The following is a 69064-nucleotide window of genomic DNA, read 5'->3' on the forward strand; positions in this document are numbered from 1 at the left end:
AAGGGGCAGCAAGTGGGATTGGGAACCGGGGTCTGGACTGTCCCCATGGAGGACACATGCCACTCCCAGCCCTGGCAGAGAACAGGCATCTCCTCCCATCCCCGCTCCAGGGCAGCCACGTTCTGGGGAATGACCCAGGGCAACAATTTCCCACCTAAACAAGGGCAAATCGCTGCCGATAAAATGGGTGGGAAAATGCCCCACATCGGAGAGATTTTAAATTGATATTTGAGACTCATGGAGAAAACGGGGGAAATCGGGGGAGCCGAGAGAGCTGATCACTGGAGGGGAAAGAGGGGAATCTCCCCGGATTTTATAGCCCCGTGTGAGACACTGAGCGAGAAAAGGGGCAGAACTAGAGAGAATTTGTATCAGGGCGAGAGGCAAGTGGCACAAACAGGGACAGGATCCAATTAACTCCCCTCCCCGCCACTCCTCCCTCCCCCCGGGAATTTCCTGTCTGCAGAGACAGTTCAACCACCCCCCCCCGCGTCCTACTGACCTTCCCCCCCCCAACTCCGGCTTCTCCCCCCACCCGCCTGACACCCCACATGGACCCCCCCCCCCGCCAGGACCCAGGCTCTGCCCCCCCCATCCCAGCGGGGCCGGGACAGCTCCTGCTGCAGCAGCTCCCAGGCTTCTCCCAGGTTCCCCGGGGCAGAGTCACTTTCCCGGCCGCCCCCAGCGCCCCCCCCCCCCGGGTCTCTCACTCACTGGTTCACACGGAGGCAGCAGCAGAAACATCAGCTTTGTCCTCCCGCCCCCACCGTGGATGGCATGGAGCATGCGCACCTCCAGCAGCTGAACCCCTCCTATACCTGGGACGGAGAGGACGGAAGCGCCCTGGGGCAGGCTGGGAGATGTAGTTCCTGCTTCTCCCTGGACAGGAAGTGATGTCAGTCGGAGCCGGGGGAGGGTTTGTGCCGGTAGAGCTCTGGGCATGCGCAGATCGCGGCGGACGAGATTTTTGTTTAGCTGCAGCCTCCAGGTACCGGAGCGAGCCCCGGGGCCGGGCGGTGACTCTGCCCCAGTGTCCGTGGGGGGGACCCGGCATCTCACAGCGCTGGGATCTGCTCCCTGGGGGCAGCGCCCGCTGGGGGGCTCGGAGCTGCTGTCCCCGCAGGAGCCCAGCGCCCCCCGGGCCCGGCCAGGCTCTGTCCTGGGGCCCCGCGGCGGGTCCCGGCCCCACTGGGGTCCCTGCGGGGGGCCGGGCGGGGGCTGCCAGGGGGTGAGACCGGGCTAGGGGGAGACCTGGGGAAGGGGCGGGTGGAAAATGTCTGTGCAGCCCGGACATGGCCGAGGGGGGTGGAGTAGAGCAGGTGACCCCCCGAGAAGCGGGGAGAGAAAGGTGGGGGCTGAGATCTCCACGGATTTGCCGCTGACCCCTCCCGTGGGGACCCCCCATCCTCTCCCATCCTGCCCCCTTTCTCGCTAGAGAGCAACGAGCAACATCCAGGGTGACCCTCCCTTCCCTCAAATCCCTGAGAAGTTCCCTGTTCCCTTCCCCCGATTGTGCCCCATTTTCTTTCCTCTTCGCCAATGGCCAATTCAAATCTCAGGTTTGAGGTGTTTCCCTCTATTTTTACCTGCAGTGATTTGTCCTTGTTTAGGTGGGAAATGGTTCCCCTGAGTGATTTCTGAATTGGGCAGAGGCTGGGGGAGCCCTGAGACAGGGACACCTCTGGGCTGGGGGGGCCACTCTCTGCTGGCAACAGGTCGTGGGAAGGCCCAGGAAGGGGAGGGAGGAGGAAGTGTCCCCCATGGAGTTGGCCCAGCCCCAAGTTTCTCAGTCCAGCTATTTCACCTCCTCCACCCTGCTCAACCCAGCAGCCCCCCCCACTGCTTCCTAGTCACATTCCCAGACCCCACTGTCAGCCCCTCCCCACAACCAGTGACCTTCTGGCTCCGGCCTCACTCCTTTCCTCTGTAAAAAGACATCACCCAGGGCTCCCTCCTGCCCCTGTGAATGTGAGGCAAGAAGAATCCATCTCATTCTGTTGTTGATTGAATATCTCTGTATAATCCCCTCAAATTCTCCTCCTTTCTCTTGAACTGTTGAATGGTGACACAAAATCTCCCCATATGTTGGTGCTTCTTTCTTACATTGGCAAGTATTTAGTTTGTGCCCCATTTTCTCCTCAGTTCTGAAATACTGATATCAAATTCTTGAAAATCTTCCCACTTTTCTCCCCAGGTGTCTGACTGAGATCAGGGCTCATATCATACAGAGTATGGCTCAGGCCTTGCCTGAGATCAGGTCCCCCAGTGTGCCGGGCACTGCACAAACCCTGACCAAGTGTGGGGCACTGGTTGTGCCAGGAATTGCACAGACCCCTACAGAGAGCAGGGACCTTGTTGTTCCTGGAACTGCAGAGACCTCAAGTGAGATTTGGGCCCTGTTCTGCCAGGTGCTGCAGAGACCCCAACAGAGGTCGGACCCCACTGTTGTGACAGGTGCCGTGGAGACCCCAAGTGAGATGTATGCCCGTGTTGTGCTGGGCACTGCAGAGACCCCATCTGTCATCAGGCCCCCCATTGTGCCAGGTAAAACACAGACCTGGTCCGAGATGAGGGCAGGGGACTGGACTCGATGACCTCGAGGTCCCTTCCAGTCCTAGAGTCTATGGGTCTAGAGTCTATGAGTCCACAGCCCCCCTTTTGCCAGGCAACTCCCAACGGTGGTACAGATTTGTGCCTCCATTGTGCTGGGCACTGCAGAGACCCTGACAGAGATCCTGCCCCCACATTTTGCCAGATGCTGCAGGGGCCCTAAACAAAATCGGGGATCCTGTAATGACAGGAGTTGCAGAGACCCCGACTGAGGTCAGGCCCCCTGTTGTGCAGGGTTCCTGCACAGACACTGACCAAGTTAAATGGTGCTGAACGGACAGCAAGGGTATCTCTACCCTGCCATTAAAAACCCCCAGCAGGCCCATGCCAGCTGACTCAAGCTCACGGGGCTCAGGTGAAGGGGATGTTTAATGCAGTGTAGATGTCTGGGCTCCTTTCCAGTATCAGAAAATATTGTATTAATATTTGCGATGAGAGCATGACTGTTTCTAGTTGACTCATAGATTTGTTTAGCATCTTAAAGCTGAGCTGTGTGCGCAGATAATATGCATGGAAGAGGGATAGTTTTGTAAGTAGAGTGGGTCTCTTCTGTTAACTCCTGCTCCAGTCCTGGTATGATTTGCAGGTGTGGAGGGGCTGGGCCAGTCCAGACTAAAACAGCAGGGATAGCTCAGTGGTTTGAGTATTAGCCTGCTAAACCCAGGGTCATGAGTTCAATGCTTGAGGGGGCCCCTTAGGGATTTGGGGCACAATCAGTACTTGGTCCTGCTAGTGAAGGCAGGGGGCAGGACTTGATGACCTTTCGAGGTCCCTTCCAGCTCTTTGAGATGGGTATATCTCAAATTATTATTATTATAACCCCTTCTGTGCCAGCGTGGGGTTTATATTGCCGTTCACAGGCACCTGGGACATACCCCCTGTCAGTGTTGTACAGACAAAACTACACAGGATCTTTTCAGGGGGCAAGACAAAGATGCCACATTTATTATGATAATAATCTGATTTATGACCAATAACTAATATCTTAATCCTTATACACAAACATTATACCTAATACCTATACACATACACACATCCATCAGGGTGCAAGGGACTGGACTACAGTTCTGCAGTTTCTGCATAGTTACCAGTCCTGAAGATAGCTTAAGTTGATGGCTTAATTTTGCAGCTTGGGTTCGTAGCTTGTGACGGCTAACTGGGGTTTGAATTACAATATGGCAAACAGTGAACAAAAGTTACAGTATAGACCAGTTAGTGAATGGTGAACAGAAGTTACATTAATAAAGTGAACAATTAAAAACAGTTTCATTTATCAGCTCTACATCAGCCCCATACCTGATGTGATGGGGTGACCCAGTGGCAGCATTGCCTTTGAGGGTGCTGCTCCCACTCCCTCCCCTCCCCTTTTACTGCCACCACAATGCCTGTCACCTTCACTTCCTGAGGAGTGACCCCAGAAGGTGTGTTTTGTTATCCCTCTCCCTACCCCCCCAGGAGCCATTGTGCACCCTCTGTCACTCACCTCTGTCTCAGGAGACAAGGCAGGTCATGGAGTGGAGGTGATGCTATGCTGGAGATCCATCATCACTGAAGGAGTGGCAGCCTTGACCCTCCTTGAAGGTTGCCAGGATGCGGATGTGCACTGGAGGAGAACTGGGGCTTGACTGAGTCCACAGACCATTTGGCCCACGCTGTGTTCCTGTAAAGCCTGCTCTGCAGTGCTGCAAATTGCTGCTGGTGACATTGTGCCCGTAAGTCTTTGTAACGCTGTCTCCAGTGACCTGAGAGCATGAACACCAGCCTCAGGCAGACTGGTAAGAAGCAGGGCACAAACCCCAAATTGGTTGTGAGATCTGTATGGAGATTTCACCACCCAAGAATCCAGTGTAAACGCTTCAGGCACTGTAACAGCATTAACATGGAAACACAGACAGTTCCGTTGGTTCCTCCCATGTATCTCACCACACAGGAGAGCCAACCTTTGTGACAGATGGTCCCCTACACCCCCAACGTGCTATAAAAACTCCATGGCCCACATAGATCACAACTGGTATTCTGCATACAAAAGCCAGGGCTGGTGTTAGGGGGTTGCAACCAGGGCAGTTGCCTGGAGCCCCATTCCACAGGGGCCCATACAAAGCTACATTCCTTAGACTTTGGCTTCAGCCTCTGGTGGTGGGGCTCAGAGCCCAGGAGTTCAGCACCACGTGCTGGGACTTCAGCTTTCTGGCCTGGGCCTCAGTGAGTCTAATGCTGGCCTTGTTTGGCGGCCCTCCTGAAAGCTGCTAGTGGCCCCAAGCGGGCCCCCGACTCCTGGTTGAGAGCCACGGCCACGAATCACAGCAATGTTCAGGTTACTGCCAGTCCCAAAGGACCAGTCACTTCCTTAGGTCAATTGAATCTTACAAAGATAAAACTTGTAGCCAGTCCTGTAATAACCTGTATTAAGATTTATTTAAAAGGAAATGAGGGTTGTTTACAAAGCTAAAGCAGATGCAGACAAGTTAAAGTCTTAAATTTCAAAAGGTAATGGAAGCTTCTATAATAAGCAAGCTCTACATATTCTTTAGGACTAACCCAGACTAATCAGCTCGGGATCTCTTGATTATGCCTAGAAGCTTTGCCCCCCAGAGTCCAAGCAGCATACAGATAATCAGTTCCTTCTGCATGGGGTTTTTCATCCCCTTCCTACCATGTGCTCTGAGCTGGAAACTCAGCTAATGGGAGGTCAAGAGCACAGCAACAGTCTTGTGTCTTCTTTAACATCCCATAATAGTTCATCTGGTGTTGATGTACCTTTCCTGCCAGGCAGGGTGTAATGCATTCTGTTGCCAATCAGCACTTCGCATAGGTAATGTCTCTCTCCTATCTAGTGATTTACAGAGCCACAGAGGCTCACAATGCAACTAGTCAGATGCTAACCCAGGCAGCAACTCATAAGCATTCAATAAAGTCCAAGCACTAAACACATCCTTATATTCACAGTCTGTATGAGGAGTATCTACTCATTTGGACTCACTGGGGAACCACAGAAAGAAACAAGATGTGCTGAGGCAAGAAGGCCCAGTCTCAGAGCCCCTGGGGTTACTCTTCCCAAAAGCTAAAACTAGGCCCAGCTGATGACAGGGACACTCCAGGAGAGACTGTATAAAGGCTGGAGCATCAAATAACTTAGTTAATCTGAGAGAGCTGCCTTGGGGACAGTGACAGAGAGAATCACCAGAGTGACTCCTTTGATTCTGCTCTTCTCTGGCCTTTGGTTCATAGAATCACAGAAGTGGAAGGGACCCCGAGAGGGAGCTAGTCCAGTCCCTTGCACTCAAGGCAGGACGAAGTATTATCTAGACCAACAGTGACCAACCTGAGCCTGAGAAGGAGTCAGGATTTACCAATGTACATTGCCAAAGAATCACAGTAATACGTCAGCAGCCCCCCATCAGCTCCCACCCATGGGAAGCCACAGTAATCAGCACCTCTGCCTCCCTCCTCACACCTCCCGATCAGCTGTTCATGCTATGCAAGACACTCGTGGGGGGGCGGGGAAATGGAGCAAGGGCACTGCTGGCTCAGAGAAGGGAGTAGGAAGGGGTGGAGTAGGGGCAGGGCCTGTAGCTGAGTAGTGAGCACACCCAGCACATTGGAAAGTTGGTGCCTGTAGCTCCAACCCCGGAGTTGGTACCTATACAAGGAGCTGCATATTAAATTCTAAAGAGCCACACGTTGACGACCCCTTATCTAGACCATCCCTGAGAGCGGTTTGTCCAGCCTGGTCTTAAAAATCCCCAAAGATGGAGATTCCACAACCTCCCTAGGCAATTTATTCCAGTGCTTAACCACCCTGACAGTTGGGAGCTTTTCCTAATGTCCAACCTAAACCTTCCTTGCTTCAATTTAAGCCCATTGCTTCTTGTCCTGTCCTCAGAGATTAAGAAGAACAATGTTTCTCCTTCCTTCTTGAAATAAACTTTTATGTACTTGAAAGCTGATCATATCTTCTCCAGACTAAACAAACACAGTTTTTTCAGTCTTCCCTCATAGGTCATGTTCTCTAGACCTTTAATCATTTTTGTTGCTCTTCTCTGGACTTTCTCCAGTTTTTCCACATCTTTCCTGAAATGTGGGGCCCAGAACTGGACACACTACTCCAGTTGAGACCTAATCAGTGTGGAGTAGAGCGGAAGAATTACTTCTCGTGTCTTGCTTACAATACTCCTGCTAATACATCTCGGAATTATACTTGCTTTTTTTGCAACAGTGTAACACTGTTGACTCATATTTAGCTTGTGATCTGCTGTGACTCCCAGATTTGTTTCCGCAATACTGCTTCCTAAGGCAGTCATTTCCTGTCTTGTATGTGTGCAACTGATTGTTCCTTCCTAAGTGCAGTACTTTGGATTTCTCCTTAGTGAATTTCATCCTATATACTTCAGACCATTTCTCCAGTTTGTCCAGATGATTTTGACTTTTTAATTCTATTCTCCAAAGCACTTGCAACTCCGTCCAGCTTGGTATCGTCCACAAACTTTGTAAGTGTACAGAGAGACTCTGCTACTGAGAGGGTTTCACTATGTCTCAGAGGGTTACACCCTGATGACAGGGGGCTACGCCTGTACTGGAATAAGGTCACTCTGTGCTTCACAGTGTGGCAGAATCTAGAATGTCCACTACCAGGGAAAATTGCTGGGGGGATTCGACATGTGGAAAGGACAGAAACCCTGTCTGAATTCTCTCACATTGTCCTTCTCGCCCTGGCAGGCTACAGATTGTCCACATTTTGCCTCAAATCATCCCATCCTCCCAGGGGGAAGGAAATGGCTGCAATGGAGCTGGCTCAGGTAAGAGATTCTCAGGGAGCTGGTGATGGGTTCTGTCTGCTTGGAGGGAGAGGAGAAGTAAATGTATAGGAGGGTGGGTTCTGCTAGAGATAGTGAGAGGCAGGAACTATCTAGGGTGTGGAATGGGAGGGGAGAGGATGTGACAAACCTGCTGAGACTTGTGTACTCTAGGGTGTGATGGGTTGTCACCCCAGGGTGCAGTCTGGGGGGCTTGTGGGAACCGCTGTGCCCTCTAACCCTCAAGCTGGGCTGGCCCTTCTCACACTGCTTTGCTGGAGATTCAGCCAGCCTCTCCAGGCCCTGTTATCACCCAACACGACAGTAGGTGGTGCCATGCATCCAACTAAGCTACCTGAGTGCTTTACCTAAGCCACAGATAGACGACGACAGCTAATTTCCCAGCGATAAGTGATAGCAAACCTATCAAAACAGATTACTTAGCAAATAACCAAAACCTCAGACTAAGCCTAACATACTATCTGGATAGAATTTGAATTAGCACTTTCTCACCCTGACTGATGGTACAAGCAGTCCACCAAGTTTCCATACGCAGGCTAGAAATCCCTTTAGCCTGGGACCTACACTTTCCCCTAGTTCAGTCTTTGTTCCTGAGGTGTTTCCAGGAGTTTTCTTGTGTGCGGAATGAGGCCAAGAGATGATGTAACACCCCACCTTATGTAGCTTTTCCATATGGCAGGACCCCTTTGTTCCAAACTCAGTTCCCAGTCCAGTTTGTGGAAAAATACAAAGATACCAAAATGGAGTTTAGTGTCATGTGCTATGGTCACATGTTCTAGAATGGCCTACTGAGTCATAGTAGCCATGACTCCTAGGCTGGCTGAAACATTCACAGGAAGGCTAAACTCTTCCACGGTCCATTGTCTTTCTTGATGAGCCATTAACAGTGTCTGGCTTCTTTGCTGTACCTGAAAGGCTCGTTGTGGGGGTTACCCAGAGTAAGCACATTTGAAAGACCGATACATATTCAATATCCATAACTTCAAATATGAACATGATACATGCACATAAATAGGACAATCATATTCAGCAACTCATAACTTTTCACATGACACTGAACTTGATGTGTCTTGCACTAAATCCATCATAATTATGTCCTAATCATTTTTTAATCATACCACTATGCTGAATGTGGGGTGTAGTGTCAGGGCCTAATTTCAAGGCGCAGGAATTGGGAATGGAACTTCCTCTCTTTGTGGAACAGGAAATAACCCTCCAACCAGGGCTGGGTCAATTTCCCAGACTCCCAATGCTGGAGCCTGAATCTACTGACACTTCATTAGTTAACACCACCCCCAATCTTTGTGGCAACTGCAAACTTTATCAGTGACGATTTTATATTCTCTTCCAGGTCATTGATAAGAATGTTAAATAGCACAGAGTCAAGAACCAATCCTTGTGGGAACCCGCTAGAAAGAAATCTGCTCAACCATGGTTCCCCATTTACAATGACAGTTTTTAATCTATGTAATGTATGCTGTGTTTATTTTGTATCTTTCTAGTTTTCTAGTCAAAATGTTGTGCCAATCTAAGTCATATGCCTTACAGAAGTCTTGGTATATTACATCAATACTATTAGCTGCAACCCAACTTTTGATCTCATCCAATAAGGATATCCAGTTAGTTTGATTGGATCTGTTGTCTCTGAACCTTTGTTAATTGGTACTAATTACATTACCCTCCTTTAATTCTTTATTAATTAAATCCATATTTGCTGCTCCATTATCTTGGCCAGTACTGATGTCAGACTCTCATTCTTGTAATTAGCTGGGTCATCTCTTTTACACTTTTTAAGTATTGGCACAGCATTAGCTTTATTCCAGTCTTTTGAAATTTCCCCAGTGTTCCAAGTCCTAATTAAAATGAATATTAACAGTCCTCCACACTCCTCCACCAGGTCTTTCAAAACTCTTGGATACAAATTATCTGGACCTGCTTATTTAAACCTGTCTATCTGTAATACCTGCTGTTTAACATCCTTGTGAGTTATTATTGGGATGGAAAGACTTAATCTTATATCTTATATCTTATATGACTTAGGATATCTGCATTAATTTAATTTATCTCCTAGAACTGGAAGGGACTGTGAAAGGTCATGGAGTCCAGTCCCCTGCCTTCACTAGCAGGACCAAGTACTGATTTTGCCCCAGATCCCTAAGTGGCCTCCTCACGGACTGAACTAAACCCTGGGTTTAGCAGGCCAATGCTCAAACCACTGAGCTATCCTTCCCCCCTGTACATCATCTGTTTTTCTCCAAATCCAGGAGTGAAATATTTATTGAACACTTTTACCTCTTCTGCATTATTTTTGATAATTCTACCATTTCCATCTAGTAATTTACCACTACCATTGTTAGGGATTAATTTTGTACTTAATATATTTTTTAAAAACTTCCTTCTTATTTTCATTGGTTGATCGTTGATTTCTGATAGATTCTCTTACCAACTTTCCACAGTTCTAAATTTCTAACTTCTATTCTTTGCTATTGACTTCCCCTTTCTTTCATATATTTAATTTGGAGAGTGTTGGGATTCCTACATCAGGGTCCAGAGACAGCCCCATCTCCTAGATCTAGCCTGGGCTAGTAGGTATGTGATAAATGTGATGACCCTGCCTCCGTCTTTCAGCTGGGAGACGCAAAGGTTCTCTCTTTCTACCCTCTGATGCCTCCTGGCTGCTCTAAGCAAGGTGGGGTGGATCTCTGTTAACATGTGCCTCCCAGAACTTCCATTTACCCGTGCTGCTGTTCTATGAATAGTGGGACTGTGAGTGTGGCAGCAGGTCCTGAGTGTTGGACTCTTTCTCTTTCAGGGGCCGGTGATCTTCGAGGAGGTGGCTGTGTATTTCACCAGGGGAGAGGGGGCTCTGCTAGACCCCACTCAGAGAGCCCTCTACAGGGACGTCATGCAGGAGAACTATGAGATGGTGGTCTTGCTGGGTAAGGAGTCCTGTCCCCTGTGGTATTAGAAGCTGTGTGATCTCTTAAGAACCTGAGTAGTAATAACTTTATTCCTTTATTTGTCATAGAAGTTTCACAGGTTTCCTTGTCCCCCTTTTTTTGCCTAGTGTCATTTTTGGATATGTGCCTTTTTGGTACCATCAGTCATTTTAAAATTGCATTTAATGTATCCTTATTGGCTATATTAGTAACTATATTAATAACTGTAGCTTTCATGCCTTTTCCTCATTTTAAGAGGAAAATAGGCTGCCTGTAGAATTCTAAATTGAGTAATTAGGTGTATGACTCATGCATGGTTTGTGTGACAGTCAGATGAGCTCTTTTAGGAGACCGTGTAATGTTGCCATTCAGGACCCCACGAGTGAAGGGATAAGAGAGCCATGGGAGGGGTGGAGAAGAGGGAGGAGTAGATAATTCTGGGGTGCCAGGACATGGGCAGGGTGTGTACAGGGTTAGAGCTAAGAAGCAGCAGGGAGGTAGGAGGTAATGAGAGATGAGGAGAAAATACAAGAAGTTTCCAAGGTGCCGGGAGGTTGTGATGGCTGAGAGTAATGGGAAGAAGGGGACGGGAGTGTGGAGGAAGGCACCCAGGAAGTTGTCTGCATGGGTCACTGGGGAGAGGAGAGGTTTGGGGATCTAGAGCTGTGGAGGATCCCAGACCCTGGCTACCGATGCTGAGTCCTTGCTGTATCCTCTCTCCCATAGCAGGGCCACTACTCAGGCACAAATGGGCGCTTTGTTGATGATGTCACAGGGTGGTAATGTAGCCTGTACAATTTTTACACCTATAAGATTACATATTCCAAAGGCCTTCACACCAGTTGGGTTTATCTCTATACGCCGATACAGTCTGTTCCCCAGTGTTCCATTTCCAGCTCTGATGCCGCAGAGCCTTGCCTGTATCCTTGTTCTCATTCCCCCCCAACAAAGATTCGACATTCGTGGGGCCTCATCTGGACTTCTGTGTCCAGTTTTGGGCCCACACTATAAGAAGTATGTGGAAAAAATGGAAAGCATCCAGCGGAGGGCAACAAAAATGACTAGGAGACTGGAACTAGGTGACTTTTGAGGAGAGGCTGAGGGAACTGGGATTATTTAGTCTGCAGAAGAGAAGAATTAAGGGGGATTTGATAGCTGCTTTCAAGTACCTGAAGGGGGGTTCCAAAGAGGATGGATCTAGACTTTTCTCAGTGGTAGCAAATGACAGACAAAGAGTAATGGTTTCAAGTTGCTGTGAGGAAGGTTTAGGTTTATGTTGGATATTAGGAAACACTATTTCACTAGGAGAGTGGTGAAGCACTGGAATGAGTTCCCTCGGGAGGTAGTGGACTGTCCTTAGAGGTTTTTAAGGTCAGGCTTGACAACGCCCTGGCTGGGATGGTACAGGGTATGGCTACACTTGCAGCTGAACAGCGCTGTCACGGGAGCGCTCCCACGGCAGCGCCTTGAAATGCGAGTGTAGTCGCGGCGCCAGCAGGTACTCCATGTAGCCCTGAGGATTAATCTGTTGGTCTGTATAAATATCTTTCTTATGAATTTAAGTATTTGATGTAATAGGCTTATAGTTTTATATTAAGAATAAGTTTGGCTGAAATGCAAAGAAACCTACAGGTCAAACATCCTGTATGACGCTAAGGCAACTTCAGCACATTTTGGGACCCTTACTCAGAAATAATAGACAAAATACCTACGCAGATGTCTGGAGACCTTTAACTGAACCAAGAACAGTAAAGGGTGGGAAAAGGGGATTTTTGCCCACAAATCTAACAAGTACACCACAAACATGTACATACCTGTCATTCATATGCACATAAATGTTAGCCTATGAGGCAGGTGTACCCTAACTTTTCCGTGGGGGAAGATGAAATTTGGGCATAGGAGGAAGAATTTCCGACTAATGCTCTAAAAGGTGAGACAGTTTACCATTAATCAGGCAATCCTGCACATCTATCTGCTCCTGTCTACACCTTCATTGCCTCCATCTTCCACGATCCCTCATCTACGTATCGATGTCATCCATTTACGATGGCTATTAATTATTAATAGTCCGTAGTTGTCCTGGTATAATTCCCCACTCTGAACTTCAGCGTCCAAAAGATGTGGTACCAGCATGAATTCCTCTAAGCTCAATTACCAGCTTAGAACCTGTAGCGCTGCCACCAACCAGGAATTCCAGTGCCTGGTACACTCCGGTCCTCCCAAAACCTTGCCCGAGGACCCCCAAGACCCAGTCCCTCTGGATCTTAACACAAGGAAAGTAAACCCTTTCCCTCACTGTTGCCTCTCCCAGGTTTCCCCTCCCTGGGTTACCCTGGAAGATCACTGTGATTCAAACTCCTTGAATCTTAAAACAGAGAGGAAAATTCACCTTCCCCCCTCCTTCTCTCTCCCCCTCCCAGGCTCTCCTTGAGAGAGAAAGTAATCCTAACACAGAGAGAAATTAACCTTTCTCTCTCCCTTCCCTCCTTTCTCCCCACCAATTCCCTGGTGAATCCAGATCCCGTCCCCTGGGGTCTCACACCAGAAAAAAAAAAAAACAATCAGATTCTTAAACAAGAAAAGCTTTTAATTAAAGAGGGAAAAACAGTAAAAATTATCTTTTAAATTTAAAATGGAATAGGTACAACGTCTTTTAGCTATAGACACTGGGAATACCCTCCCAGCCTAAGTATACAAGTGCAAATTAAAATCCTTTTAGCAAAATACAAATTTGAACTCCTTCTAGCCAAATACACATTTGAACTCCTCCCAGCCAAATACACATTTGCAAATAAAGAAAACAAACATAAGCCTAACTCGCCTTATCTACCTAATACTTACAGGCTCTTATAAGTTCAGAATAGTATCAGAGAGATTGGAGAGGAACCTGGTTGCACGTCTGGTCCCTCTGAACCCCCACACAAAAACTTCCCTCCCTCAAGATTTGAAAGTGTTCTGTCCCCTGATTTGTCTTCTGGTCAGGTGACAGCTAGGTTCACTGATCTTGTTAACCCTTTACAGGCAAAAGAGATATGAAGTACTTCTCTTCTATTAACCCCTACTATCTGTTTATGACAGTAGTAGTATTTCTTTTCAAAACTGTAAGTGAAAAGAGATTCAATCTCCCTTATATTTCATTTTAGTTAAAGCATTTAGCATATATAGAGTTAAATCAGAACACAGACAATTTTGAAGTAACTTCCGCTGCCAGAGGTGTGAAAAATGCCCAAGGTGCCACTGCACCACAGCGAGTAAGTGTATTATCATAAATCTCTCTCTTATAGAACTGTGATATTTTGTAACTTTGTAATCTTGAACTGTTTTAACATTTGCTTATTATTTCATTGATTTTAATAAAAAGATCTTTATGAGTATATCTGTCTCAGTGTAAGCTCCTGTCATATACCCCGAAGTTCCTTTTATAAACTCTGTAAAGCCTGATTCAGGATGAACTTTATCTTCTGATCAAACATATTGGTGAGCCAAACTCATACTAATTAATGTCCAGTAATTATTATTAATATTATTAATCCATTAAAACTAATTAATCAAATAAAAGTAAATTAAGTGGATAAATTGCATCCACACTACTAACATACCCCAAATCAGGCTACATCCACCTCCCCGTGGGGATTAGCTTACAGTGCTGGAAGCCACGCTCCCAGCACTGGAAGCCGCGCTCCCAGCGCTGGGGCACTGTTTACACTGGCACTTTAAAGCACTGTAACTTGCTGCGCTCAGGGGGGTGTTTTTTCACACCCATGAGCGAGAAAGTTGCAGCGCTGTAAAGCACCAGTATAGCCAAGCCCTTCGTTGGGGACTGGTCCTGCTTTAAGCAGGTGGGACTAGATGGCCTCCCGAGATCCCTTCCAACCCTGATATTCTATGATTCCAATTTCCTTTCCCCCTCCTGTTTGACCCCATTTATAGAGTAATATTCTCAGCTGTACTTTAACCAATCATTGTGCTGAAGTTTAACTAACCCATTTTAACATATTCTGACATAATTCTCTAACCCAGGTATTGGCCTCCTTTCAGAAGTGGTATGCCGAGTCTTCATTTATTCACTCTAATTTAAGGTTTCACGTGCATGTAATACATTTTAACATTTTTAGAAGGTCTCTTTCTATAAGTCTATAATACCTAATTAAACTATTGCATGTAAAGTCAATAAGGTTTTTAAAATGTTTAAGAAGCTTCATTTAAAATTAAATTAAAATGCAGAGCCCCCCTGACCGGTGGCCAAGACCTGGGCAGTGTGAGTGCCACTGAAAATCAGCTCGTGTACCGCCATAGGTCGCCTACTCCTGCTCTAACCAGTTATAAATCACTACTCTAATTAACTTACACCTAGCAATATTAATTATACAGGAGAGAGAAACGATTAGAGAACCAGTCTGAATAACAAAGTAAAAGTGGGACCATAAAGATAAAGCAGTACAGAAATGAGGATTTCACAACCTCAACCATTGATAAGTGATTTCTTGCCAGACAGGGTGCTATCAAATTAAGGTTTCTTTAACCGTCTTAAGATCCGGACAGGATCGTCCTCCTAACAGCCCAATAGGACCTTATTTCAGTGTGACTGGTTTGGGATGTGAGGATATGACCCTTCACGTCCCAGCTTATGGCTGTCTCTGCTGCTTAGCCAAAGGCCTTAGCCTAAGAACAAGGCCTCAGGCTATCCTAGTGAGAGAAGGCCCATACACAGGCAGACTGTGATTTTGATTCTTTGTTTTTATACCCCTGGAACTAGCTATGTGATAGAAATACACCTAAGTTCTTAAAGTATAGGCTTTACAGGCAGGCCTGAATATCTCTACTCTAACAGTGGGTTCTACCCCTTCCCCCATTCTGTGTCTGTCTCGTCTATTCAGATTGTAAATTCTTCAGGGTGTGGGCCATTTACTGGTCTTTGTTTGCACTTTGCCTAGCACAATGGTGGCCCACTTTTAGTTGGCCCTTAGGCACTAAGGTAATGAATATGATTTATAATAATGACAACTCTCCTGGCACTTTGAGCCAAGGAAGCTGGCTTTGGGATGTTATTGCTTAAAAATGAGCTGGGGTTAAAACCATGGAATATTCTTTGTGACAAGTATCCCACAAATTCCACTGACAAATGAAAAAATGGTAACTAGGAGAGGTATTTTATCCGCTTCCTTATGGTAATGGGAAGAGTGTATACCACATCTGCTCCTTTGCTCTGATTGCAATAATGTCAATAGCTGCCCCAACCCATGTGTGCCCTTTGGGAAGTCCATAATTAAACATCAAGCATTAATACTCATGATTTACATCATTTCTTTATTAATAATTCCAATATATGAATGCATGCAACTGCTGAGATACTGCATAGCACCTGATTGCTAAAGCCTGCCCCAAACTTCCTTCTTTCAGAATCCTGTGGCGTATTGCACCTGTTTGTGGGTCCTTGTTAGTCTCTCAAAATTGGGGTGTAAAAATCTGACCTGGGATTGTCTCCTTAGGCCTGTTCAGATAAATCCCAGACTCAGCATAACGTCTCCCACAAAGCCTCCACCTAATAAAATGCCCTTAACTGTAGCAAGCTTTGACTATTGTGATACAGCAAGGCCAGAAGGCAGCAAGAGAGGGTTAGAAGGGAGCCTTATTCCCTATAAGGGGAATAAAGTTTGCTATAGATTAATTAGAGCACCTGACGCCAATTAGAGCACCTGCAGTAGTCACATGATATAAGCCCATGCTTCAATCAGACAGTATGGGAGTTGAAGCAGAGGACAGTTTGGAGAAGTGCTGCTGTGGGCTGAGAAGTCCTAGACCCTACGTAAGGGGCTCCTGGCTTGTGCAGAGGGAGGGCAGGAAGCCCCCCATGAGCTGAAGGGAAGGATAGGAGAAAGTAGCCCAGGGGAAGGAACCGTCAGTTGAAGTGGATCACCACTATCCTCAGGGCTCCTGGTCTGGGATCTGGAGTAGAGGGCAGGCCCAGATCCCTCCCTTTCCACTCTCCTCCTTTAGGACACTAGTGGGGCAATTAATATTCCACTTTAGGAGCAAGAAATTTCACCTTGAAACCCCCCCCCAAAGAAGAGAAAAGCGTGAGACCCGTCATAATTGTGCCGGCAATTTGCCACACGTGGTGTCAGGAGTGGGATGTGAGCGCTGGGAACTTAGCCAAAACCCTCCCGTCCTTAAGATGGATGATGTAGTCAAAGCCCTAATACAAGCCACCGTGGCCCAGCAGGAGGCTATCTGGGTCCAAGCAACCGCCCAACAGGAGGCAACTCGGATGCAGCAGGAGACTAATCATCTGTTGATGAGTCAGGCTGCCCAGGACCGGGCCCTGCTGAAAGACCTGGTGAACCAGATGAAGGTCTTTATGGAACTAAACCGCAACTGTGAAGGGACCCGGACCATACGGGTCAGCCATTGCCTACAGATAATGACACGGGAGGATGATGTGGAGGCATACCTCCTGGCTTTTGAAAGAGCAGCCCTGCGGGAGGCCTGGCCCTGAGATCAGTGGTCTGGTATCCTCGCCCCATTCCTATGTGGGGAGGCCCAGAAGATCTAATATGATATGGCCACAGAGACTGCAGCAAATTATCCCCAGCTGAAGGCAGAGATCCTGGCCAGATCCGGAGTAACGACGGCATTGCAAGCCCAGAGATTCCATGAGTGGCAGTATACAGAGGACAAGACACTCCGATCACAATTGTTTGACCTAATCCACCTGACCCGGAAATGGCTGTGCCCTCAGGCCCTCAGCTCTGAAAAAGATGATGGAGGTCCTGGTACTGGACCGGTATATGAGAGGGCTACCACCAGGCCTCTGGGCTTGAGTTGGCCAGAATGACCCCTCCACCTATGTCAAGTTGGTCTCCCTCATGGAAAGACAGCTGGCAGCTAGTGAACTGGTCCAGACCCCAGGCGGAGAGACACGGCAATCCAGGAAGCCAACCCCAAACCCAAGGCCCCGGACTGTCGAGAACTACAGAAGAACTGTAACAGGGAGGAAAGACACTGAGGAATGGCCCGAGGCCAAGAAGGGACCTGGGAGGTTGGGAAAAGAACAGCCCAATGCCCCAACAGGGAAGAACCTGTGCAGTGTAATCTGGGGAATTACTGGGAGCAATGTGGCCTAATCGGCTTGGTAGGGGTCACAATGACCTCACATGGGTATACAAGATCAGTAAAAATGAATGGTATTAAGACCATAGCATTAATAGATTCTGGGAGTGCTATCACGCTGGTCTTGGGGAAGTTGGTGGGGCGAGACCAACTAACCCAGGCCAAAAACACAGGGGTAATGTGCGTTCATGTCACTGTGAATTTCTACCCTACAATCCCGGTACAGATAGAGATCCAGGGGAATACTACCAGGGTGACTGCAGCAATGGTCCCCAAGCTCCCCTACCGTGTCTTAATCGGAGGGATTTCCCTGGGTTTGAGAGCTTACCCCAATAGAGCTAGGGGAGGATAGCAACCCCCAGGCTGAGGCGGAGGCACCTACAGATAGCCTCACTGCAATGTTTGCTGAATTTGCTCCAGAGTTATTCTCATCCCCTGGGAAACCCCAAAAGTCTGTGCGGGAAAGGAGGTCAGATGAAAGATTAGGGACTAGGATTCTAGCGGTGAATCAAAAAACTTCCCTTGTGGGTAGGTGAACCTGTTCAGGAGGCCAGGAGATAATTCAGGCCAGGAAACAGGCGTTTCCCAGCCCAAGTAGGAGCAACCCGGGGGAACAGTGGAAATAGGCCCCCTAGAATTAGGTCAAATCAGTACCGCACATGAGAATTTTGGGCAGGACCAGGCCAATGATCTGCTATGTGTGAATGTGAGGGAGCCCCGAGACAAGTAAATGGCGGACCTGTGGAAGGAAAAATCAAAGGCCCAAGGCCATATTATGTGCTCAAATGCGATCTCTTGTACAGGATAGAGCAAATACGAGGGGAAGAAGTAGAGCAACTCTTAGTCCCACGGAAACACACAAGGGCAGTACTAGAGTTAGCTCACACTCATCTATTTGGGGGACATCTAGGAGTAGACTAGACACTGGATAGAGTCCTAAGAAGGTTTTATTGGCTGGGGATACATGCAGAAATCCAGCTCTATTGTGCCTTCTGCCCTGAATGCCAGTCACATAGCCCCCGACCTTACTTGCGGGCCCCATTAGTACCTTTTCCTATTATTGAAGTCCTTTTTGAGAGGATAGCCATGGACATAGTGGGCCCACTGAAAAGATCGGCACGGGGCCACCAAAACGTATTAGTCATCCTTGATTACGCAATGCTATATCCAGAAGCCATTCTTTAAGAAACCCCACATCCAAGGCAATAGCAAAAGAACTATTACAGGTTTTTGCCAGAGTGGGCATCCCTAAGGAGATCCTGACAGACCCAGGAACCCCTTTCATGTCAAAATTAATGAAGGACTTATGTGCCCTACTCTGCATCCAGGCCATACAGACCTCAGTCTACCATCCACAAACAGATGGACTGGTCGTGCGGTTTAATCGTACCCTTAAAAGTATGATCCGGAAGGTGGTAGCACAGGACAGAAAAGACTGGGATACCCTTCTACTGTATCTAATGTTTGCTATATGGGAAGTCCCCCAGGCGTCCACTGGTTTCTCACCCTTTGAACTACTGTACGGACGCCACCCATGCGGGATATTCAATATCGCCAAGGAAGATTGGGAAGAACAACCCAACCCAGGAAAGAATGTCATAGAGCACGTGACACAGATGAGAGAGCGAATAACTCGAGTAACTCCTATAGTAGGAGAAGATTTGGAAAAAGCACAAGAGGCCCAGTGGACATATTACAACCATCGGGCGAAAGTACAGAGATTTCAGCCAGGGGAACGGGTGATGGTGCTAGTGCCAGCAGCAGAAAGCAAACTCCTAGCCAGCTGGCATGGACCATATGAGATAGTGGAAGCCATTGGGGAGGTGGACTATCAGGTCAGACAACCAGACCGCTGAAAGCCAGAGCAAATCTACCACGTCAACTTACTGAAGCCCTGGCGTGAGTGAGAGACGTGTCTGGTCATTTGAGGAGCTCCACCCAGACAGACGACCCACAGGGGCAGGTAAAGGTATCTCCAGAATTAACCCCAGAACAATGAACAGAGGTCATTGAGATGATCCACCGGAACCAGGATATGTTCTGTACACAACTGGGCTATACGACCCTGGTCCAACATCATATTGTGTTGTGGAAAAATCAACCACACCATTGATTTTAGATCAGACAGCCTGAAGCTCCTTTATTGATTACAAGTGTGCACACAGGGAGAGAAGGCAGTTTCCTACGCAGAGGGTCGGCTGCTCTGCCCTTTACAAATTTACCAAGCTTTTAAAGATTAAAACCGCAAAGCGTCACTCAGCAATACATCCAACACATCCTTATTTGGCACTTACATTGCTAATTCTGCAAAGCATAACAAAACATAATTGATAATTTTCCTTATATGGTTTATCTATTGTAACTTCAGCAGCATTCCGTCACTACCATCCTGTCATTGTATTTTTGATTGTCATGTGGGCCTAACTGTTCTGTGACCCTTACTTGCAGTTACCTTATTCAAGCAAACTGTTGCCATACTATAATCACACAAAGCTGCACTGACACCCCAAGGGCCCCCCTTGTCCCAAAACTAGTTCCCTTTTCCAGACAGTGTATCTTTGTAAACAAGTTTTAGGGAAGTCAAACTGGTTCAGCCAAGGGCTTGGCCTGTAAAACCTTGATAACAAAAAAGCCCTTGATAACAGACAAGTCCTAGTATGTGAAGGGGATTTTATTTTCCCTATCAGTTGTCACCAGTCCCGGAGTAAGGGTGACGATAAGACTGTACCGAATACTGGAAGCTAAAAGGGAAGAAATTAGGACGGAAGTGAAGAAGATGCTGGAACTCGGGGTTATTGAAGAATCCCACAATCAGTGGTCCAGCCGTATCATCCTAGTCCCCAAGCCTGATGGCACCCTGAGGTTTTGCAACGACTTCCGGAAATTGAATGAAGTATCCCAATTCGATGCCTATCCGATACCATGCATTGACGAGCTAGTTGATCAATTAAGCAACATACCTAATCACTCTGGATCTGACCAAAGGATATTGGCAAATTCTCCTGGCCAAGAATGTCAAGGAAAAGACTGCTTTCTCTACAGCCGATGACCTGTTTCAATACACTGTCCTCCCTTTCGGACTCCATGGGGCCCCTGCAACATGCCAACAACTTATGGATAAGTTACTGCGACCCCATGCCACGTATGCCACCTATCTAGACGACATAGTCATCTATAGGCCTGACTGGGAAACGCACCTCAGAAAAGTAGAAGCAGTGCTAGATGCCCTGCGGAAGGCTGGCTTCACTGCTAACTTTCTGAAGTGCGTGATAGGACTAGCTGAGGCCAGATGCTTTGGGTACGTAGTAGGGAGAGGTTTGGTGAAACCTCAGTGGAACAAAGTGGAGGCGATACAAGGTTGGCCTTGACCAGTCCGCAAAAAGCAAGTCAGAGCATTTCTAGGGATAGTAGGATACTATCAGAGATTCATCCCTCATTTTGCCACAAGAGCAGGGCCATTGACGGATCTGATAAAAGCTCGGGGCCTCGAGATAGTAAAGTGGACTGATGCGACAGAAGAAGCATTTGCAGATTTAAGGACAGCCCTGTGCTGCCATCCAGTACTCCTGGCCCCAGACTTCTAGAAGGAATTCATCCTACAAACAGATGCCTCAGAGGTAGGGCTAGGAGCTGTCCTTTCACAGATGGTAGGAGATGAGGAACACCCAATCTTGTACCTCAGCTGGAAACTCCTCCCCAGGGAACAAAAGTATGCTGTCGTTGAAAAGGAATGTCTGGCGTTAAAATGGGCTATGGAGACTCTCCGCTCCTATCTACGGGGCGGCGGTTTACCCTCGTGACAGACCACACCCTGCCCCAGTGGATGCACAGAAACAAGGAGAAGAATGCAAGAGTGATTAGATGGTTCCTATCCCTGCAGCCCTTCCATTTCTGGGTACAGCATAGAGCTGGAAGCCAACATGGCAATGCTGGTGGCCTATCGTGACAACACTGCCTCTCGTCCCAAGTAGCCCAACCCCATGGTGTTGAGCGAGGAGGGATATGTGATACAGCATGGCCAGAGGGCAGGAGGAGAGGGTTAGAAGGGAGCCTTATTCTCTGTAAGGGGAAGAAAGTTTGCTATAGATTAACTAGAGCACCTGACGCCAGTTAGAGCACCTGAAGCCAATTAGAGCACCTGCAGTCAGTCACATGATAAAAACCCATGCTTCAATCAGATAGCATGGGAGTTGGAACAGAGAACAGTTTGAAGGAGTTGGAACAGAAAGCATTGCTGTTGGAGCAGAGAACAGTTTGAAGGGAAGCAGAGGACAGTTTGGAGAAGTGCTGCGGTGGGCTAAGAAGTCCTAGACTCTAGGTAAGGGACACCAGACTTATGCAGAGGGAGGGCAGGAATCCCCCCACAAGCTGAAGGGCAGGAGAGGAAAGTAGCCCGGGGGAAGGAACCGTCAGTTCAAGTCGTTCACCATTATCCTCAGGGCCCCTGGGCTGGGTCCTTGAGTAGAGGGCAGGCCAGGTCCCTCCCTCTCTGCTCCCCTCCTCTAGGACACTAGTGGGACAATTAATATTCCAAATTAGGGCTAAGAAATGGCACCCTGAAACCCCACTCCCCCCCAAAGAAGAGAAAAGCGCGAGACCCATCATAATAGTGCCGGCAATTTGCCACACTATGTTTACACTACCACAGTCAGTCGACCTACGCTACGCAACTCCAGGTACCTGAATAATGTAGCTGAGTCAGCGTACCTTAGATCAAGTTACTGCAGGGTCTACACTGGGGGCGGGGGGCGTCGAGGGGAGAAAATCCCACATTAGCTTACTTTACTCTTCTCATCTGGGTAAAGTTCAGGAGTTGACTGGAGACCGATCTGCAGTTGATTTAGCGGGTGTTAACTAAATCGTATCGCTAAATCGACCACGAGTAGATCGATCTCAGAGCATCGAACCCAACTGTAGTGTAGACCTGCCCTTAATAACCCATTTATTTATGTTCACCTCCTTGCCCCTCAACGCATGTTCCAAGCTAATAAGCAATATTCTGATGATGACATTTTCTCTATAGTGCAGGGGCAGTCAACCTATGGCAGGTGTGCCGAAGACGGCGCGCAAGCTGATTTTCAGTGGCACACTCACTGCCTGGGTCCTGGCCTCTGGTTTGGGGGGTTCTGCATTTTAATTTAATTTTAAATGAAGCTTCTTAAACATTTTTAAAACCTTCTTTACTTCCCAGGCTACGTCTACACTACAGCATAAAATCGAAATTACTAAAACCGGTTTTATAAAACAGATATAAAATCGATTTTATGCGTCCACACTAGGGCACATTAATTTGGTGGTGTGCGTCCATGGTCCTAGGCTACCATCGATTTCTGGAGCGTTGCACTGTGGGTACCTATCCCATAGTTCCTGCAGTCTTCTTTGACCCTTGGAATTATGGGTTACTACCCCAGTGCCTGATGGGGCAAAAATCACTGTCGTGGGTGGTTCTGGGTACAGCCTCACCCCTCCCTTCCTGAAAGCAGCAGACAGCCATTTTGCGCCTTTTTTACTGGGTGAACTGAGCAAATGCCATAGCACAGCAAGCATGGACCCTGCTCAGCTCGGTAGTGCGATCGTGGACGTTGTAAACAGCTTACGCATTCTTGTGCTGTCTGTGGTGAACCATGAACTGCAAACGCAGGAGAGAAGGCAGCTACGGCAGTGCGGCGACGAGAGTGATGAGGACCTGGACACTGATTTCTCCCTAACCGCAGGCCCCCACGCTTTGGAGCTCCTGATGGTAATGGGGGAGGTTCTACCCATTGATCGCCGATTTTGGGCCCGGGAAACAAGCACAGACTGGTGGGACCGCATAGTTTTGCAGGTGTGGGACGATTTGCAGTGGCTGCGGAACTTTCGCATGCGTAAGAGCACTTTCTTTGACCTTTGTGACTTGCTTTCCCCTGCCCTGAAACGCCATAATACCAGGATGAGAGCAGCCCTCACAATGGAGAAGTGAGTGGCAATAGCCCTCTGGAAGCTTGCAACGCCAGACAGCTACCGGTCAGTCGGGAATCAATTTGGAGTGGGAAAATCTACTGTGGGGGCTGCTGTGTTGCAAGTAGCCATAGCAATCATTAAGCTGCTGCTACGAAAGGTTGTGACTCTGGGAAACGTGCAGGTCATAGTGGATGGCTTTGCAGCAATGGGATTCCCTAACTATGGGGGGGCCATAGATGGAACTCATATCCCTATCTTGGCACCGAAGCACCAGGGCACCCAGTACATAAACCGCAAGGGGTACTTTTCAATGGTGCTGCAAGCACTGGTGGATCACAAGGGACATTTCACCAACATCCACATGGGATGGCCAGGAAGGGTTCATGACGCTCGTGTCTTCAGAAGCACTGCTCTGTTTAAACGGCTGCAGCAATGGACTTACTTCCCAGACCAGAAAATAACAGTTGGGGATGTTGAAATGCCTGTCGTTATCCTGGGGGACCCAGCCTACCCCTTGATGCCATGGCTCACGAAGCCATACACAGGCAGCCTGGACAGTGGTCAGGAGCTGTTTAACTACAGGCTGAGCAAGTGCAAAATGGTGGTAGAATGTGCATTTGGCTGTTTAAAAGGCCGCTGGAGAACTTTACTTACTCGCTCAGACCTCAGCCAAACCAATGTCCCCTTTGTTATTGCTGCTTGCTGTGTGCTCCACAATCTCTGTGAGAGTAAAGGGGAGACCTTTCTGGCAGGGTGAGAGGCTGAGGCAAATCACCTGGCCACTGATTACGCACAGCCAGACACTAAGGCGATTAGAAGAGCACACCAGGAAGCGGTGCGCATCAGAGAAACCTTGAAAACGAGTTTCATCATGGGCCAGGGTACAGTGTGACTGCTGTGTTTGTTTCCCCTTCATGAACCTCCCCCATTTATTGACTCCTCCTGCAAGCAACCTCCCCCCCCCTTCCATTACTGCTTGCTTGTGGAAATAAAGTTACTATCGTTTAAAAAGCTTGTATTCTTTATTAAAAGTCATTCCCTGTAAGCAACCCACCCTCCCACTTCGTTTAAAAAGCATGTAATTATGAAAAGAGTAAGAGAAATAACAAGGTATCCCGGGAATGGTTTGGGAGGAGGATAGAAGGGAAGAAAAAGGCCATTGAGGACGTTTCAATGTAATGACAGCCTTTTGGTTGGACTGTCCACGGGGGTGGAGTGGGCTGGTGCAGAAAGCCTTCCCCCACGCGTTCTTACACGTCTGGGTGTGGAAGATATGGAATATGGTGAGTACTGAGGGTGGTTAAACATGGGCTGGAGTGGCACTCTGTGACCCCGCAGCTCTTCCTGAAGATCCACCAGACGTCGGAGGATGTCAGTTTGATCACGCAGCAGCTCCAGCATTGCATCCCGCCACCTCTGATCTTCCTGCCGCCACATCTCATCTCGAGCATCTCTCCTATCCTCACGTTGGTCCCTCCTGTCCTCACGTTCACTGGCATCTTTCCTGTACTTTGCTACCATGTCCTTCCACTCCCTCAGATGAGCTCTTTCATTGCGGGTTACTGCCATGATTTCTGTGAACATTTCATCTCGTGTCCTCTTCTTCCTCCGCCTTATCTGAGCTAGCCTTCAGGATGGAGTAGGGAGGCTTGAAAAATTTGCAGCTGCATGAGTGGGAGAAAATAGTGATAGAAGGATTATAAGAGATACATTTCACAGAACAATGGTTATACTCTTTCACAGTGAACTACACTATTCACCTTACCTAGCACATGTCATTTCACTACAAGGTCGCATTTGGATTCTTTTAGTATTTAGTGCCTGCAGCTGTGGTGTAACAGATCAACACAGACGCAGGTCGGGGGATCACAATTCAGCTTGCATGCAGTCATGATAAGGCCTACATCTAATCACCACTCCCTTTCTCCCCCCCCCCCCCCACCGTGTGGCTAGTAGCTGGGAAGATTCCTGCTGGCCAAATGCTAAAAAGCACATCTTCTCCCTTTTTTCTTCTGCTTTTAGAAGGAGCAGCAGACAAAATACTGTAGCCCTAAGTGAATTGTGTTCCCCCTCCCCACACCGCATAGCTGCTATAATGGCAGATCACTGCTAATCACCCCCCCCTTCTTCTCCTCCCCCCCACACCGCATGGCTAGGAGCTGGGAAGATTCCTCCTGGCAAAATGCTAACAAGCTCAGCGCCATTTAGCCACCTTCCTGTAGGAATGGGCAGCTTTTTCCCTTCCCCCCGCATGGCTACCTGCAAGGAAGGATTTTTTTTAAGCAGCAGGCAAGCAGCCCCGTAGGAATGGCATCTCTGTCCCCTTAATAAAATACATTAATTTTAACCAGGTTACCATGAACGATATCATTCTCCTGAGGATAAAACAGAGAGAGAAAGAAATGATGCTTCTTGAATGCCAGCAATCACCGGGACCATACGCAGCTAGGCTTTGTCATGCAATGATACCCGATTACGTGCTCCAGGCACGGTGTGGTAAACTGTCCTACCATGGTGGACGGAACAAGGCTGCCTTGCCCAGAAACCTTCTGCAAAGGCTTTTGGAGTACCTCCAGGAGTGCTTCATAGAGATGTCCCTGGAGGATTTCCGCTCCATCCCCAGACATGTTAACAGACTTTTCCAGTAACTTTAATGCCAGCTAATGCATGCAAGCCCTCATGGCAAATCAATCATTAAAAAACGCTTGCTTTTAAACTATGTTTTATATTTACAAAGGTACACTCACCAGAGGTCCCTTCCATGGCTTCACTGTCTGGGCTAGTGGCTTGGAGAGGCAGGGACGGTAATTCCGTCTGGGCCACAAAAAGCTCCTGGCTGTTGGGGAGAATGGAGTGCTGTGTGCTTTCAGCAAGCTCGTCCTCCTCTTCCTCCTCCTCATCTTCCCCCTCCGCTGAATCCTCATCTATGGGTGAGATTATTACCCCCACCTTGGAATCCACGGACAAGGGGGGGCTTGTGGTGGCGCAGCCCCCTAAAATTGTATGCAGCTCAGCGTAGAAGCGGCATGTTTTGGGCCCTGATCCGGATCTGCCGTTTGCTGCTTTGGTTTTCTGGTAGGCTTGTCTGAGCTCCTTGACTTTAACTCTGCACTGCACTGAGTCCCTGGTATGGCCTCTCTGCCTCATGGCATTAGAAATTTTTTCAAAAGTTTTTTCATTTCGTCTTCTGGAACGCAGTTCTGATAGCACAGAATCCTCTCCCCATACAGCGATCAGATCCAGTACCTCCCGTGCGGTCCATGCTGGAGCTCTTTTTCTATTCTCAGGAGACTGCACTGTTACCTGTGCTGATGAGCTCTGCGTGGTCACCTGTGCTACTGAGAGCCCCACGCTAGCCAAACAGGAAATGCAATTCAAAAATTTGCAGGGCTTTTCCTGTATACCTGGCCAGTGCAGTAGAGTTCAGTTAGCTGTCCAGAGCGGCCAGTGGTGCACAGTGGGATACCACTCGGAGGCCAATAACTTCGATTTCCGTCCACACTAACCCTAAATCGATATAGTAATATCAATTTTAGGGATGCTTCTCTCATTGGGGAGGAGTACAGAAATCGATTTTAAGAGCCCTTAAAATTGATTTAAAGTGCCTTGTAGTGTGGACGGGTACAGCGTTAAATCGATTTAACGCTGTTTAAATCGATTTAACTGTGTAGTGTGGACCAGGCCACATACAACAATAGTTGAGTTATATATTATAGACTTATAGAAAGAGACCTTCTAAAAATGTTAAAATGTATTACTGGCATGTGGAACCCTAAATTAGAGTGAATAAATGAAGACTCGGCACACCACTTCTGAAAGATTGCTGACCCCTGCTCAGATGAGTATAAAATTGCTCACAAGACATAGTGGTCATAGATCATAAACTCAGGTTGAGTTTGCCAGGAGTGAGAGTTTGACAAGAGTCTTGTCCCCCATCTCCCCATCAACCACACGCTGTCTTCCCTCCAGGCTCCTTGGATCTTTGAGCCTCTCCCTCCTGAGGTTGAGTGGCCCAATTCTTGTTTCTTACAGTCTCCTTTTCTGGAAGAATTAGAGGCTGTTGCTCCTGAATTTTAGCATTTAATTCCCCACCCTTCTCCATACACTGGGGGAGTTTAATTCTCCCTCCAATTAAACCTGAGTCAGTAGATTTCCTAGTTCTCCAAAATGTGCTTTTGCAATGTCACAGTTCGGGGTAGTTAAGCCTTTGACCTGCCTCAAGGTTCTGCTCAAGGAATGCCCTTTCAAGTATCAGGCCTCTAGCCAGCCCTCTCTATGGGTAGGGACCCACATGCCTCTCCTTTTTGACCAGGGTTTGAGGATTGCAGCTTGTCCTCCACTGTGTTCACTGGACTAATGTCCAGTTCCTGTGCTTTACTTTCTCTCCAAGGGCTGTGAGCTGTGTGTGTGTGATAAAGGTGGGAATTTTGGTGACATTTCTATGATGCCAATACACACCTCAGTTTCCCTCTGTGGTTAGTATTGCTATGATTATAAAGAGGAGACATGAGGTGTGTTGTCGCGTATCTGTCATGGGATGATATGAATGGGTCATTAAGGACTGGCTGGGACCAACCTACATCAATGGAATACCCTACAGAGACAAGGGGATAATTGTCACCTGTCCATGGGAGGATCTCCGCTTGGCTGAGTGAAGCATACATGGACTCGTTATATTTTTGGGAGCAGGAAGAACTAGGCTCGCAGGTACAGGGAGCTCTACCAGAGTGAAGACAAATGGACAGGCACAGTGAAAGGAAACCAAACTGTATTCTACAGCAGCCTGGCTCAAGGGCATTGGCCAGTATGGACTATATTGTCTTCTTCACATCTCTGTCCTCATCTAAGGACTTCCCAATACTCAGTTGACTAATAAGCTCTGCTGTGTTTTAAAAGTTTGCCCAGTGTCACAGCAAAAATTTGCTCTGTGCATTGAGTGAGGAACAGTCACTGAACAGAAGTGTAGTTCAGCTGGACCTGCTGGCAGAGCTCATAGGTTGAAATAGGAGTGTTGAAGCCAGAGGCTCAGTCTCAGGTGTTGAAACTACATGGTCTATCCTTCTGGAAGAGTGGGAGTCCTTAGGGGAACCTCCCAAAGACTGTTTAAAAGCCAAGGCATTGCACAGATCCTATGGATCCATAACTGTTTGCTTTATGGGGAAAAGATTAAAAAAAATACAGAAATGAGGGTTTCACAACCACAACCATTGATAAGTGATTTCTTGCCAGACAGAATGCTATCAAACTAAGGTTTCTTTAACCATCTTAAGATTTGTTTCTTTATCTGGTGATAATGAGCATGATAGAGACAGGATCCTTTTCCTAACAGCCTGTCATAAACAGATAGTTAAGGGTTAATGCCTCTTTTACCTGTAAAGCGTTAAGAAGTTCACCTAGCCTAGCTGACACCTGACTAGAGGAACCAGTAAGGGAATAAGATGTTTCAAAAGGAAGGAGGGAATTTTCCTTTGTTTGAGTCTGTTTCAGTGTCAGCCAGAATGAAAAAGATCAAGGAACCAGCCTCTTATCAGAGTAGTAAGTTTTAGAAAGGAATAAAAAAGTTTATTTTCGTTTGTAACTTGTCTTTGTGCAGTTAGGGGAATTATCAAATTGGATATTCTTGTGTGTATTAAGGTTTTTGCCCAGGGGAACATCCTGTGTTTTAAATCTATTGTCTGTGAGATTAGCTGGTATGCTGTCTCCCAGAGGGTTTTGTTTTCTTTCTTTCTTTTACCTTTCTTTTCTTTAATTAAAAGCCTTCTTTTTAAGAACCTGATTTATTTTTTCCCTGTTTTTTTTTTTTAGATCCAAGGGAATTGGATCTGGACTCACCAGGGATTGGTGGGGGGGAGGGAAACCGGGGGAAGGAGTAATTCTTCCTTGTTTTTGAGATCCAAGGGAATTGGATCTGGATTCACCAGGGAATTGGTGGAGTCTCTCAAGGCTACACAGGGAGGGGAAGGTTTGGGGGGGAAAGAGAGTTTTCCAGGTACTCAGAAATCTGGATGGTGGCAGCAATCTGAGTTTACCAGATCTAAGCTGGTAGTTAAGCTTAGAGGTGTTCATGCAGGTCTCCACATCTGTACCCTAAAGTTCAGAGTGGGGGTGAGACGTATGACACAGCCCAATAGCACCTTGTTTCATTGTGACTGGTTTGCGATGTGAGGATGTGACCCTTCGCTTCCCAGCTTTTAGCTGCCCCTGCTGCTTAGCCAAAGGCCTTAGCCTAAGAACAAGGCCTCAGGCTATCCTAGTGAGAGAAGACCCCTACACAGGCAGACTGTGATTTTGATTCTTTGTTTTTATACCCGTGTAAGTAGCTAAGTGATAAAAATACACCTAAGTTCTTAAACTGTAGGCTTTACAGGCAAGCCTGAATATCTCTATTCTAACAGTGGGTTCTACCCCTCCCTCATTCTGTGTCTGTCTTGTCTATTTAGATGTAAATTCTTCAGGGAATGAGCCATCTACTATTCTCTGTTTGTACTTTGCCTAGCACAATGAGGACCCAGTGTTAGTTGGTCCTTAGGCACTAAGGTAATGCATATGATTTATTATAATAATAACAACTCTTCTGCCACTTTGAGCCAAGGAAGCTAGCCTTGGGATGTTACTGCTTAAAAATGAGCTGGGGTTAAAACTATGGAATATTCTTTGTGACCAGTATCCCACAAATTCCACTGACCTCCCTTGTTTTCATTGCTTTGAGCAGGGTTTCCAATTTCCAAACCTGATGTGATCTTGCAGCTGGAACAAGGGGAGGAGCCATGGGTCCCGGACCTCCATGGCTCTGAGAAAGAAGTGTCCCCGAGAGCTGCCTGCACAGGTGAGGAATTGGTTAAGCCAGATCAAAAACTGTTTGGGAATGCAGGAAACATTTGGGATGCCCTACAAAGACTGTCTGAGCTCTCCAAGTTCAGGATTGTTCCCTGCAGTTGTAGAATCATTATGGCAGATGTCACTCATGGCTTCCCTCCTTTTCTGACTGACAACTGGCAGCAGGACCTTCCCTGATCTCGCTTTCCTCTGAGTGTTCTGGTGAGATGCAGACCAAAACTGATCCCTTTCTTTGTCCTCCGGGAAAGAGTTTGGGGAAAATCAGCTCCTGATAGGTTTGATCTCTCCCACATCTTTTGGTTTGTTCACCCCTTTTTCCTTTCCTCTCTCTGAGATTTCCTTTCTTTCCGGTGCAGGCAGTGACCTATGTCTGGATTCTCTCTGTTTCCTATCACATGATAGGATGGTGAGTGAGAATGAGGAGGAGAAACCCCATCAGGAAGATGCGGAGCAAGTAGAACCACATGGAACATTTTCAGGAAGACCCAAAGGGAATGTTTCCAGGAGTTGTGCGCTTCCAGAAAAAGCAGAAGCCTATGAGACTCAGGAGTGGCTAGAGGAAAACTTCAGTAGCCTCTCAGACCTTATCACAAGTGAGAGAATCAACTTGGAAGACACACGCTACAGATGCCACGAGTGTGGGGACAGCTTCAGTCAGACTTCAGACCTTATCACAGATCAGACAATCCACATAGGGGAAATGCCCTACACATGCTCTGAGTGTGGGAAAAGCTTCAATCAGAGCTCAAACCTTATCACACATTGGAGAATCCGCACAGGAGAGAAGCCCTACACTTGCTCCGAGTGCGGGAACAGCTTCAGTGGGCAATCAGACCTGATCACACATCAGAAAATCCACACAGATGAGACACTCTACACATGCTCTGAGTGTGGGAAAAGCTTCAATCAGCACTCAAACCTTATCAGACATGGGAGAATCCACACTCGAGAGATGCCCTACACATGCTCTGTTTGTGGGAAAAGCTTCAATCAGAGCTCTAACCTTCTCAGACATTGGAGAATCCACACGAGAGAGACGCCCTACACGTGCTCTGAGTGCGGGAAAAGCTTTACTCGGCACTCACAGCTTATCACACATCAGACAATCCACACAGGAGAGAAACCGTACACATGCTCTGAGTGTGGGAAAAACTTCAATTGGCGCTCAAAGCTTATCATACATCAGAGAATCCATACAGGAGAAAAGCCCTACACATGCTCTGAGTGTGGGAAAAACTTCAGTGAGAGCTCAGGCCTTATCACACATCAGAGAATCCACACAGGAGAGACGCCCTATACATGCGCTGAGTGTGGGAAAAAGTTTAATTGGCGCACAAAGCTTATCAAACATCAGAGAATCCACACAGGAGAGAAGCCCTACACATGTGCCAAGTGTGGTAAAAACTTCAGTCAGTACTCAAACCTTATCACACATCAGAGAATCCACACAGGAGAGAAGCCCTACACATGCTCCAAGTGTGGTAAAAACTTCAATCAGCGCTCAAACCTTATCAGACATGAGAGAATCCATACAAGAGAGACATACTACACATGCTCTGAGTGTGGGAAAAACTTCAGTTGGCACTCACACCTTATCAAACATCAGAGAATCCACACAGGAGAGATGCCTCACACATGCTCTGAGTGCAGGAAAAGCTTTAGTCGGCGCTCATACCTTATCACACATGAGAGAATCCACACAGGAGAGAAACCCTACACATGCTCCACGTGTGGTAAAAACTTCAATCAGCACTCACACCTTATCACACATCATAGAATCCACACAGGAGAGAAACCCTACACATGCTCCAAGTGTGGTAAAAACTTCAATCACCACTCACACCTTATCACGCATCAGAGAATCCACACAGGAGAGAAACCCTACACATGTTACAAGTGTGGGAAAAGCTTCAGTGATAGCTCAAGCCTTAATAGACATCAGAAAATCCACATCAGAGAGAATTGTAATAAATCCCTTCCCTTAACTAGGGCTGGCCAAATATTTTTGGTTTTTAATCACATTTGATAATTGCACAAAGTGATTTTTGCATCATCTTCACCGTGATGCCTCAGCGCCACCAGATCAGTTGCCTGCTTTTGCCTTTTGCTGCTCACCCTTCTTTGGGGTCAGTCCTGTGATCTTTTCTATCAATTTCCTTCCTTTTGAGTCATAGGAGTGTGTGTCCCTCCTGCCAGGAATGTTCATCACCTCCAGGTGGGAGAGAGGTTTGATCCCAGCAAGCTACACTGAGACATAAACTACCCTTGCCTTACATCCACTAGGACTGTACATGGCGTTGGCTGCTCAAGTTAGTGATTTTGGGGTAAAAAGACAATTATAGTTACAGAGCAGATGCAGCCCAGGTGCAGTGGTTGGCATTAGCTTTCCCCTTGACCTCACCTAAACTCCATCACTTTTCCTAGTCCTAAACAAACCCTGAGCATCACGGTTATACTCTTTCCCTATTTCAAAGCAATTGTTAGTCATCAAGTTCCTTCTTGGGGAAGAAATTGTTTCATTCCCAGTTGCTCTGATGTTGCTTCAAGTTGTGCTGTAGAGCAGATATTTTTACTACCATTTTCCTCATTTAAAATATATTGAACTATAACAAAGAGCAGGAACAGGGCAGGGATAGGGAAAAATGTCATTGCACCTGCAGTAACAGCAGAAGTGTTTAGGGTAAATCAGAGGCATTCCTTTATTCCCCATCACCATCCCAATCCCCCCAGTTGTTCAGTTGGTTAGGTCAGTATTTTTTCTAAAGTTCTGGGAAGAGGATTCCCTGATAAATGACTGGTAACTAAGCAAAATACCCATGCATTGGTCTCCCACAGCAGTTGTGGCCCAGGCCCTGCAAGAGGTCGCTCCTGAAGATATCTCCTTCCTAATCAGGTGCATGTTGCCTATTGTTTGGGAAATGCAATCCCTTTCTAGGTAGCAATGGGAGAAAAATGGAAGTGACATTTCTGTTCAGCTCATCCCTGGGAGATGATGCAAATGTGTAGAAAATGAAATCCATGTTGAATGTGATATAGCTGCAAAAAGATACCTATTTTTAATAGAGACCTGATGTTTGGTGTCTTACAGGGATTCTAAGCCACACCTGAATTTAGTCCCTAACTTAAATCTGTGCCATTAGATTAAAGAAATAAAAGGGCACAGTTGGAGGAGTTGTACCTCACTATTGCTACTGATATGTTGTACGCTTGGTGAAGAATTCTGCGCAGAGAAGTGTAAAATTACTTCAAGTAAGGTGAAAGATTTAACAAGAACTCGGGTAGAAATTTGCAGGTAGTGGTGGTTGATTTTCACCCCAAAGATGGAAGCTATGGTGACCTGTGGCCCAGGTAAACTCTCTTTAGAACCCTGCTCCCTAGTTAAGTGGCATTGGTCACACTCCTGAAGGATGCCATTATTAAATTGGGCACAACTGTCTTTTACCATTTGTATCCAAAGTTTCATGAAGTACAGAGAGAATAATAGAAGATTAGGGTTGGAAGAGACCTCAGGAGGTATCTTGTCCAATCCCCTGCTCAAAGCAGGACCAACACCAACTAAATCATCCCAGCCATGGGCTGTGTAATGCTGGGCCTTAAAAACCTCTCAAGATCGAGATTCCACCACCTTCCTAGGGAACCCATTCTGGTACTTTACCACCCTTTTAGTGAAATAGTGTTTCTTAATATCTAACCTATTCCTCCCCTGCTATAACTTGAGACCATTCCCCATTGTTCTGTCATCTGGCACCACTGAGAATAGCTGAACTCCATCCTCTCTAGAACCCCCCTTCAGGTAGATGAGGGCTGCTATCAACTCCCCCCTCACTCTTGTCTTCTGCAGACTAAACAAGCCCAATTCTTCAGCCTCTCATCAGTCATTTTTGTTGCCTTCTGCTGGACTCTCTCCAATTTCTCCACATCTCTGTAGTGGGGGGCCCAAAAGTGGATGCAGTACTCCAGATATGGCTTCATCAGTGCCAAATAGAGGGGAATAATCTCTTCTCTCGATCTGCTAGCAGTGCTCCTATTAATGCAGTCCCATATGCAGTTAGCGTTCATGGCAACAAGGGCACACTGCTGACTCATATCCAGCTTCTCATCCACTATAATCCCCAGGTTCTAGGTTCTCTTCTGAAGTACTGCTTAGCCAGTCAGTCCCCATCCTGTAGCAGTGTATGGGGTTCTTCACTTGTCTTTGTTTAACCTCATCAGATTTCTTTTGGCCCAATCCACTAATTTGTCTAGGTCACTTTGAATCCATGCTTAGCCTCCAGCCTGTCTGCCTCTTGCCCCAGCTTGGTGTCGTCTGCGAACTTGCTGAGGGTGCAATCTATCTCATCATCCAGATTATTAATAAGTATGTTGAAGAAAACTGGCCCCAGGACTGACCCCTGGGGCATGCCGCTTAATACTGGCTGCCAACTAGACATTGAGCCATTTAATCATTGAGCTGTTGAGCCTGACAATCTAGCCAGCTTTCTATCCACTGTGACAGAGCTCTGACCTTGCCCCCGTGGGTCCTGCGCTTCTAGGCGGTTTATGCTAGCCTCAGTGGCTCACTCTGACCTTCCACATAGCCCTTCTTTCTTTAGGGCTAGGGTTATAGTTTACTGAGCCCTTTTCATCATAGGCTAGCAAGGAGGTTGGTGAGAGCACTCCCACAGTCTCTGTTGTCCCTGGGATCTTATTTCAGATCAGTTTAACCTCCTGTCCTGACAGGGGCCTGACTTCCCCTTCCAGGAGATGTTCCTTTAGTGGTGGCTTGGAGGGAACCCGGGTCCGCCCTTTACTCCAAGTTCTGGCCCAGGGACCCTAATGGTAGCAGTTGTTGGCAGCCAACCTTTCTCTGCCAGAGTCGCTACATTTCCCTGGGCCACTTCCCCACAGCTCTCCTGCTTCTCCCTTCTTCACCCTTGCCTTAGGGCTCACTTACCAATGGTTTGAGAGTGTCTTCATTAGCCAGCCCTTCAGCCCCACTTCCTCTCCTCTGGCTCTCTGTCTCTCTTCTGCCTGACTGGAGTGAGCCCTTTTTATAGTATCAGTGGGGCCTTAATTAGAATCAGATGGTCACATTAGCTTAATGTCCTCACTTGACTCTTTGCAGATTAATTAGTCAGATGTTCTCATTAGCCTGGAGCAGCCCCTGCTCTTGTCAGTCAGGGAACAGAAAACTGTTAATCAAGTGGCCAGTATATCTGCCACCTTCTATTCTGCTGTATCCAGCTGGCCTGGGTCTATCACATATCCCTCCCCCCTGCTGGATACCAAGAGATTGGACAGCTTGGGACGCTAGATAGTGTATGCATGATAAGCCATCAGCATTGCCATGGTGACTCTCTGCACTGTGCTCTATGCGGAACTGGAAAGGTTGAAGGGATAAGAACCACGTGGTTACCCTTGTATTGTTTTTCTTGTTCTGTTGCATCCATTGAAGAGGGGCGTGGTCAATCACAAGGATAAATCTGCACTCCAGCAGGTAATAACGCAACGTTTCCATGGTCCATTTTACGGCTAGTCACTCTCTCTCTCTCTCTCTCTCTCTCTCTCTCTCTCTCTCTCTACTACTGCATATTTTTGTTCCCTCAGAGAGAGTTTTCTACTGAGGTAGAGAACTGAGTGTTCCTCCTCCCCAAACATCTGCGATAGGATGGCCCCTAATCCTATCTCGGGTGCATGTGTCCGTAGGATGAAGTCCTTGGTGAAACCTGGGGCTGTCAATACGGAGTTAGTGCAGAGGGCAGTCCATAGGTCCGCGAATGCCCTCTTTGCTGCAATGGACCATCTGACTGGATCAGGACCACAGGCCTTCACTAAGTCTGTTAGGGGACTTGCCCTTGTAGCAAAATGGGGGATGAAACACCGGTAATACCCCACCACCCCTACGAATGCTTGGACCTGCTTCTTATGACTCGGCTGAGGCCAATTTTGAATGGCCTGTAACTTATTCAGTTGGGTTTTTACCAGACATTTTCCTGCAATGTAGCCAAGATATTTGGCCTCCGTGAACCCTACTGTGCACTTAACAGGGTTCGCCGTCAGGCCAGCTTGCCGGAAGGTATCAAGAACCCCCCACACACTTTTTCCAAGTGGGTCTCCCAGTCTGGGGTATGAATCACCATGTCATCCAAGTAGACCGCAGCATAGGTGGTATGGGGGCGTAATAACTTGTCCATGAGGTGGTGAAAGGTAGCTGGAGCCCCATGTAGTCCAAAGGGAAGGACTATATTGGAAGAGACCCTCTGGTGTAGAAAATGCTGTCTTTTCCTTTGCATCTTCAGCTTGGGGAATCTGCCAGTACCCCTTTGTCAAGTCTAACATTGACAAGTACCGGGCGTTCCCCAGACGGTCCACTAGTTCTCTATGTGGGGTATAGGGTAGGCATCAAACTGGGATATCTAATTTAGTCAATGGAAGTCATTGCAGAACCTTGTGGTGCCATCAGGTTTGGGCACCAACACTATTGGGCTGGACCACTGACTGTGGGATTCTTTGATGAACCCCCATCTCCTGCATTTTCCTGACTTCCACTATTATTTCCTCCCTTTTGGCTGCTGGCACCGGGTAGGCCTCATAGTTACTCTGGCCCCAGAGTTTGTGATGATGTGGTGATATGTCCCGGTTATGCGACCCGGTTTTGTCGAGAATACATCTTGATATTGGGCAATCATCTCAGTTACCTCTTTCTTCTGGACTGTCGTTAGATCAGAAGACACCCTCACCTGTTCATGATTTTTGTTCCCTGGGTGCAGCTCTTCTCGAATCACTGTGCATGCCTCTTGCACATACCATGGTTTCAGAAGGTTGACATGTTATATCTACTCTACTTTTCGACGTCCTGGTTGTCGCACCTTGTAATTTACTTTTTCTACAGGTTCAACTATTTCATAGGGCCCTTCCCACTGGGCCAACACCTTACTTTCGGATGTGGGTACCAGTACCATTACTCGGTCACTGGGTTGAAACTGACGAAGCTTGGCTTGATGGTCGTAGTAGGTTCTCTGAGCCTCTTGGGCCTTCTCTAGGTGCTTCCTTACTATGAGAGTGACCCGGGCTATCCAGTCCCTTATCCGTAGTACATGCTTTATTATGTTCTACCCCTCACTGGGTTCCTCCTCCCAAATTTGCTTGGCTATGTCTAGGATGCCTTGGGGGTTGCATCCATACAGCAGCTCAAAGGGGGAGAATGCGGTGGAAGCTTGGGGGACCTCACAGATGGCGAGCATGAGGTACGGTAGTAGGTTGTCCCAATCTTTCCCATCCTTGCTTACCACTTTTTTTATCATGGCCTTGAGAGTTTGGTTAAATCTTTCTACCAGACCGTCGGTTGTGGATGATAAACTGAGATCCACAGGGTCTGGACATGGAGCAGGGAACACAAGTCCTTCATCAACTTGGACATGAATGGTGTTCCCTGGTCTGTGAGGATTTCTTTTGGTAACCCTACCTGGGCAAAGATTGCCACTAATTCTTTGGCAATGCTCTTGGAAGCTGTGTTTCGTAAGAGGACAGCTTCTGGTACCTGGTTGAATAGTCTAGGATGACAAGCACATACTGGTGGCCTCGGGTCATTTCCTCTAGCAGCCCCACAAGATCCATGGCGATCCGCTCAAATGGACCTTCGATGATCGGCAAGAGTACCAGAGGAGCTCTTAGATGTGGACAAGGGCTGTGCAGTTGACATTTGGGGCAAGAGGCACAGTACTGCTGCACGTCTTCATTACCCCCAGCCAGAAGAACCTGCATAAGATTCTCGCCTGGGTTTTCTCCACTCCCAAGTGTCCTCCAAAAAGGTGACTGTGAGCAAGGCTTAATATTGCCTTCTGGTGTTTCCGGGGGACTAGGAGCTGGTGTACCTCTTGCTCCTGCGTTTGCACATCCTGTTCCAGGAAATTCCTCTTGATCACAAAATACAGCCCTGGCCCCTGGGCCTTTCCCTCTATGGGTACCCCATCTATCTCAGCCACCTCCTTCCTGGCGTTTTTGTACCTTGGATCTTTCACCTGCTCCTGTCCAAAAGTTTCTCTCTCTGGGCTTAACAGCCTGAACTCTGAAGGATCTGTTTCTATCCTCTTGGCTGGCTCTGTGAGGTTGGAGTTGGAAGTAGTCTCTGACCCTCCTCTATCTCAGGGCCTCCCCTTCAGTTGCTCATGTACATCTGCCTACACAGGTGACCCTCTGTCCTTGTATCAGGATTTGAGTATGTCATAAACAGATAGCTAAGGGTTAATGTCTCTTTCACCTGGAAAGGAGTAACCTGAAACACCTGACCAGAGGACCAATCAGGAAACAAGACTTTTTCAAATCTGGGCGGAGGGAAATTTTGGGTGTGAATTCTTTGTTCTTTGTCTTGTGTCTGTGCCCTCTCGGCTATGAGAGTGATTTTTCTATCTCCTGGCTTTCTAATCTTCTGTTTCCAAGTTGTAAGTACAAAGATAGTAAGACCATAGGTTTATATTGTTTTCTTTTGTATTTACATGTGTGTAGTTGCTGGAATGTGTTAAATTGTATTCTTTTTGGATAAGGCTGTTTATTCATGTTTTTCTTTTAAGCAAATGACCCTGTATTTGTCACCTTAATACAGAGAGACCATTTTTATGTCTTTTTCTTTCTTTTTATATAAAGCTTTCTTTTTAAGACCCGTTGGAGTTTTTCTTTAGTGGGAACTCCAGGGAATTGAGTCTGCAGCTCACCAAGGAATTGGTGGGAGGAAGAAGTAAGGGGGGAAATCTCTTTGTGTTACATTTACTAAGCCTGACTTTGCATACCCTCTGGGTGAGGGGGAGAAGAGAGATGAGCTCTCTCGGTACTTGTGTTTTCCAGGACTGGAAACAGGGAGGGTGGAGTCCCTCTGTTTAGATTCACGGAGCTTGCTTCTGTATATCTCTCCAGGAACCCAGGGAGGGAACACCTGGAGGGGAGGAGGGGGAAGGGAAATGATTTATTCCCCTTTGTTGTGAGACTCAAGGAATCTGAGTCTTGGGGTCCCCCAGGGAAGGTTTTGGGGAGACCACAGTGAGCTAGGCACTGTATAAATCCCTGGCTGGTGGCAGCGTTATCAGGTCCAAGCTGGTAACTAAGCTTGGAGGTTTTCATGCTAACACCCATATGTTCGACACTAAGGTCCAGATCTGGGAAAAATGTTATGACAGGGTTCCCAAGACCTTGGCCACCCTTCTTTCTCTTTTGGTCTTTTTGCCTTTCCCCAGGACAGAGTGTGACGATGCAGTTCTGGCGGGACCCAACTGAGTGCCATTTCAGGACCAATTGCTTAAAAAGGGCAGTTACAGCCCAAGGCGGGGATTTTCCCACCTCAAAGGCAAACCAAACCAGCCAGACAAAGAGGACTTCGGTCTCACCCCACTGGCAGCACAAGTCACAAGCAATTCCCTAAGACGCTCCAGTCTCCCAGTATCACCACCAGGGCCACTCGTCATAGGGGATGAATGCTTCTGAAAACCAACACCTCAATAAAAGAAAAAGGTTCTCTTGATTCCAAAGAATCAAGCCCCAGACCCAGGTCAATATACAAATCAGAACTTTACCACAAATCCCGCTGTTGCCAATCCTTTAGAATCTAAAATCTAAAGGTTTATTCATAAAAGGAAAAAAATATAGATGAGAGTTAGAATTGGTTCAATTGAACCAGTTACATACAGTAATGGCAAAGTTCTTAGTTCAGGCTTGTAGCAGTGATGGAGTAAACTGCAGGCTTAAATCAAGTCTCTGGAGTACATCCATAGCTGGGATGCGTCATCAGTCCTTTCTTCAGAGCTTCAGTTTGTAGCAAAGTCCCTCCAGAGGTAAGAAGCAGGACTGAAGACAAGCTGGAGATGAAGCATCAGCCTTTTATAGTTTTTTTTCCAGGTGTAAGAACCTTTTTGTCCTTACTGTGGAAATTACAGCAAAATGGAGTCTGGAGTCACATAGGCAAGTTCCTGCATATTTTACTGAGTTACAAGGTGTATCTGCTTTATCTCAATGGGTCAGTTGTATAGCTGATGGTCCTTAATGGGCCATCAAGCAGACTAGGCAGAGCTAACACCAACTTGTCTGGAATGTCTCCCAGAAGCATAGCATAAGTTTGAAGTACAGACAGTCTAGAGCCAATATTCGTAACTTCAACTACAAAATAATACACATTTACAGACAGCATAATCATAACCAGCAACCCATAACCTGGTCTTAGACACCTTATATGACCCCCTTTATAAGATTTGGTGCCACTACAAGACCTTGGTTGCAACCATGTTCTATATGGTCCGAGATTATATCAATAATGTCACACCCCCAATGCAAAATTGATGCAGGAAGGGATGACAAAACATCACTGACTGCATCCCAAGAGCTCCCCCTCCTTGTGTCTGTCTCACTACAGCTAGTGTTGGGTTAGAAGTTGTCATAAACAGATAAGTAAGAGTTAATAGAACAGAAATATTTCATATCTCTTTTGCCTGTAAAGGGTTAACAAGATCTGTGAGCCTGGCTGTCACCTGACCAGAGGACCAATCAGGGGACAGGATACTTTCGAATCTTGAGGGAGGGAAGTTTGTGTGTGTGCTGTTAGAATTTGGTTGTTGTTCAGTCTGGGGGCTCAGAGGGACCAGACATGCAACCAGGTTTCTCTCCAATCTCTCTGATACAGTCTCTTATGTGCTCAGAATAGTGAGTACTAGGTAGATGAGGCGAGATAGGCTTATGTTTATTTTCTTTATTTGCAAGTGTGTATTTGGCAGGGAGGAATTCAAATGTGTATTTGGCTGGAAGGAGTTCAAATTGGTATTTTGCTGAAAAGATTTTAATTTGTACTTGTATACCTAGACTGGGAGGGTATTCCCAGTGTCTATAGCTGAAAGTGTCTATACCTGTTCCATTTTAAATTTACAAAGATAATTTTTACTGTTTTTCTCTCTTTAATTAAAAGTTTCTTGTTTAAGAACCTGATTGTTTTTTTATTCTGGTGTGAGACCCCAGGGGACTGGGTCTGGATTCACCAGGGAATTGATGGGGAGAAAGTAGGGAAGGGGGAGAGAGAGGCTAATTTCTCTCTGTGTTAGGATTACTGTCTCTCTCAGGAAGAGTCTGGGAGGGGGAAGAAAGAAGGAGGAGGGAAGGTACATTTTCCTCTCTGTTTTGTGATTCAAGAAGTTTGAATCACAGTGATCTTCCAGGGTAACCCAGGGAGGGGAAGCCTGGGAGAGGCAACGGTGAGGGAAAGGGTTTACTTTCCTTGTGGTAAGATCCAGAGGGTCTAGGTCTTGGGGTTCCCCAGGCAAGGTCTTAGAGGGGACCAGAGTGTACCAGGCACTGAAATTCCTGGTTGGTGACAGCGCTACAGGTACTAAGCTGGTAATTGAGCTTAGAGGAATTCATGCTGGTACCCCATCTTTTGGACGCTAAGGTTCAGAGTGGGGAATTATGCTATGACAGAAGCCATGCCAGTGCATAACAGAAATGGTTTATCAAAGTCATGTTCAATAACGATTGACTGTCTTTACAAACACAAGGTATAACTTGGTTAGCTTTTGCAGCATGATTCCTGTATGTTTCTTGTGATCTTGCCAAGAGCTAAAGAAAACAGCTACTTTATCCATACACGCACTGGCAAATGTTTGGAACCCAGTTAACATCAAACCAATGTAGATATTAATGTTGTTCATAGTATTGGAATCTTGGCATTTAGTTATGAAAGCAATATGGTAGTGTGGCTCAGTTTCCCCTTTCATACAGCACATCAGGTCTGGAATGTCTTTTCCTCTGTGAAAAGTTCCAATACTGTTTATAGGCATCAACTGTGAAACATCAGTATAACAAGGCCTTTTAACATAAAGTATGTCTTCATGCATTACTCTCAGTGTGTTCAAAGGATTTTCCAAAAGATTAGGCACATTGTACATTTTTACAGTCCTTGATAATATCAACATATTAGTTACAAAAATCACCATGAGCAATAACAAATTCATTGCAAGTTTCCATCTACAATCATGTTTGTCATGCCACACCTTTGGATTAATACCATTGGAGTTCGGGCATTTTAGGGTTTACCTGTGGCTTCCCTTTGTAAAATTCAGTTTTCTTTTTCCTCCTTGTCCTGCAGGATCAAACCCTGATTCCTCTTGCTTAACAGAATTCACTGGCTGATGGGGTGGGCTCTCTGTGCTAACAGCTATTAGCAAGTCTTTCTTCTCCCTGCCGGCCAGGTAATTTGCAACAACACAAACACTGGCTTTTAACTTCTTAGCTGCTACCAATTTCAATTCTGGACTCTGTTTTAAAGAGATACCACACAAATCCAAAGGGTCTGAGGGTGAGAGTTTGCTTGTCCTCCCCTGCATTCTCAAGCATTCAGCCATTAAACTGTTTTGATCTGAAATACTAGTAAACAAATCTGTCCTTAAACCCTGAAGCGCAGACTGCTCACTTACAGAATCAGCATGAAGACATTCCTGTCCCAACACCATTGTCTTCCCAACCAGCTGGCCACATACAGCCACTTGGTTATAGGGCTGCTCAACTTTCTTAATAGCTTCTAACTCCATCTGAGACCTTTTCAAAGCTACCCACACCGGATCTTTCAAAAGGAACGTCAGTGGATCCATTCACAACAGCAAATTTCTGGCTGTTAGGAACTGAAACTTTCTTGATTAAATTTCTTTCACACCCTTCAGTTGCAGTAAACTGCTTGCACAGATTACCATGAGGATTCCTTTCCCTATGAGCTTTCCTAAGCAGCAATTCACCCCTCTCAGAAATTCTGCCCTTACCCTCTTCACCTAGGGCTTGCTTTAAAGGAACACTTTCCTGAGCAACCATAAACTCTTTCTGGGTCTCACTTACATTTAGAATCACCTCTGGCCCATCAGACGGATTTTGACACAATCCCCTTTTAGGCAAACGTATAGACTTTCTAGATAACAGGTTGGAAGCATTCTCCTTCCCTTGGCCATGAACAAGTTCAGGAATCTTTTCCTTCTTGCTACAAGTTATCCAACTGTCAGTAGGTAACACAATTAAATCACCTTCATGCTCTCCCTGTGCCCTGGCTAGAGTATCACCCAGATCAGACAGAGTTGCTGCACCCTTTTCCAACCACACATTAGCAACTGGCAAACTAGAAGCACCAGAATTGTCTGATCTCTGGGATTTTGCTATGACACTAACTGGATGCAACCTAGTCACAATGCCATTCTCCCCAGCAGACACAAACTTAGGGCCATTCCCTTCCTGGGCTTTAGCTGTATCCACAACCAACTGTGAGACAACTGTGCACTATTCTCAACACTGACAAGCTGAAAGGCACCTTCTGTCTGCTCCACAGACAAGGAAGAGCTGGAGACACATTCTCCTTCACCAGACACACAGCTTGGGATTTCATTTCCCTTCTCCCAGCATACAGGGCTGTTAACAGACAACTGCTTGGAGACCGAGGTCGCTTCCTCCATAGGCAAGTCAATACCCCTGACAGACACAGGCACATTTCCTTCACTGTCACATTTCTCCACACAGGAAACAGGTAAGGGGTAGGGACACTCAAGGCTGCCTAGGCTCCTCCAAACTTTCCTTACCAGGCACATTGCAACTCCCAACAGTTAAGGTGCTGCTTTTTTCACTACACTGAGCTACTTCCAGCAAATCACAGTTACCCATTTCAGGTTCACTTTTACAAGCTGTACTAGCCACCAATCCATCACCCATCACAAATCTAACCTTTACTTCCTCAATTAGGGCTTCCACCTGGCCATTTACTTTTAATTTGCTCCTGAAAAACATTTTCCTGACCAATGAGATCTTTCTGTGCTTGGTCTAATTCCAGATTCACTTCTGAGACATTCAGAAACTCCATTCACAGAAAGAACAGAAGTACTTGTGGCACTTTAGAGACTAACAAATTTATTTCAGCATAAGCTTTTGTGGCTACAGCTCACTTCTTCAGATGCATAGAATGGAACACACAGACAGAAGATATTTGTACATACAGAGAACATGAAAAGGTGGAAGTACGCATGCCAACTGGAAGAGGCCAATCAATTGAGATGAGCTATCATCAGCAGGAGAAAGAAACCTTTGAGGTGATAATTGAGATGACCCACAGAAGGTTACCTTAAGTTTAAACAGAGACTGGGAATGGTTGGGTCATTACATTACTTGAATCTATTTCTCTATGTTAAGTTCTCCTCACACCCATTTCCATTTCCAACAGTTGACAAGAAGATGGGAAGAGTTTGGACGAGTTCAGTTCCTGATTTTTATTTGACCTCTCTCCAGCACTTGTTTTGGTTTGGCCTTTCCCTTTCCATCCCTGTCTGAGGTTTCTGTCTCTATCACAGCAGGTGATGCAATGGTACATGAGAAAGAGGACCAGAATTCTCAGCAGAAAAATTTTGAGCAAGTGGATAAACATAGACCATTATTGCAAAGGTCAAAAAGGAATGCGTCCAGGAGTCATGAGCAGTGAATTTAAAATCTCCGCTCAGAAATGGTGAACAGCAGCAGAACCCCAGCTAACTGAAGGAAGTGCAAATGATCACAGTGTAGTTCAATTATTTAAGGCAATATTGTCTCAGATGATCTGGGGAGAGAATTCCAGGGTAAGTGATTTTGAAGTAGGAAAAATGTGGATGTGTTTGGTTCCCAAAGCATTTGTAACCCAGGCCCTACAGAAGATCTCTCCTAGCTAATCCTATGGTATGGGAAATGCAGCCCTTCGTGACACAGATGTTGAGGAAATAGAAGTGGAGTTTTTGTTGAATTTATCTCTTGTAGGTGCTAAAGATGTGTATAAAATGAAACCAGTGTTGAAAATGTAATATCTTCAGAAAAATAGCCATTTTTGAATAGAATCGGCAGCTCTGGTAACTAACGAAGATTCTGATCCAGGCCTGTATCCAGTCCCTGGCCTGGAACTGTACCACCAATTAAAGAAAAGCTGGGCATGTTTCAGGAAGCCATTCCTCATTAACACTGCTGAGCTTTTATGTGGTTTTGTAAAGGATTGTACTTCAAAGAAGTGTAAATTTACCCTATCCAAGACCAAGATTTGGAAAGAGCTGAAGTTGAAAGAATCTACACCCAGTTCTTGGTTTCCACCTCAGTAAAGGAAGCTACGGTGACCAATGACCCAAGGAAAATTGTTTGTAGAACTCCACTTCCTAGTTCAGTGTCACTGATTACACTTCCAGAGGATGCCGGGGTTAGATTGAGAACAATCATCCTTCACTGTTTGGATCCAAACAGAAAGTGCTTCATAGGACATTCCTTCCCCATGGATCCCAAACTGGCTGCCTGATTGGGTATCAAGGACTTTCAGGCTGTAGAAATGATGGTAACCAATGAGGCAACAACTCTACCAAGGTCCAGTTTCAGACTTCCAGATACATGCATGTTGAGTCCTGATTCCCTGGTCTTGTCTGATGCTGTGGCTACACAATAAAGCTGGTGTTGGCACAGCTGCACCAATGTAGCTGCGTTGCTGTAGCACTGCTATTACAGATGCTCTAAGCCAATGGGAGAGATCTCTCCAGTCTGACTTTATTACTCCAGCCTCGGCAAGCGGCGGTAGCTATGTTGGCAGGAGAAGCTCTGCTGCTCATGTAGCGCTAGCTACACAGGGGGTTAGGGCTGTGTAACTACATTGCTCAGCTGTGTGGGTTTTTCACACCCCTGAGTAATATTGTTATACCGACAAATTTTGTTAGTGTAGAGCAGACAGTTTTCTCTTGTGTTCTATGCATTTACATCACTTGTCCTCTCTCTCCTCCTACTTTGAAAGATTAAAAAGTGTGACAAGAGAGGTATTTTTTCTCCAGGATGCAAACACGCTCACATGGGATACCCCTTCCACCAACACACATGGCAGAAGATCCTGAGATATATGAACTCACAGAAGTGGCCGGGACCTACTTTGAAACAAACCACAATTTGAGGCAAGGTTCAGTTGTTGGCAATGGAGATTAAAAGAAAACTAACCTATATGACAAGAATTTGTGATCTTTGAATATGTTATTGGTACCAAGGAAAATGAAATTATAGGCAAAGTAAATGGTTAAAGAGTAAGACTGTGATAATCTGAATTATTTTGGAAAACTGAAAATTGTCTTGTTTTTTGTTTTGTTAGTCGTACAGGAAATGATGGCTAATTTTGAAAAGTTTTTTTGATTTAATTTATCCCCTGTAGTGTAAGGAGTTCTGGTCAAAAACCTCACTCCAAAGGTTGGGGTGGGAGACTGTGTGTGAGAAAGAGTGTATAAGAGAATATTGGCCCAGTATAGATTTTAATTTTTTGTATTTCAAATAGAACTTATTTTGGTTAGTTTCAAAGTCAATTTCAATTAAAAGGAAAGCTACTCCAGGAGATAAGTTTTTACCCACTTAGACTGTAAGGGTCACTGTCTTTCCCACTTCTCTAATTTGCAAAGGAAAGGCCTGACATCTGTCATAGGATGTATCCAGCATATAGGAAAGCTGCACTCATCAACCATCAATATAAAGCAAAAGGCTGAAATCCATTGCCTTTCTGGCCAATAAGCCATCTAAAGGATGGTCTACAATGGAAAGCTATGCGGCAGAGCCACATCTCTGAGGGGTGTGAAAAGTCCTCTCCATTGAGAGAAGTAGGTAGTGTGACCTGAGCCCCACTGTAGACAGTGTTAGGTTGTCAGAAGACTATTTCCGGTGTTTGAAGTGTAGACATAGCCTTAGACGGATTGATCCCCTATGGGAAGCAAGTCATGACATCAATTCCAATTTTGACCTATCTCCCTGTATGTGAGAAAGCTGTTAGTATGGAGGGCTGAGCCACTGTCCTATCGCCTGGTTCCTCAACTGTAGCTACAGCTCTTAGTACCCATCAATCCAAAGACTGAGAGAAATGTTGAGTTCCAACCATTGTCATTTTATTATCTTATTGTTCCTCTCTCTGTTTTTTGTGCTGGCCTTTCTGTTATATCAGGGTGTGACTATGACTCAGTGCATGTGGGACAAAAGCTCATTGGTGCCACTTGGCAAAGGGGTCATTGTTATTCACAAGCAACTCCTGTCTCAGACCTGACAAACTCGCCACACCTAATACACTGATTTTATTATATTTAATCAGGAGGCATAGAGCAGTGAGATCTCCACTGAAAGCTTGTAAATTATTGTTACTCTTAATCACTGTGAGGGGTGTGTACGAGTCATATTTAAGGAGTAATGTAAGTACATGGAAAATTATGCCCATATGGTATTGTTGTGAAAGTGAGTCACCCCAATCATAGGTCTTGGTGGGGGGGAATTGGCACCTGTCCCTTGCTAGGCAGTTATGTGATGTTTTGCTCCATTGTCAACCTTTGCACCAACCCAGAAAAGCCAATGGAAAACCATCAAAGACGAACTATAGACATGGAAACCCTGTGGAAGTGACAAGGACAATATGAGAATGAGGAGATCATCCTTTCTGTGAATAAAGACAAAAGACTGATTCAGTTCATAACAGGGTGGAGAAAAACACTCTGGGTCCAATCACCAAGGAGATTCCTAATGACCAGTGGTGCTTCATGAAAGGCAGGGCCGTGGCTCCTAGGGACTAGCAATCAGTGGAATTGCCTGAAGCGTGAGGTGAGAATCTACTTAGATAGGAAAGGTAACTATTAAAAAGTGTAGGTTGCATTTTCTGCTTTTGCTTAGTTGGTAACAGTTGGTTTCCATCACTCACATTTGTTTGTTTACATCTCTATCCGTTGTTAAATAAATTTTTGCTTGCTCGATACTCGTGCTGTGTGACGTACAGTAGCAGTGGACCACAGTAAAACTAGTAACCTGGGATATATCATTGCTTCAGAAAGAGAGAATCTGGGATTTCTCTGAGTATCTGGTGATGAGGTCTGGACCCCAGAGGGGGACACATTGAAGGAACTCGGGTTAGGGTGGCTGCTGTAGCTCAGAGGAGGGTCCTTGAGTTCCAGTAGGCTGGGTGAGTTTGGTCACTAACATCCAGCTGCCAAATGCAAAACTCCCTCTTCCTAGTGGCAGGTGGCAACGAGGAGACTCTCAGTCCTCAGCACCCTGAGAAGGGTCACAATGTGTCTCTGTTGATTCACCTGTCAAATCCACACAAGGAAAGCTCTCTATGAAACCATAAAATTCTGCCCTATGAAATCATGGAACATGTGCTCTTCGCTCTGTGAAAGCATGTAAAGAATTCAAGCACTGAAGGACAGGGTTTGGATTCAGAGTGACCTAGACAAATTGGAGGATTGGGCCAAAAGAAATCTGAGGAGGTTCAACAAGAAGAAGTGCAGAGTCCTGCACTTAGGAAGGGAAGAATCCCATGCACTGCTACAGCCTGGGGACCAACTGGCTAAGCAGCAGTTCTTCAGAAAAGGACCTGGGAATTCCTGTGGATGAGAAGCTGGATATGAGTCAACAGTGTGCCCTTGTTGCCAAGAAGACTAATAGCATATTGGGCTGCATTAGTAGAAGCATTGCCAGCAGATTGAGGGAAGTTTGTTCATTTCAAGCCTGCATCTTATTCATTTCATTTGGTGACCTCTCCTAGTTTGTGTTATGAGAAGGATAACACAAGAACTTGGTCCTTTAAAAGATATTATATGACCCCCTCCCCCTTGTCTCTCATTTCCTGGGACTAACGGATACAACAACACTGCAAATAACAAGGTTCAAAGTCAATGCACATGGGAGAAGCATCTTGTGTTTCATTCCTTATGTCCTAGTCCCATCGTGTGGCCATTTCCTTTTCTTCCTTTCTGTTAAAAGCTTTGGTGTTTTGCACAGAAACATTATTTCCCCAGGAGCGACCCAGGAGTGAGGGCTGCATTCGTGTACCGACCGGTCTCTAGAAAGGGGCAGACAAAGGCCTTTAGGATGAGGCATCCGTCGCTGTCAAAAAATCATCTCCCTTCTGTGGTTCAGAGGGCAGCAGGAGCAGCCGCAGATCGGTGGCCCCCAGCACCACTCCTGAGGTGGCCGGAGCAGCAGCTGGCCACCTGGAGCTCCCTTCTGTGTGGCAGCAGCTGGAGTGGCAGCAGCTCTCAGGACTTCTCCCCTGGTAGCTGGTGTTCATTATCCATCAAATAAATCAAAACACTTCCACCTGCAGGTGGATTTAGCCCAGGACCCTCAGAGTCAGCAGCTGTTACATCCCCCCCCCCCGAGCCCCCTGGTCAGGTGTCCTAGTGCTGAAACCCTCCTGTTTAGACCCAAAAATAGAGTTTTTGCAGCAGGGAGCTGAAATTTTGGACCGGACATTGTAGATCCACTTTTATTTTATCGAGTTGCTTCAAAACAGCAAATCAAGAAAGTCTCCTAAGTGCCAGACTCTCTGCCATGGAAACAGCTGCTGCTGCTCTCCAGGAGTCTGTGCATTCCACCCAGCAACGTACAAACCTGCTCCGAACTGAAGGGGGGTCAGACAGTGACGGTAACGCAAATCTTCAGACTGTTAACTCAAGTCCTTTCCTTTCTTTAACCCAGGATGTGCCAGTCAACTGTTAGCCATGGTGTTATCTTCACCTTAAAATCCCTCTCAGGACATTTAACAGAGGAAGTGAAACTCCCTCCACCTAAATTGCTCCCTGTTGAGGAATTGTACTGTACCTGCCCTTGGAGACTGTCTGGTTTTATACTCTGAGAGTTTTTTCTCTTCAAACCCCTTATCCCAATCTCTGGGCCAACTGCCACATTTCAGAGTTTAGAATTTACTCTCATCACCCTCGTATTGCACTTTCCATGTGAATTGGGCAAAGCAAGTGTGGGAACCCACATAGCTAATGAAAATCAGTACTCTGGGTGAGGCCTGAACTCACACTCACAGCTGTATTTCCCCCTTCAGGAGCCACTATAGGTGCTTCTTAGACAAACTTGGGTTGTAGGTGGTTATGTGTATCTGTGGTTTACCACTTTGGCTGCTCTGTGAAAAGCTGATGGTTCAAACCTAACAGAAGCTGGTGGGATTTTGTTTTGTTTTAAGCAATTAGAATCCAGTACATTTTAACAGGCAGAAAATCTCTTCTATTCTGGTTTAGCCTCACTTGACTCCTTCTGCCTATCTTCTCCCTTCCCCCTCAGTGTCTTTCCTTCCCCATTGGGGACATGCAGAGATGAACCCCAGTCAGTCTGTGTCACAGAGAGTTTGTATCTCCTAAGGAATGTGGGTGAAGGATTCCAGCTGAATTAACTCCACTCACGTTGGTTAGACACTTTTGTTCCTTTGAAGCAGATAGTGGGAAATCGGACATTAATTCAGACCCAGGAGGCAAGGCAGAGGCTTCCTGACCTTGATCTCCAGGAAGGGAGAGAGGATCCCCAGGAAGGAAGAGAGCTTCCTTTAGTCTCAAGCTGGGGTCTTCTGGAAGTTGAAAAAAACCCTTGGTCACTGAGGATCTCATGGGATTGTGCTGCTCCAGAGGCTCCAGAGTCCTGGGTGCGGGGAGGAGGTCACTGCACAGTCTGAAATGGAAGGGAGGACCCTGGAAGGGAAGGAGGAACAGAAAATGGAGAGGAATGAAACAGAGCAAACCCCTCTTCTCTCTCCCATCACCAACCCAGCAAGAAATGTTATCAATGGGGAAACTCCTCACCACGAAAGGCAGAGAACACAGAGACATTTGCCTCAAACTGAGCAGTAGGGTGACCAGACACCAAGTGTGAAAAACCAGGAGCTTTCAGCAGATGTGTTGGTAGTATAGTGGTGTGCATAACTGCCTTCCAAGCAAATGACCTTGGTTTGATTCCTGGCCAATACAGTGATGCCCCCTCCACTGGGAATTGGTTTAGTTTCAGTCACTTTGTATCAGTTTATTAATAGAATGAAAGAATCAATGTTCCAAATCCCAACAGGTCATTAAACACACAGGGGAGGAAAAAGGGGCATGACCATAAAATGAGCAGTTGGAGTCATCCAGGTATTACAATGTTGTTTTATATTAATAAAAAAAAACCTTCTCTCTCCCTTTTAGACTCAGAACCTTTAAGGTCAGAAGGGACCAGTGTGATTATCTAGTCCGACCTGCTGCACCATGCAGGTCAAAAGTCCCCACCCACCCACTCCTGTAGTAGACCCAGGGGAGGCAGCTTCATGCTCTGCCCCTCCCCCAATGGGTGTGCAGAGATGTGCCAGCAGCACTAAGGTGGATGCCTGCCCACTCTACCTCCGTCCCTCCGTGCCGCTCCCAGAAGTGGCTGGCATGTCCCAGCATCCCCTTGGTCGGGGGGAGTGTCTCCATGCGCTGCCCCTGCCTTGAGTACCAGCTCTGCAGCTCCTATTGGCCAGGAACTGCAGCCAATGGGAGCTTGGAGGTCAGCGCCTGCAGGCAGCTGTGCACGGAGACCCCCTGGCCCCACCCACCTAGGAGCTGCTGCTGGAGAGTTGTGTGTACCAGTCACTTTGGGAGCTGCACTGCCTGGGGAAAGCACCACCCCTCCTGCACCCCAACCCCCCCCAGCACAGAGCCCACACCCCACACCCAAATTTCCTCCCCGAGCTTTGCTTGTCTTCCTTTCATTCAGAACCCCACTTCTTCTCCAGAGCTGCAAATAGCCACCCCTGGGATGCCAAGAGCCAGGCACAGATTCTACCTCCCAGCAGCCAACTTCATCTTCCCAGGCTTTGCAGAACGAATGGTGACGCTCTACTAACCCCACTTAGCTGTGCTGAGGCTCTTAGCTTCTGCCCTGCCTTCCTCAGCTCGACTGCCCTCTTTTGCCTCATTTCTGCCTCACTTCCTCCTTTGGCAAGTCACGCAAAGGAGGCCAGCAGGAAGAGCCAGCCTCCATAGGCCAACCTCCCAGGACAGAGGAGACCAAGTCACAAGGCTCCAAAAGGTGACTGACCAAGATCCTCTAGCTTTCCCCTGCTAATGCAAAGGCTTTTTCTCAGCTCATTTCACCACCCTCAGCCATGCAGGGTTTAAGGTTACCGCAGGGACAGGCCAGTGGCAGCAGTAGGAGCGCCTTGCTGGACAGCCGGGAAAAGGAAAGCAGCATGTTTCTGCCTCGTTTTGAGCCAGGGACCTTTTACATGTTAGGCAAACATAATAACCACTACACTACAGAAACTCTGTCACAGTGCTCTGCCCCTCCCTTCATAAGAACATAAGAGTGGCCATACTGGGTCAGACCAAAGGTCCATCCAGCCCAATAGCCTATCTGTCAACTGTGATCAATGCCAGGTGCCCCACAGGGAGTGAATCTAACAGGTAATGATCAAGTGATCTCTCTCCTGCCATCCAACTCCACCCTCTGGCAAACAGAGACTAGGGATACCATTCCTTACCCATCCTGGCTAATAGCCATTCACAGACTGAACCTCCATTAATTTATCTAAGGTGCCACAAGTACTCCTCATTCTTTTTGGTGATATAGAGTAACATGGCTACCACTCTGATACCTATTAATTTATCTAGTTCTCTTTTAAACCCTGTTATAATCTTAGCCTTCACAACATCCTCAGGCAAGGAGTTCGACATGTTGACTGTGCACTGTGCAAAGAAGAACTTCCTTTTATTTGTTTAAAACCTGGTGCGCATTAATTTCAGTTGGTGGCCCCTGGTTCTTATATTATGGGAACAAGTAAATAACTTTTCCTTATTCACTTTCTCCACACCACTCATGATTTTATATACCTTTTCATATCCCCCCTTAGTCTCCTCTTTTCCAAAATGAAAAGTCCTAGTCTCTTTAATCTTCCCTCATATGGTACCCCTTCCAAACCCTAATCATTTTAGTTGCCCTTCTCTGAACATTTTCTAATGCCAGTATATCTTTTTTGAAATGAGGAGACCACATCTGTACACAGTATTCAAGATGTGGGTGTACCATGGATTTATATAAGGGCAATAAGATATTCTCTCTCTTATTCTCTATCCCTTTTTTAATCATTCCTAATATCCTGTTTGCTTTTTTGACTGCCGCTGAACACTGCATGGACATCTTCAGAGAACTATCCACGATGACTCCAAGATCTCTTTCCTGATTAGCTGTAGCTAAATTTGCCCCCATCATATTGTATGTATAGTTGGCGTTATTTTTCCCAATGTGCATTACTTTACATTTATCCACATTAAATTTCATTTGCCATTTTGTTGCCCAGTCACTTAGTTTTGTGAGATCTCTTTGAAGTTCTTTCACACTCTGCGTTGGTCTTAACTATCTTGAGCAGTTTAGTATCGTCTGCAAACTTTGCCACCTCACTGTTTACCCCTTTCTCCAGATCATTTATGAGTAAGTTGAATAGGATTGGTCCTAGGACTGACCCTTGGGGAACACCACTAGTTACCCCTCTCCATTCTGAACACACCAATGGGCGAACCTGGAGAAAGTGGTGGTAGCCCTTCGATAGGTCAGCTGGCAGAGCAAAGGACTGGAGCCGGCACTCAGGAAGTCATCTTTACGTCGCCCTTGTGACCCCAGCTTGAAGGGGAGCTTCTTTTTCTTCCCCTTGCTGAGAAAGAGTAAGAGAAGAAAGAAAGGTCAGGTGGGCCAACTCTTGCTTGGGAGCCACCCACTGAAAATTGAAAAACAAAAAAGTAGAGCTGTAAAAGGCTTCAGAGCCCACCTGGCCCAACCCCCCTTCTAATATGGCAGAAAAGCCACATGTCTCCTGACTAGGTAAGGACATCCTATTGCCCCACAAGAAGTGAAAGGCCATCATGTTCGGTCTCAGCAGCACTCATGGAGCAGGGGGAAATACATGGCTGAGGAAATTCCCCACAGCCAAAAGATAGGTCTTGAGCATCACAACTTTGTGGGTAATTACAGGGTCCACTTATGCCACTGGCTGAGCCATTCCTCACCGGCCAGCAACAGCTTCTCCCAGTTCGTGTTCCCCAACATGTCCGCAACTGAATGCTAGAAGGCCCAGCTCATCCATCTGCCCATGCTTGCAACCCTCCTCTTCCGCCCTGACTAATAGGGAGGAGTATTGAGCCTCCCTCCCTTAGGCCCTTCAGCATTCCTGGGGAACACCAACACTGCCCAAGTGACTTTGGGCCAGTAGGTCAACCAGTAGGGCTGCCTCCTAGGCCAGGCTGCAGCCCAGCTTCAGGACTCAGAGGAAATGCAGCTCCCATCCCTACCTACAGGACTCCAGGGATGGCCAGCCTTCTGGACCAAATGTCCCCTCTTGTGCTCAAGTCGCAACAGCTAGCAGGTAAAAGACAGGATTTCATGGCATTTGAGAAAGCAAGATAGAGCCTTGGAAAACCCAGCAGGGTTAGGTGGCACAGAAATTGTCTTCAGATCCCACAAGACTTCAACTGAAATTGCAGGATTCAAAGTCTTTTCCCGGGTTGTACAATGCTAAGTTCTTGGAGATAATTTCCTCTGTTTGGGGAGACAACCTCTACCTGCCTGGCTGACCATCTCCCTGTGGGCTTGACTACACTTGCACATTATAGCACAATAAAGCCTCCCAGAGCACTCTACCTTACTCCCCGTCCACACTGGCAAGGCATAGCGAGCACTCTGATTCCCTGGCCAGAGCGGTCTTGGTACTCCACCTCCTGGGAGGATTAACAGCTTTTGTGTATTGGGTGAATCGCTGCAGCTCCAGTGTAAATGAGGAGTAACGTTACTACACACTGATTGACCTCCAGAAATGTCCCATAATCCTCTTAACTGAAGTGGTCTCTCTTGTGTTTGTTGTGAACTCAGGATGCGGACATGCCCTTTCAAAGCTCCAGTTCTGAGACGGGCTGCTTAGCTGGTCTGAGAAAAAACAACAACAACTACTACTGTTTGCCTTTGAGTAGTGAGAGAGAGGTGGGGGAAGAAGTGGGGGGTCTGAATTTACAAGACAGCATGCTGACACACTCTCAGCACCCCAAAAACCCACTCTCGTTCCCCTCACACTCGCTGTCACACTCCACCCCATCCCACCCCTTTTGAAAAGGACATTGCAGCCTCATGAATGCTGGGATAGCGGCCCATAACGTACCGCTCTCAATGCAGCTGAAAGTGCTACAGATGTGGCCATACCAGTGTGCTTTCCGCTCTCAGAGTGGGCAGACTAGCATGCTTTCCCTAGTGCGCTCTCTGACGGCTGATTTAACTTAAACGTGCTCTTCAGCTGCAAGAGTGGCCATACCCTATTAGAGAGACAAGGTGGGGACCAACTTCTGTCGGTGAGAGAGACAAGCTTTCAAGCTACATAGCTCTTCTTCAAGTCTGGGAAAGGTACTAGGAGTGCTGGCCCTTACACCATGAGACCAATAGGGAACACCCAGACCTCTGATGATGATGATCCTGTGGGGGCAGCCCTGCATTTGCTCACCCAGTTGTCATGCAGCAGTTTGCTGCAGCTCCCAGAGGCCTTTCTTAATCCAGACTGAGAGGCCAGTGGGCATGTGAGGAAGTTGCCCCTTCAGTCCCAGGCAGTGCATGGCCCTTCCTAGGAAAGGCAAAGTCCTGACGGAAAAAGTGATGTCAAATAACCCATGAAGAGATGCTGCCTTTAGTTTTTGGGAGACCACTACATGTGGAAAAGTTCCCTCTTCACCTGAGCAAGGACTTGAACCCTCAGATTAAAAGTCTGATGTTTTACCAACAGAGCTAGCCAGACTCATATAAAGAAGGACAAGTTTTGTGCAGAAAAGAAACTAGTCAAGAAAAAGAGGGCAGAAAACAATCCAGAAAATTTCCTACTCTTGCTCCCTTAGCAGCCCTAGGCCCATCTTGCTTCTCCATCTGTCGCCCAGAGAAATTCTTCTTTTTTTAGTTAAATATCAGATCCAGGAGAAAACATGATTATGCAAAGCAAAATAAAATTGTCCTGTCTCATGCAGTGGTACATTGACCTCTGTTCAGACTGAGCCTAAGTGGGGGGACCTCGCGTCTGTATCAAACATCCCCTCTTGCACTCAAGTCACAACAGGTAGCAGGCAAAAGACAGGCTACCATGTCATTGAAGAGAGCAAGATGAAGCTTTGGAAATCCCAGGATGGTGAGCTGGCAATGAAAGAACCCCAAGGTCCAACTGAGACTTGAATTTCAATTGCAGGATTCAAAGCCCTGAGTGCTGTCCCTTATACCATGGGACCCATTGATTTCTGTTGACTTCCAACAGGGAGAACTTTTCCTGGCAGGGAGGAGCCAGTGGGAACATGCCTCTCTGGCCAGCCCTTCATTTGCTTAAGAAGTCAGCACACAGTGCTTTTGCTGCAGGCCCAGAGGCTTTTCTTCCTCCAGACTGTGAGGAAGTAGCACCCTCAGTCAAGGAAAGGCAAAGTCCTGAAAAGGAGGAACTGAAATCAAGGAGAATCTTTATGAAGTTCTTAGGGGATATTGCAGGGGGAACTGGCTTTCTGCCTGACCCAGGACTTGAACTCTGGACCCTCAGATTAAAAGTCTGATGCTCTACCAACTGAACTAACCAGTTTCACATTTAAAAGATGCAAATTTCATGCAGAAGAGAAACTAATCAAGAAAATGAGAGTAGGAAACAACACAGAAAACATGCTACACTCACTCTCTTAACCACAGCCTGATCTTCCATCTGGTGCCCAGAGAGCTTATTCTTTTTTTAGTTAAATATCAAATCCAGGAGAAAACACAGTTCTACAAAGAAAAACTAAATCACAAACAGAAATGGCATTGGAAATACAAAAAGAAAAAAGAAAAATGCAATCCCCATCACTTTATCATATCTGGGCCATTTCCGTACCGAGAGAACCCGCTAGGGCCCTGCGAGCTTACGAGAAACCTGGAGGAACTCATACTGCAGCCTGAACATGGAACTTAACTGCTCCCAGGTGCCGCAGTAAAACCCTTTCCCTGCTGTGATGTTGCACTCCATAGGATTTTATGAAAATGTGCTCATGAGTGTGAATATAATGTAATCGGAATATGCTTCATGAAAAAGGTCTCTTGTAAGGTATCATTACAAAGCTTATAATTTACGGTGTGTGTTCATCGTATTTGTACAATCATTCTTGGAGCTGAAACTAGAAATGTAAAATATAACTCTGAGGTCCTGTTGTAATGATGCAAAGTGTGGGCCATTAATAGTGGTTTGGAATCTTGATGGCTCCCATTAACCAGGACAATTGACTGCAGATGGCTCTGTCCTGCACCATCTGTGAGTCAGGCCAGGAAGAATGAAGGCTTGGGGGGGGGGGGTCTCCCAGGACATGTGACCATGTCACCTGGTACAGGAATCCATCTTAAATCTGGGGTTTTTCCCCAGGAGAGAAACAAAAGATTCCTGCCTTGTAGCAAAGCTGTATAAGGGGGTGGAACAGAACAAAGGTGGCTGCAGTCATGAGAAATCCCCTAGCTACCACCTGAGCTGGAACAAGGACTATACCAGGTGAAAAGATTGGGCCCAGACAAGAAATAAGTCTAGTCTATGAAAGAAGCTTAATGGAAGATCTCTGAGGGTGAGATTTGATCTGTATTGAGTTTCATACTGTATTAGGTTTAGACTTGCATGTTTTGGTTTTATTTGCTCTATGGAGAATACAAACACCATAGAGAAGGAAAAGTTAATGCCTTAGAACAGTCTCTGTGTGTGTGTGTGTTATACTTTCTTTTCTCTGTATCAGAGGGTAGCCGTGTTAGTCTGGGTCTGTAAAAGCAGCAAAGAGTCCTGTGGCACCTTATAGACTAACAGACGTTTTGGAGCATGAGCTTTCGTGGGTGAATATGTGCATCCGACGAAGTGGGTATTCACCCACGAAAGCTCATGCTCCAAAACGTCTGTTAGTCCATAAGGTGCCACAGGACTCTTTGCTGCTTTTTCTTTTCTCTGAATTCCTTTAGAAAATCTGAAGCAGGGAGCGAAAACCATTGTCTTTTCTGAGACTTGAACTCAGAAACATTCAGATTATGAGACTAACATGCGGCTAACTGTGCTAAGAAGGCTTAGCAAAGCTTTAGGCTCACTGCTGACTCTCCTATAGCAGTGACTGGGGCAGGGAAGGAGCCAGGAGATCTGGTGCCCACAGACCTGTCCTGGCAGCTTTCTCAGCAGCAAATAAATCAATTCTCTCTACTAGTGAATAACATATTGGAGCTAATGGCAGCACAGAGTAGATGCTTCCAAACTATACCCCCACTTTCACAACTTACTTTCTGTGTGCGTTGGGCAAAGCTACATGGATAATAGAAACCAAGGCTTGAACTCATAGGACCCTTTTGCACTAACCAGTGTAGTAAGTACAGGCGCTGATAAAGGCCCATTATGAGGCCTGAGGCCTGAACTAAAGTAATGGTCAAGACTTAGCTAAAAAGCAAAGTCAAGCTGTGAGCTGGAAGCTGGCCCTGCTCACAGAAATTGGCAAGGAAAGGGCTGATGTTGCATAAACATATATTCACCTAGCATACTGAAGTATATGAATATGAAGTACAGGTACCAGAACACCTTGTACTGGAACATTCCACAGATAACCAGGAACAGGCCAACCCATCCCAATGACAGGGGCAAAAGGGTAATATGATGGATAGAGTGGTTTTGTGCAAACCAACGTGTACAAGGTGAGAGGCGACACCTCACTACATAGAGGGGTTGTACCTTACTACGTAGAGGGGTTGCACCTCAATATGTCAGGAGTGATGTGTAACTTGTTTGTACCTGTGTATAAGAATGCATCCCTGGGGCGGTGTCTGGGTCCGGCCGAGGGGGCAGTGGAAAGTCCCGCCACTGACTGAGCCGAGTCCATTGCCAAGAGGCACTTTCTCGTCGTATGCCCGGTAGACTAAGTAATCTACGGGGAACTGCAATTGTGTCCATAAGGCAATAAACCTGGCCGACGTGCCTTCGTACCTTACTAGACTCTGTGGTCATTGGGGGTTCTCTTTGGGTCTGCTGTGTCAGCTATCTGCGCAGAGCTGGGGCAGCACGCAGAGAGAACACATGCACGTGGCCGAGTGATATCAACATTGAAGAAGAGTAGAGCACCACATCGGTAGCACCTCTGACAACAACCAGTTGCACCACTGCAGGTGCTCTTACAGAAAGATCGGAAGCAGGCAGTTATCAGTCCTGTGGCACGTTATAGACTAACAGGCGTATAGAAGCGCAAGCTTTCGTGGGTGAATACCCATGTCATCAGATGAATGTAATGGAAATTTGCTGGGGCCGGTATAAATATGCAGGCAAGAACCAATCTAGAGATAACAACGTTAGTTCAATCAGGGAGGATGAGACCTCTTCTAGCAGTTCAGGTGTGAACACCTAGGGAGGAGAAACTGCTTTTGTAGTTGGCTAGCCAGTCACAGAATTCCCACTCCATTCATCTGACAAAGTGAGTATTCACCCATGAAAACTTATGAACCAATATGTCTGTTAGTCTATAAGGTGCCACAGGACTCTGTCGCTTTTTACAGATCCAGACTAACACAGCTGCCCCTTTGATACTCAAAAAGACAGTGTCCCCTGGTGGGTGTAAATCACTGACCTCTCTCCTCTCTGTGCACTGACTGCCCCTCTGTTTCCTTGCCTCTCAGTCTGTGCAGATGGGACCTTTCCCTCCAGTGCTGGAGGATTCACCCTTCCCATCTACCATTGTCCCAAGCAGCACAGCGGGTGGGAATCTTAAATGTACCAAGGTGACTTAGGAGCAGAAACGCCCCTAGACCTTCCATGCAATTGGCACTTGTCCCTCACTCAGCAGGATTAAAACTTGTGCAGGGAGGCTGCTGGGCCACATCCCCTCTGGGCATGAGTAAAGCAGCAGGGTGAGAAAAGAATCTGGGAAGGTTAGGGATTGAACCCAGGGTCTCATACATGCAAAGCATGCACTTTACCACTGAGCTAGGTAGACTATGGATTACACTTAGAGCCCTCCTGTTTCCAGAACATCCAGTGGCCTAAAAGCAGCAAGGGCAACACATTCCCTGCTCTGAGGGCCAAACCTGCTGTCCTGGAGGTTGCTGGTTCTTAGGGGTCACTTTGCAGCAGGGCCAGATTCTATGTGTGGGGCAGAGAGAGTGCATGCCCTGGACTCAGGGTGCAGAGATACACTCAGCCCTCTCCCCTGCATGGGGTGGGGGTGCTGCTGCAATCCCCTGCTGGAAGGTCATGGTGATGGGGGATGCTGTTAGTTGCTCAACATCTCACCCTAGCGGCAGAAGTGCTGTGGAGAGAGCTAGGTGTTTCTAGGATCTGCTATCTCCACCTGCCTGTAAAGTCCAGCTTTCCCCCGCACATTCACTGCGGTGCAATTGGGTCACCGTTTCCATGGCTGCACAGCAAAGAATCACTCCCAGTTTCCCTTCTATCAGCAGCAGGATTAGCCTGTGTCCGTGGTTAATGAGGTGGATCTTGTTGCACATTGTTATTCATTCCCAACCTTGACAATTCACACAGTCCCTTTCCCATGCAGATTCCCAGCACCTCAGTGACCCTGGTAGCAGGGGTTGGGCTCTGAGATTGTCAAGGTTCTTTTCCCCTCCACCTGGAGTGAACCCAGCTTTTTCCCCATTCCAGAAATTCCATGAAATAAGAACAGGAGCATAAAGAAAGAGGGGAGGGAACATCTCATGGCCAGGGCTGGATGTGCCCAAGGCCCCCTGCTTGTCCATTGTTTCCATGGAATTTGGCCCCCTGCTTTGCACAAATGACAGAGAAAGATCTTGTTGTTCCTGTGTCAGTGCAAATAAGATTGTGTTGCAGTGTGAAAGAGAGGTGAGAAATAGCCCCTTGGTGGGACAATATCCTCAGGATTAAGAGCAACCGATTTAACTCCATTCATCTGGGATTTAACAAATTGACTTCCACGGAGACACTGGGAACTTGTGACATTGAGCCAGACTCTGGGGGTACAGGCTGCTTTAACTCTCAGTAAAAACATGAACTTGATTCCAAGAAGGGAGAGAGGAGAAGCCTGACACCTTTGGTCCAAGGTTGGGGTCTCCTGGATGGATGGAAAGTTGCCTTGTTGCTACCAGGGGACAGCAGCTACTGGAGACATACCAGGGCTGGGATGAGAGGAGATTTTTGTGCACCGGGCCCCACTAACTCTAAATCCCCCACTGTAGCAGGAATTTAGAAAGTCAGACCTCGGTCAATGGTAGGACAGGCTTTGAAAAACAGATTCTTTTTTCCTCCCCTTCATGAGAAAGAACATAAGAGCTGGCAACTGTGGTAGAAAACCACAGAAAACCACTTTGTCCTGTGGCTGAGGAACTGGAAACCAGGCACAGATGACTGGTGTCTCCTAAAGGGAGGGGGCACAATGTCATGGTTCAGCCCCACCCCCTTACAGTCAACAGCCCTTCCCAGCTGTGAACAGTGCAGGGAGAGGAAGCAGCAAAGGCAGCCCCTCTCCACTCACCCCTCCAGCAGCTGCTGTGCAGGGAGGGAACCTGGCAGCACCACATGATGTAGCAGGCCATAGCTAACCCAGGTGGGGCACATGACCCCACACACGCCCTCTGCAAGTGTTGCCTCTGAAATTAGGGAAAATTTGTGAGTTTAGGGCACAGCTGTACACCCAGAAGAAAGCCCAGCATGACATGCCCAGGGGGTGCTAAAGCCTGGTATCAAACCAGAAACTTTCAGATTTTCAATCTAATGCACTCCCAACTGAGCTATTTTGGCAACAACCAGGAAAGCTTAATGCACGAGCCACAGCACATGCTGGGAAGATTTAAATCTGGATGTCACAACGCAAGAGACAAGCAGTGGACTTGGCCTCGGAGGGGCAAGCTGGGCTTTCCTATACCCCATTCACTCAAGCCAGCACCTGCCCCCTTGCAAGCTGTCACTGGCGCCCTCAGGTCTGCAAGACAAGAGCAGCAGTTCTCACTGGAACAACTCCACCCACAGCTTGCAGGCTCCTTCCAAGCCTAAAATGGAAAACCATCTTGCCAGAAAGCAGCCCACTAGGACTCACCATTGCTTCTTTTCCTTCCACTCAGAACCCCACTTCTTCTCTTGAACTGCAAATAGCCATCCCTGGGATGCCAAGAGGCAGGCACAGGATTCTACCTCCTAGCAGCCAATCGCACTTCCTCAGGCTATGCAGAATGAATGATGGCTACTGCTAACCCCACTTAGCCGCACTGAGGCGCTTAGCTTCTGCCCTGCCTTCCTCAGTTCGACTTTCCTCTTTTGCCCCATTCCTGCCTCACTTCCTCCTTTGGCAAGTCACACAAAGGAGCTGGCCTCCGTAGGCCAACGTCCAAGGGCAGAGGAGGCCAAGCCACAAGCATTCAAAAGGTGACTGGCCTAATTCCTCTAGGTTCTCCAGACTGATGCCAAAGTATTTTAACAACTGCTGTCAGCACCCTCTATCTTGCGGAGTTTGGGGTTACTCCAGGGACAGGACAGTGGCAGAAGGAGGAGTGCCTTGCTGGACAGCAAGGGGAGCTGGAAAAAGGAAGCCGCCATGTTTCTGCCCGGTTTTGGGCTGAGGCCCTTTTGCATGTCAGGCAAACATGATATCTGCTATGCTACAGAAACTCCATCACAGTGCGCTGCCCTGCCCGCCCTCAAATTCTGAAACTTGGTGGGATAATACACACGACTGGAATGTTGGTGTAGATGGGTATAGTTTGCTCAGGAAGGATAGACAAGGGAAAAAGGGAGGAGGTGTTGCCTTATATATTAAAAATGTACACACTTGGACTGAGGTGGAGATGGACATAGGAGACGGAAGTGTTGAGAGTCTCTGGGTTAGGCTAAAAGGAGTAAAAAACACGGGTGATGTCGTGCTGGAGGTTTACTACAGGCCACCTAATCAGGTGGAAGAGGTGGATGAGGCTTTTTTCAAACAACTAACAAAATCATCCAAAGCCCAAGATTTGGTAGTGATAGGGGACTTCAACTATCCAGATATATGTTGGGAAAATAACACTGTGGGGCACAGACTCTCCAATAAGTTCCTGGACTGCATTGCAGACAACTTGTTATTTCAGAAAGTTGAAAAAGCTACTGGGGGGAAGCTGTTCTAGACTTGATTTTAACAAATAGGGAAGAACTTGTTGAGAATTTGAAAACAGAAGGAAGCTTGGGTGAAAGTGATCATGAAATCATAGAGTTTGCAATTCTAAGGAAGGGTAGAAGGGAGTACAGCAGAATAGAGACAATGGATTTCAGGAAGGTAGATTTTGGTAAGCTCAGAGAGCTGATAGGTAAGGTCCCATGGGAATGAAGACTGAGGGGAAAAACAACTGAGTAGAGTTGGCAGTTTTTCAAAGGGACACTATTAAGGGCCAAAAAGCAAGCTATTCCAATGGTTAGGAAAGATAGAAAATGTGGCAAAAGACCACCTTGGCTTAACCACGAGATCTTGCGTGACCTACAAAATAAAAAGGCGTCATATAAAAAATGGAAACTAGGTCAGATTACAAAGGATGAATATAGGCAAATAACACAGGAATGCAGAGGCAAGAATAGAATGGCAAAGGCACAAAATGAACTCAAACTAGCTATGGGAATAAAGGAAAACAAGAAGACTTTTTATCAATACATTAGAAGCAAGAGGAAGAACAAGGACAGGGTAGGCCCACTGCTCAGTGAGGAGGGGGAAACAGTAACGGGAGACTTGGAAATGGCAGAGATGCTTAATGACTTCCTTGTTTCAGTCTTCACTGAGAAGTCTGAAGGAATGTCTAATATAGTGAATGCTTACGGGAAGAGGGTAGGTTTAGAAGATAAAATAAAAAAAGAGCAAGTAAAAAATCACTTTAGAAAAGTTAGATCCTGCAAGTCACCAGGGCCTGATGAAATGCATCCTAGAATACTCAAGGAGTTAGTAGAGGAGGTATCTGAGCCTCTAGCTATTATCTTTGGGAAATCATGGGAGACGGGGGATATTCCAGAAGACTGGAAGGGGGCAAATATAGTGCCCATCTATAAAAAGGGAAATAAAAACAACCCAGGAAACTACAGACCAGTTAGTTTAACCTCTGTGCCAGGGAAGATAATGGAGCAGGTAATTAAAGAAATCATCTGCAAACACTTGGAAGGTGGTAAGGTGATAGGGAATAGCCAGAATGGATTTGTAAAGAACAAATCATGTCAAACTAATCTGATAGCATTCTTTGATAGGATAACGAGCCTTGAGGATAAGGGAGAAGCGGTGGATGTGATATACCTAGACTTTAGTAAGGCATTTGATACGGTCTCGCATAATATTCTTATAGATAAACTAGGAAAGTACAATTTAGATGGGGCTACTATAAGGTGGGTGCATAACTGGCTGGATAACCGTACTCAGAGAGTAGTTGTTAATGGCTCCCTATCCTGCTGGAAAGGTATAACAAGTGGGGTTCCGCAAGGGTCTGTTTTGGGATCGGTTCTGTTCAATATCTTCATCAACGATTTAGATGTTGGCATAGAAAGTACGCTTATTAAGTTTGCGGACAATACCAAACTGGGAGGGATTGCAACTGCTTTAGAGGACAGGGTCAAAATTCAAAATGATCTGGACAAATTGGAGAAATGGTCTGAGGTAAACAGGATGAAGTTCAATAAAGATAAATGCAAAGTGCTCCACTTAGGAAGGAACAATCAGTTTCACATATACAGAATGGGAGGAGACTGTCTAGGTAGGAGTATGGCAGAAAGAGATCTAGGGGTCATAGTACACCACAAGCTTAATATGAATCAACAGTGTGATACCGTTGCAAAAAAAGCAAATGTGATTCTGGGATGCATTAACAGGTGTGTTGTAAACAAGACACGAGAAGTCATTCTTCCGCTTTACTCTGCGCTGGTCAGGCCTCAGCTGGAGTATTGTGTCCAGTTCTGGGCACCGCATTTCAAGAAAGATGTGGAGAAATTCAAGAGGGTCCAGAGAAGAGCAACAAGAATGATTAAAGGTCTTGAGAACATGACCTGTGAAGGAAGGCTGAAGGAATTGGATTTGTTTAGTTTGGAAAAGAGAAGACGGAGAGGGGACATGATAGTTTTCAGGTATCTAAAAGGGTGTCATCAGGAGGAGGGAGAAAACTTGTTCACCTTAGCCTCCAATGATAGAACAAGAAGCAATGGGCTTAAACTGCAGCAAGGGAGATTTAGGTTGGACATTAGGAAAAAGTTTCTAACTGTCAGGGTAGTTAAACACTGGAATAGATTGCCTAGGGAAGTTGTGGAATCTCCATCTCTGGAGATATTTAAGAGTAGGTTAGATAAATGTCTATTAGGGATTGTCTAGACAATATTTGGTCCTGCTATGAGGACAGGGGACTGGACTCAATGACCTCTCAAGGTTCCTTCCAGTCCTAGAGTCTATGAATGAGTCTGGAATTGAACCAGGAACCATTAGATCTTCAGCTAAACACTCTTCTTTCTGAGCTACTTCAGCACTTGCAGGGAACTTTTTAGACTGCTGCTTCTCACCCTGAAGTTTATTCTCACTAAAACAGCTCTCCAGTCAACACTGACCAATGCAAGATGCACATAGCATGCTATTTTAGCCCTTGGAAATGTTATCAACTAGTCTTTGGATTTCTTGAATCCTGCACTTCAGTTCATGGGAGAGAGGCGAGAGAAGCGACCTTTGAACTAAAGACCTGAGGTTAACATTCTAACGCTGTCTCCTATTGTAACTTATTTAATACTGGCCCACCCTGTGCTGGTGACAGTTCCATTTTTAGATGTTAGTACATTTTAGTTACTGTCAAAATTAAAAGTTTCTATATTCTTAAAGGAAATGAATTTTTTATTTGCTTGTATATGGCATGAATAAATAGATTTACATATCCTAGCATGAAAAGTTATTGTCTTATATGATAGAGAAAATCATGCATCCAAATTGTGCATCAAAATCATGAAATTAGCTGGAAATGCAATAAAAAATCAGGTATTCAATGGTCTAACATATGGAGCAGGGGACGGGGGGGGCACCAAAAACACTTCTTGCCTGGGATGCCACTTGGTCTAGGGGAGACCCTGTCAGGGAAAGCAGGAGTTAGTTTCACATGCCTATTTTCAGGCTGCAATCTGTGGGCACCCTGCTCTGTGGGAGGGATCGTGGTAGCCCAGACTCAGGGCTGGAACAGGCCCCTGATTGAGGGGGTGGCTGCATGGTTTACAGTGCTTTGATGTCTATGTCTCAGGGCTTGTCTACATCAGAAAGTTGCAGCGCTGGTGAGGGAGTTACAGCGCTGCAACTTTGAAGGTGTACACATCTGCAGGGCACCACCAGCGCTGCAACTCCCTGTTTGCAGCGCTGGCCGTACTCCCGTTTTGTCTCGGGTGTAGAGGATCCAGCGCTGGTGATCCAGCGCTGGTAATCCAATGTAAACACTTACCAGCGCTTTTCTTGACCTCCGTGGAAGGAGGAAGCCTCTGGTAATCAAGCTGATCTCCTTTCCCGGTTTGCTCTCTCGTTCCCGGAACCCCGAGCAAGCAGGTAAGGAGAACCGCTTGCTCGGTGGTTCGGGGAACGAGAGAGCAAACCGGGAAAGGAGACCAGCTTTGCCGCGGTTTGCTCTCGCGTTCCCGGAGCCACCCAGCAAACCGCAGGGAAGGAGACCTGCTTGCTCGGGGTTCCGGGAACGAGAGAGCAAACCGCGGCGAAGCTGGTCTCCTTTCCCGGTTTGCTCTCTCGTTCCCCGAACCGCCGAGCAAGCGGTTCTCCTTACCTGCTTGCTCGGGGTTCCGGGAACGAGAGAGCAAACCGGGAAAGGAGACCAGCTTCGCCGCGGTTTGCTCTCCCGTTCCCCGAGCAAGCAGGTCTCCTTCCCTGCAGTTTGCAGGGGGTTCGGGAACGCGAGAGCAAACCGCGGCGAAGCGGGTCTCCTTTCCCGGTTTGCTCTCTCGTTCCCGGAACCCCGAGCAACCAGGTCTCCTTCCCTGCGGTTTGCAGGGTGGCTCCGGGAACGCGAGAGCAAACCGGGAAAGGAGACCAGCTTCGCCGCGGTTTGCTCTCCCGTTCCCCGAGCAAGCAGGTCTCCTTCCCTGCGGTTTGCAGGGGGGTTCGGGGAACGCGAGAGCAAACCGCGGCGAAGCTGGTCTCCTTTCCCGGTTTGCTCTCCCGTTCCCCGAACCCCCCCTTGAAGCCTCCCAACAGCGCTGCAGTGTGGCCACATCTAACACCACTTGCAGCGCTGGTTGCTGTAAGTGTGGCCACTCTGCAGCGCTGGCCCTATACAGCTGTACTAATACAGCTGTAACTACCAGCGCTGCAAAATTTTAGATGTAGACATGGCCTCAGACAATGTGTCTCTCCCAAAGCCTCAGATCTGCACCCCAGAAGGCTCCTGCACTGCCTCCGCTCCTTTCACAGTCTATAGCAAGGAGCAGCAGCAAGGGTCAGGGATGAGCCATAGGGCAGTAGGTGGGGGGGCAGAGGCTTCAGGAGGAAACCCAGCACCCAAAGCAGAGGGGGATATGAGGCTTTTTCTCTTTCCTTAGCCACGTGCTATAGCTCCGAGAGCTCTTTGAAATGCCTCCCCTCCCACAGCCTGGGAAAGGGGAAGGAGTCTCAGGTTCTAGCTTAATTTGAATGAGGATCACTGGACCCTAGAACCATTCACTGCCCTTTCCTAGGGAAACCTGTGATGCACAGAATGGGGCTGAGATAACTGCTGACAGGAGTGAGGAATGGCTCCCCTGGAACAGCAGCAGGATTGGGCAGCTGGAAATCTCACCAAAGGAGCTGAGGCCTTGATGGGTCAGACATAGATGTCCCAGGTACTGCATGGGAGGTTAAGGTTTCTTTTCTGGACAATTAGCAGTGAGAGTTTTATTGCCTCAATATTTCAGTAGAAAAATTCAGACCCAAACTGTAGGTGGTGGGGAGGTCGATAGCGGTGTCTTTGGGTTTGATTTAGTTTGTTTTCTCATTCTCATTGTAAAAGCCTTTGATGATTTTGATGGGAACAATGTTTGTGGAAGGCCACGGGTAAGTAAGAAAAGTTAAAGATCTGCATTGGAGTGAGGGGGTCTCTGTGGGCCAGGGCAGGGGTTGAGATTTTCTTGGGGAGGGAGTTAAGGGGTAAATGAGAGGCTTTTGCGGGATCACAGGGGGATGTTTTGCAGTTTAATTTTTCCAAAGGGAAACCTCCCCCCTTTCTCTGTGCTGCTGCCCAGCTCAGACCCCACTGACACTTCTGTGACGAAGTGGGAATTTTCTGAACATTTTGTTATTGTGTATGCCTCAGTGTCCCCTCTTTGTCACACGATTATCTAGGTCCAAAATGTGGGGTGCACCCTGCCAGGGGGAATGGAGTAACATTGATGGGATACAAGTGGGCCAGGGCCAGCCCCCATGGGAGGTGGGGAGGGGGAGTCACCCAGCTCTGCTCTTGGCCCCAGCCCCAGCTGCTGGCCCTGGCTGCCGGCACCAGTCCTGGGGCTCCACTGCCAGCCCCATTCTGGGGGCTCCGCTCCTGGTCTCGCCCCCCCCCAGCTCTGGCCCCTGCCTCAGCCCCTTTACCCCATCTGTGTCCCTTCCCCCGTAGCTGCGGCCCCACTCCCAGCCATGACTCAAGGGGGCATGAACAGGGGTAAGGGGAGACACTGAAGTGTTTTGGGACCACTGATCTCGGTGGTGAGACAAGAGTGTTTAATCTTGGCAGAGACCCGTAAGGGGCAGGTGTGGCTGCTGTCTCGCTGCCTGGGCCCAGACAATGGCCACAAATTCTGTCTCCTAGCAATTGATGGCCAGGGCACACCTGCTGTAAGAGGCCAGCTGGCTGGGACGAGTTGGAGAACAAAGAACGAGGTGGAGGCCAGGTGACCAGGTTGCCAGGGAAACAGAACAAAGGACAGAACAGGGGCAAAAGGCCTGGCTGAGTTGGGCTGTTGGAAGCAAGGAGTCTGCTGGTTTTGGGACTTGAGAGGAAAGCCCAGGCTCTGAGTTCGGGGTGTCCTCAAGATGGACATTGCTGAATCTTCCTGCTTCCTGTGCTAACACAGAACTTTCCCAGGCT

General features: G+C 47.0%; 1 protein-coding gene, 1 long non-coding RNA gene and 1 other non-coding gene across 3 annotated transcripts in view; 1 reads left to right on the top strand and 2 right to left on the bottom strand.

The window, feature by feature from the left end:
- Nucleotides 1-816, bottom strand: part of LOC115641379 — a 1665-nt gene extending 849 nt beyond the window's left edge. Inside the window, exon 1 of the long non-coding RNA XR_003998067.1 lies at nucleotides 715-816. This is a non-coding gene — a long non-coding RNA (uncharacterized LOC115641379). The remainder of the gene's footprint in view (nucleotides 1-714) is intronic.
- Nucleotides 817-4373: 3557 nt separating this feature from the next.
- LOC115641318 (zinc finger protein 239-like) lies at nucleotides 4374-34096 on the top strand. The gene is made up of 7 exons (XM_030544366.1): nucleotides 4374-4385; nucleotides 7327-7406; nucleotides 30126-30239; nucleotides 30607-31011; nucleotides 31600-31767; nucleotides 31852-32214; nucleotides 34092-34096. The coding sequence occupies exons 4-7, from the start codon at nucleotides 30654-30656 to the stop codon at nucleotides 34094-34096; spliced, it is 894 nt and encodes a 297-aa protein (XP_030400226.1). The 5' UTR covers nucleotides 4374-4385; nucleotides 7327-7406; nucleotides 30126-30239; nucleotides 30607-30653.
- Nucleotides 34097-52224: 18128 nt separating this feature from the next.
- On the bottom strand, nucleotides 52225-52297 carry TRNAV-AAC. The gene has a single exon. It is a non-coding gene; the product is annotated as a tRNA-Val (tRNA).
- Between the last annotated feature and the right edge of the window lie 16767 nt (nucleotides 52298-69064).

This window comes from Gopherus evgoodei, unplaced genomic scaffold (genome assembly GCF_007399415.2).
Source record: "Gopherus evgoodei ecotype Sinaloan lineage unplaced genomic scaffold, rGopEvg1_v1.p scaffold_34_arrow_ctg1, whole genome shotgun sequence".
Taxonomy (NCBI): domain Eukaryota; kingdom Metazoa; phylum Chordata; order Testudines; family Testudinidae; genus Gopherus; species Gopherus evgoodei.

Bases quoted from the DNA above. Each gene is read 5' to 3' on its own strand.
- LOC115641318 (XM_030544366.1), top strand. From the start codon at position 30,654: ATGGTGAGTGAGAATGAGGAGGAGAAACCCCATCAGGAAGATGCGGAG. The intron at 31,012-31,599 runs ATTGGAGAATCC...AGCTTATCAAAC, and splicing joins GAGCTCAAACCTTATCACAC to ATCAGAGAATCCACACAGGA. The intron at 31,768-31,851 runs ATGAGAGAATCC...ACCTTATCAAAC, and splicing joins GCGCTCAAACCTTATCAGAC to ATCAGAGAATCCACACAGGA.